The sequence below is a fragment of the Nuphar pumila genome, chromosome 4 (genome assembly GCF_984573655.1).
Source record: "Nuphar pumila chromosome 4, dmNupPumi1.hap1.1, whole genome shotgun sequence".
NCBI lineage: Eukaryota > Viridiplantae > Streptophyta > Magnoliopsida > Nymphaeales > Nymphaeaceae > Nuphar > Nuphar pumila.
Window position 1 is genome coordinate 37,509,230 of NC_143252.1, and position 60,948 is coordinate 37,570,177.

The 60,948-nt window shown below is 40.4% G+C and overlaps 4 protein-coding genes across 10 annotated transcripts; 2 read left to right on the forward strand and 2 right to left on the reverse strand.

Moving 5' to 3' along the window:
* Nucleotides 1-22,209: 22,209 nt before the first annotated feature.
* LOC149840027 (uncharacterized) lies at nucleotides 22,210-23,308 on the reverse strand. The gene is made up of 2 exons (XM_090004976.1): nucleotides 23,217-23,308; nucleotides 22,210-22,687 (listed from the first exon to the last, which is right to left on the reverse strand). The coding sequence occupies exons 1-2, from the start codon at nucleotides 23,306-23,308 to the stop codon at nucleotides 22,210-22,212; spliced, it is 570 nt and encodes a 189-aa protein (XP_089861102.1).
* A 4,323-nt stretch (nucleotides 23,309-27,631) lies between these two features.
* Nucleotides 27,632-32,499, forward strand: LOC149840028 (uncharacterized). 4 transcript variants are annotated; one of them, XM_090002996.1, is made up of 7 exons: nucleotides 27,632-27,942; nucleotides 29,528-29,685; nucleotides 29,757-30,033; nucleotides 30,714-30,871; nucleotides 30,943-31,219; nucleotides 31,900-32,057; nucleotides 32,129-32,499. In XM_090002996.1, the coding sequence occupies exons 2-7, from the start codon at nucleotides 29,647-29,649 to the stop codon at nucleotides 32,483-32,485; spliced, it is 1,266 nt and encodes a 421-aa protein (XP_089859122.1). In that variant the 5' UTR covers nucleotides 27,632-27,942; nucleotides 29,528-29,646; the 3' UTR covers nucleotides 32,486-32,499. The 4 variants fall into 4 exon arrangements, with proteins under 4 accessions (XP_089859122.1, XP_089859124.1, XP_089859123.1 ...); XM_090002998.1 differs by lacking the exon at nucleotides 29,757-30,033; XM_090002997.1 differs by lacking the exon at nucleotides 27,632-27,942 and having other exon boundaries at nucleotides 28,944-29,685.
* A 634-nt stretch (nucleotides 32,500-33,133) lies between these two features.
* Nucleotides 33,134-46,922, forward strand: LOC149840029 (uncharacterized). Of its 4 annotated transcripts, XM_090003003.1 has the most exons (6): nucleotides 33,134-33,243; nucleotides 33,315-33,609; nucleotides 34,272-34,429; nucleotides 34,501-34,941; nucleotides 35,333-35,447; nucleotides 40,400-41,254. In XM_090003003.1, exons 1-6 carry the CDS (start codon nucleotides 33,205-33,207, stop codon nucleotides 40,405-40,407), a joined length of 1,056 nt encoding a protein of 351 aa, XP_089859129.1. In that variant the 5' UTR covers nucleotides 33,134-33,204; the 3' UTR covers nucleotides 40,408-41,254. The 4 variants fall into 4 exon arrangements, with proteins under 4 accessions (XP_089859129.1, XP_089859130.1, XP_089859126.1 ...); XM_090003004.1 differs by lacking the exons at nucleotides 35,333-35,447; nucleotides 40,400-41,254 and adding an exon at nucleotides 46,550-46,922; XM_090003000.1 differs by lacking the exon at nucleotides 40,400-41,254 and having other exon boundaries at nucleotides 35,333-36,164.
* On the reverse strand, nucleotides 41,299-48,095 carry LOC149840030 (putative serine/threonine-protein kinase). The gene is made up of 6 exons (XM_090003006.1): nucleotides 47,657-48,095; nucleotides 46,939-47,054; nucleotides 45,977-46,187; nucleotides 45,495-45,729; nucleotides 43,496-43,646; nucleotides 41,299-41,674 (listed from the first exon to the last, which is right to left on the reverse strand). Exons 1-6 carry the CDS (start codon nucleotides 47,805-47,807, stop codon nucleotides 41,318-41,320), a joined length of 1,221 nt encoding a protein of 406 aa, XP_089859132.1. The 5' UTR covers nucleotides 47,808-48,095; the 3' UTR covers nucleotides 41,299-41,317.
* Between the last annotated feature and the right edge of the window lie 12,853 nt (nucleotides 48,096-60,948).

Consider the following 60,948-nt stretch of genomic DNA (forward strand, 5'->3'; position numbering starts at 1 on the left):
TTTCTGCGTAAGACACTGCACTGTGTGGGACAGGTCCGATCCCATGATCGTCAACGTGTTAAACTTTGGCAGCATCATCACATTCTGGCTTCGCAGAAACTCCATACCCAGAATCACCTTGAAATCGTCCAGGGGCACCACAGAGAAATTGGCTTTGCCGACCCAACTCCCCACTTGAGTAGCCACATCTCTTGCTTCACCAAGAATGGGCTTGGCCTCAGAGTTTACTGTTTTGATAGTCCTCTGCTTTGGCCCAGTTTTCAAGCCCAACCGCTCTGCCTCTTCCCACGAGACAAAGTTGTGTGTGGCCCCGGAGTCTACCATTGCCGAAGTAGACTTTCCATTCATGATGACTTCTACGTACATAAGTTCCTTACTGACCTGCATGTTCTTAGCTGCGCAACTTCTAGCTGCGTTAATCGATCGCATGGCACCCATCCTCGGTTGCATGGTCTCAGCGTCACTGCCTTCAGTATCGCTGCATTCTTCCTGTGCAGCATTGGCTTGCCCGTCGTCCTTTACAAGGCGCTTTGGGCATTGCCGGGCGATATGTCTATCACCACAGAACCAACATGTCACAACCGCACCCTTGTTGCTGTTGTTATGCTTCGTGTAGTTCTGTTTCTTTTCGGGTTGATGGCGCGTCGATGCCTCACCTTTATCGTTGCGCTGCTCATCCTTTTTGCCTCCGTGGTCAGGCTTCTTCCCAACTTTGGTTGATGGGGTGAAGGGTTTGCGCTGAGTATCAACTAAGCGCTCCGCCGCCACATATGCATCCTCCAAAATACGGGGGTTGCTCCTTTCCACTTCGGACTGTGCCCATGGTTGAAGTCCCACAATGAACCAGTTGAGCATGTCGTCTTCTGGCATGTTAGGTATCTCCAGCATAAGCTTCTGGAACGTTCGGACATAGTCTTGCAACGAACCAGTATGTTTGAGTTCACGAACCATCCGGTAAGCCTGTCTCTGCGCATTTCTTGGCATGAAGTAGTTGCGCAACTCTACTTTGAAGTCGTCAAAGGTGTCTATCACACATTGACCCCTCTCCATGTCATTGCGCTTCCGCCTCCACCAAGCGATAGCATCACCATCAAGTAAGGCCGCTGCAGCCTTGATCCTCAGATCTTCAAGGGTCACATTTTGGATATCCAAGTAGTCTTCTACTTGGAACAAGAAGTTCTCAATGGCCTTGCTGTCGCGAGAACCATTGAATTTTGCGGGTCTAGGTACATCAATCCTTGACGATCTCTCACCATTTCCGCCATTCAGGGTCACCGTCCGCTGTAACGTACGGTTTCTCAACTCAAGATCGGCCACTGTAGTCGTCAACGAAGTGACCTGCCCCATTAGTAAGTTCACCTGCTCTTGCAGGCTCGCCACCACATCATTCAATCCATTGAATGAATCACATGCACGTGAAATCGCTTCATCATGCGAAGTCACATCTTCCACCAGCTTATTAACAGTTGCAGCCAACTCTTCTTGGCCCTGAGGTGAACCCATCTCCTCAGCTTCGGCAACTGCCTTGCCTCTGGTGTTGCGCAAGTGTTGATAAGGCGCCACGATGTCTTGCTCACAAATCGCAGCCTGTCGGCGTGTCTGTCGACACCGACTCCGGAGTCCCTTCCCCAGCACGAGAACGGGCTCTGGTACCACTTGTCACGGGCCTATTTCCTTCAATGGGCCAGCGCGGCGCGACGGTCCTTCCTTACCGCCGCAAGCCTACTCGTCAGCTCGCTTGCCGGTCGCGGAAGCTTATGATCAGAGTGCAAGAGAGCAAGAGAGAATAGAGGGAGAGAAGTTGCAATCACAAGAAGCAATCACAACGAGGGTGAACAAAAGAAAGCTCAACGCATCACAATTTTGCCCGCAGGCTATTACAGTTCAAGTATACGGGCTGCCCCTTCGGGGTATTAATTCACCTGAACCAGGCAGCTTACATCAGACTCAACAAAAGCAAAACAGACTCTAAGCGCAACTGTACACTGTAAGTCGCAAGGGAACAGTCTCGGTGCTTGTTTTAATCCATACACGTTATTCTTCAGTTTGCAAATCAATTGATCCTTACCCTTGTCAATGAAACCCTCAAGTTGCTTCATATAAATTTCTTCTTCTAAGTCCCTATACAAAAATGCAGTCTTCACATCAAGTTGTTCAACTTCTAAATTCATACTTGCAGCTATACCAAGTACAGTTCGGATGAAGGACATCTTCAGAACTGGTGAGAAGATTTCATCAAAATCAATTCTCTTCTTCTGACCAAAACCTTTCACAACAACTCGTGCCTTGAATCTAAGTTGAGAGTTGTTCACATCATTCTTTTGCCTGAAGACCCATTTGTTTTTCAAAATCTTCTTCCCTTTAGGTGGTTTCACCAAATCATAAGTGTGATTCTCATGCAATGACTTCATTTCCTCTTTCATCGCCTTAAATCACTCGGTTTTGTTTTCATGCTCCAAAACTTCTTGATAAGTCTGTGTCTCATTGATATATTATCATCACATACTCATATGAAGAGAATTTTCTTGACGGTTGTTTCTCTCTAGTAGATCTCCTTAACGGTGACTGTAGAGATGGCTCTTGGGGTAACTGCTCCCCCTCAATTTCTGGCTCAACATTTTCTTCCTCTACATTATCATGAGATGCTTGCATCTCCTCAATGATATCCTGAACAACAGGTGAATCAAGAGAATCTAAGTCAACAAGATCTCCAGTGCTAGACTTAGTTGTCTCAAGCTTGTCAATGTCTTCAATGGTCTGATCTTCCAAGAAAACAACATCTCGACTTCTTACAACCCTTTTATCAATTGGATCATATAACCTGTAGCCAAATTCTTCATGCTCATAGCCAAGAAATATACACTACTTTGCTTTAGGATCAAACTTGGACCTCTCATCCTTTAGAATATGAACAAAAGCTCTGCAGCCGAATACTCTCAAGTGATCATAGAAGACTTCCTTTCTTGTCCAAACTTTCTTTGGAACATCGCCATTCAATGGAATAGAAGGAAATAAATTGATAAGATCAACTGTTGTCCTCATTGCCTCACCCCAAAATGATCTTGGCAATTTGGAATGTGACAACAAACATCTGACTCTCTCAAGAATAGTGTGATTCATTCTCTATGCAACCCCATTCTGTTTAGGTGTCTTTTTTACTATCTTTTCATGACTGATGTCATGATTGGTGCAATACTGATCAAGTAACCTAATGTATTCACCAGCATTATCTGAGCGAACATATTTCAACTGTCTTCCAGTTTCTCTTTCAACCATAACTTAAAAATGCTTAAATATACCTAAAACTTGATCTTTAGTTTTTAGTATATAAGACCAAACTTTTCTAGAATGATCATCAATAAAAGTAACAAAATATAGTACACCACCAAGTGTCTTAACCTTTAAAGAGCCACATACATCAGAATGTACCAAATCTAGAATATGAGATTTTCTAAATGTAATATTTCTACGAAATGATACTCTATTTTGTTTACCATGAAAGCAATAAACACATGTTTTCAAAGATGTACCTTTTATCCCTGCTAGAAGCTCTTTCTTGAACAAAACTTGCAATCCTTTCTCACTCATATGCCCAAGCCTTCTATGTCACTGAACATTGTAAATCTTTGCTTGCATAGTATAAAGAGAACAAGTCTTCTTTCCTTTTGCTAATACCAGAGAACCTTTAGATAGTTTCCACCTTCCATCACTAAAATTGTTGTTGTAGCCTTCATCATCCAACTTTTCAGTAGAGATTAAATTTAGTCGAATATCTGGTACATGTCTCACATCTTTAAGCAATAATTTGCAGCCAATATTTTTTTCCAAACAAATGTACCTATATCGATATTTTTTGACACATCTTCATTTCTCATTCGAATATTTCTGAAATCACCTTGCGAATATGAAGTAAAGAAATCAGCCCACGAGGTAACATGAAATGAAGCTCCAGAATTAATTACCCAATTTATCTCTTGTCCAATCAAATTAATGCTAGTATCATCACAGATAATCATGAGTTCACCATCTGTTACTGCAGCTGTATCATTTTGCTTTTTCTTTAACTTTTTCTCTTTATTCTGCTCATTGAACTTGAATTTTCTGCACTCTCATTTCATGTGCCCTTTCTTGTGACAATAATAGCACTCAACATTTTTTTTCGAGCTCGAGCTTGAACGGCCTCTCAATTTGTCACGATTGTGCGAAGCCCTACTCTTACTCCTACTTCTCCCCCGATTTTTCATCACAAGAGCTTTGGAGTGACAAGGACTTGATGATTTTCTTCTTGTCTCTTCATTCAATAGACTGTTGGTAACTTGGCTCATTGTTACCATTTCATCAGGTGCGGAGTTACTAACAGTAACCACCAAAGTTTTCCAACTTTCAAAAAGTGAACTAAGAAGTAACAAAGCTTGCAACTCATCATCAAAGGTAATTTTCATGGTGGCCAACTGATTCACAATACTCTTAATCTCATTCAAATGTTCTGCAATAGAAGTACCCTATTTATATTTGAAATTCACAAGCTTTCAAAATAGAAAAGTTTTGTTTACTGTCGTCTTTCTATCATAAAGACTCTCCAATTTGGTCCAAAGACCATGTGTTGAATTTTCAGTAGAAACATGATGAAAAGCACTATCATCAATCCATTGTCGAATGAAATTGATAGCTTTTCGGTCTATCTTTTTCCACTCGTCATCTTTCATTTCTTCTGGTTTAATGCTATCACCCTTTATGGGTCTATTCAAATCTTTACAAACCAAAAGATCTTTCATTTTTGTTTTCCAAGTCATCCAATTTGTGTCATTCAAACTAATCATACACCCAATGTTGCTTTTCATAATTTTCACACACAAAATATAACGAATCGAAATTGGATTAACTTTGCTTTGATACCAAATGTTGGGAAAAACATGCTTTCTCCCAAGTGAAAATCAATAAAAGCAATATATATATCAACAGAAATTAAAGAAACACACAAGATTTATGTGGTTCCCTCAAACTGAGGTACGTCCATGGTGATCGATAGGTCAGTTTCTTCCACTATCTTCAAACAAAGTTTATAAAGTAGCCAAAAGGCATAAGCCTTACAAACACACAAAGGTGTAAAGAAATAATAAGAGGAAAGACCTCATCGAAAAAGGAACAAATGTTGTGAAGAACCAGTCGCACGAAGCAGTCCCAAAAGAAGTGAAAACCCCCCACACATTGCTAGCCGAACCGCCCCTCCCTAAATAGAGAGAGAGAGAGAGATTCACATTTAATGTGAAAGATGAAACGTCATCCACAAATCGCTATGAAGCTGAAGCGCCAACCACAAATCGCTATGCAGCTGAAACGCCATCTCATAAATCGCTATGCAGCTGAAGCGTCATCTACAAATCATTATTCACCTGAAGCGCCATAAATTGACCTTGAGACAATCAAAGGTCGTGCTTGGGAATTCCTCCACAATAATGAATATGTGTGATTCCAATGAGCATGTCGATAAATGTCAGTTAACAAAAGGTTCTTATTCAGTAAATAGATGGGTCCCACAAAAGAGGAAAACCCAACAAGACACGACACACCTTCCAAGCTTCTCTGTTCGAGAAGACAAGACCATTCTGAAGAGAAATCATATCTTGATCAACTGCTTGAGAAGATGGAGGATGGGTATGAATACCAGCATGATTGAGAACACTGGATATTCGCAGGAACGTCCATTTCCACCTCGGGGTCACTTGAGGGCACATCTGCCACACTCAAAGGAAGAAGAAACCTCGCCAATGATTTGGAGATCAGCATATTAAGGAGTTCAATTAATGTTTCCGAAGTAAGCCAAGGATCTAACAAAAAAGAAGTGGAGCAACCATTTCCCAAACACCAGTTAAGAGCTTCTCTAATATTCTTGAGACCACGAATGAGACTCTTCCAACCAGTGTCGTCAGGTTGTCAGTATCGGTTCTGAATCGGCTATTTTTTAATAAATGTAAAAAATAATTTAAAATTAAATTTTTTTAATATTATTTTAATGACTTTAACATATGTCACATTCTGATTGACACTTAATATTTTTTAAATATTTTTTGGCCGATTCAGAAATGATTCACTTGAGAATCGGTATCGACTGATTCACTTTGGCCAAACGATACAGGTCTAATTCCTATGCTGACAACATTGCTTTCAACCATAATTGAAATAAACTTAGGAAACCAAATAGAGTTCTTGTGAAGGTACTTGGACTGGATGGTCCGAACCCATGGTAAGGATACAACTCCCCTCTAAGTCGTTTGCAAAATTTGGCTACCAATGAGTCACAAAGATTCTTTCTTAATTAACCTTTGAAAAGGAGGCCCAAGTAAGTGATAGGAAGCGAACCTGACCGCCAGCCACACAGGTTGGTAATATGCTGATCAACACACCCCATAGACATCTTAAATGGAATGTACATCGACTTCCCTGAATTAACTGATAGTCCAAAACAGGATTCAAACTCACTATTGATGGATAAGAAATTCTGAATCGAGCACCCTTTGTCTATCATCAGCGATGATCGCTCGTTCACCTTCAGCTCTACTTAATCTCTCCATCACCAACAAAAACAAAAAGGGGGAGATATAGGGTCCCCCTAGCGCACTCCTTTGCTGCTAGTGAAAGCTGACCCAAGTTGTCCATTGATCACCACTGCAAATTTGGGGGTGGATACACACTGCATGATACAATGTGTCCACTACTACTCTGCAAACACAAATCTATGCAAAGTGTCTTCCAAAAAAGACCAGTGAACTCGATCGTAGGTCCCTGCAAGTGTTTTACCATACGTGAACTAGATACTTGGACTGCATACGATCAAATGCAAATGAAAACGAGCAATTTGGCAAGATCCAACTAGGGCTGCAAACAGATCGGATATGTTTGGATATCCGATTTGAGTCCAGCATGTTTTTCTGGATATGGATGCTTTAAGTAAGATCCCAATGTACATTCAGATTGGATTTGGCTCTGCTTAATCGAATTACTTTTGGATTTGGGTCAAATTTGGATGTGCATTTTAAGTCAGATCTTGATTTGATCCTATTCAAAATCTGACCCGATTGCATTTTTTTCATGTAAATAGCTTGTTTTTGTTATGTTTTTTTCCAGATCCAGTATTGCCACATGTATTTTGGATTCTGATTCAACCTTACTTCTTCGGGTCTGATTCAGATCCAATCTGGATTCGGTTCTATTGTTTATATTCCAGATTCAAATTCGAATCTAGCAAAATCCGGCCCAATTCTGACCCGTTTGCACCCAAAGTCCAACATCATGATCAAGATTTCATTGTAATGGTATGCTGGGGTGCAGCTGTGGTGGTTTTGTTGCATTATTGGCAAAGAAAAGACAAAGTTAAGAATTCAGGAAGACTCGCTCTCTCTCTTGACCTGTACGTCCTGATGGTTCTCTCTCTCTCTTGACCCGTACGTCCTGATGGTTCTCTCTCTCTCTCTTGACCCGTACGTCCTGATGGGTCTCTCTCTCTCTCTCTCTCTTTGTGAATTTGGATGGCTCGCTATCGTCGGCATCGACCAAACTTGGGGGCTTTCTGGGGAGAGGGTTGTGTATGTTCGCCCCCAATGATTCACTGAATCCCACGTCTATGTTCGGGGCTTTGAATGAGCACCACGTATACAAGCACATGGGGCTCGTATTCCCGTGTATGTTGACATAACTTTGCATCGGACTCTGGTGTTGTTGCAAAGACTTAAGTACCCTTTCTTGCTATTCTTCTCATAAAGTGATGGTTTGAGAAAATGACAAAAATGCCCTTCATTCAAAAAAGAAAAAACAAACAGTTCAAAAAAAGGACAAACATGTCCTCCATCCAGAAAGTCGAGGATGATGTTGACTCTTCAAAGTCTTCTTCTTTTTTTGTTCAAAAAAAGGACAAACATGTCTTCTTCTTCTTTCTCCGTAAAACATTGTAAAACCCTCTCTCTCTCTCTAGAGAAGAAATCAAGGGAAACAAAGAGTTCTTCCTGGAGAAGGCCATGAACAACAACCCTCTCACTCTCTCTCTCTCTTCTCTCTCTACTTCTGTGCACATCCAACAGACGATCCTACATTGCTCCATCGTCATCTTCTTCTTCTTCCTTCTTCGTAAAACACTGTAAAACCCTCTCTCTCTCTAGAGAAGAAATCAAGGGAGGTAAAGGGTTCCTCCTCGAGAAGGCCATGAACACCAACCCTCTCACTCTCTCTCCCTTCTCTCTCTACTTATGTGCCTGATTTAGAGTTTTTGCCCTTATAGGAGGGGGGTCCGGGGGTTCATCCCAGCGTGGGTAGCATCATTCAACTAAATGAGTTGTAGATCCTAATTCAGAGTTTTTACCCTTATAGGAGAGGGGTCTGGGGGCTCCTCCCAACGTGGGTAGCATCATTCAACTTGAAGAGTTGTGGAGTCTGATTCAAAGTTTTTACCCATTTATATTTTAAGGCATTAGATCTCATGTTTGAACATCCACGCATGTGCAGTTTGCTTTCATCATGTTCAGTTGCTTTCTAGATTATACTTTGAATTCTTGTGCATTTTAGATCTATCGATTTGTATGTAACCAGAGCTCATTTTAACTTTAAATTTTTACTGAAACTTCATGCATATGTCTTCATCCTCTCCACCAAAAATCAGATCATTCTGAGTTTGTTTGACCCACTTTAAAAATCGAGATTCAAAACCTGTTATTTTGCACCGTCAGGATTTTAGCAGAATCAGGACCAACTTGCGGAAGTGATTTCTCCCTAACCAGAGATGATTTTTCCAATCCGTAAAAAGGGTTGTTTTCTAAATTGAATCTAGTATGTTCATACCAAATTTCAGCGATTTCTATGGTGTTTTCGTACCATTTTTGGGTCAAAACCATAACCCTGTCACCCTGTGTCATTTTAACGGCTCAGATTTTGATCCATTTGTTTGAATTTTATTTTCCTAATGGAAGATCATTTTTCAATTCTGTAAAACGGGTTCTCTTCGTTTATGTGTCTAGTTCATCCCTGTACATTTTCAGAATTTTTCATGGTCAATTACTATTTTATTTTGATTAAATACCAGAACCTTGTATCCAGATTTTATAAATGTTCTGATTTTGGCCCCCATATCATGACTGTTGTAGCACTTCTTCAACAAATCGTTATTTGATTGGCAATATCCTTCAGCAAATTATTGTTATGATTTTTTGAGTCTCTAATGAGTCTCTACTATGATTTGTAGTATTTTTGGGTCTCCAACGAACCTCACAATGATTTATAGTGTTGTTCGATCTTTTAACTATGATTTATAGTGCTTTGGGGTCTCCAACGAACCCCACAACGATTTGTAGTATTTTTCGGTCTTTTAACTATGATTTATAGTGTTTTCGGGTCTCTAACGAGACCCACAGCGATTTATAGTGTTGTTCGACCTCGCTATAGCGATTTGTAGTGTTTCTCGCTAAACACTACAGCGATTTGTGATACAAATCGCTATCCGAATCAGGACCAACTTGTTAGGGTCATATCTCCCTAACCAGAGATCGGATTTCAAATCCGTAAAAAGTGGTGTCTTTGTTATGAAGTCTAGTTTATTCCTAAACATTTTCAGCGATTTCTATGGTGATTTGATACCCCATTTGGATCTAAAACCAGACCCCTATCAGTCTGCCTTATTTGAGTGACATAGGTTTTTATTTCATTTTGTAAGAGTCATATCTCCCCAACGGAAGATCATTTTTCAAATCCGTAAAAAGGGTTTTCTTCCTCTATGTGTCTAGTTTATATCTGGAAAGTTTTATAATTTTTTATGCTCATTTGATATTTCGAACCTGTTAAAACTCAGACATGTTATAAAATGTTATAAAACTTAAAAAGTTTAAAACTTCCTCTATGTGTCTCGATTTTTAACAGGTTTGAAATATCAAATGAGTATAAAAAGTTATAACACTTTTCAAATATAAACTAGACACATAGAGGAAGAAAACCCTTTTTACGGATTTGAAAAATGATTTGTCGTTGGGGAGATATGACTCTTACAAAATGAAATAAAAACCTATGTCACTCAAATAAGACAGACTGATAGGGGTCTGGTTTTAGATCCAAATGGGGTATCAAATGACCATAGAAATGGCTGAAAATTTACAGGAATAAACTAGACTTCATAACAAAGACACTACTTTTTACGGATTTGAAATCCGATCTCTAGTTAGGGAGATATGACCCTAACAAGTTGGTCCTGATTCGGATAGCGATTTGTATCACAAATCGCTGTAGTGTTTAGCGAGAAACACTACAAATCGCTAAACACTTCAGCGATTTGTGATACAAATCGCTATCCGAATCAGGACCAACTTGTCAGGGTCATATCTCCCTAACCAGAGATCGGATTTCAAATCTGTAAAAAGTGGTGTCTTCGTTATAAAGTCTAGTTTATTCTTGTAAATTTTCAGCCATTTCTATGGTCATTTGATACCTCATTTGGATCTAAAATCAGACCCCTATCAGTCTGCCTTATTTGAGTGACATAGGTTTTTATTTTATTTTGTAAGAGTCATATCTCCCCAACGAAGATCATTTTTCAAATCCGTAAAAAGGGTTTTTTTCCTCTATATGTCTAATTTATATCTAGAAAGTTTTATAACTTTTTATGCTCATTTGATATTTCGAACCTGTTAAAAACTGAGACATGTTATAAAATGTTATAAAACTTAAAAAGTTTGAAACTTCCTCTATGTGTCTCGATTTTTAACAGGTTTGAAATATCAAATGAGCATAAAAAGTTATAAAACTTTCCAGATATAAACTAGACACATAGAGAAAGAAAACTCTTTTTACGGATTTGGAAAATGATCTTCCGTTGGGGAGATATGACTCTTACAAAATGAAATAAAAACCTATGTCACTCAAATAAAACATACTGATAGGGGTATCAGTCTGGTTTTAGATCCAAATGGGGTATCAAATGACCATAGAAATGGCTGAAAATTTACAGGAATAAACTAGACTTCATAACGAAGACACCACTTTTTACGGATTTGAAATTCGATCTCTGGTTAGGGAGATATGACCCTGACAAGTTGGTCCTGATTCGGATAGCGATTTGTATCACAAATCGCTGTAGTGTTTAGCGATTTGTAGTGTTTCTCGTTAAACACTACAGCGATTTGTGATACAAATCGCTATCCAAATCAGGACCAACTTGTCAGGGTCATATCTCCCTAACCAGAGATCGGATTTCAAATCCGTAAAAAGTAGTGTCTTCGTTATGAAGTCTAGTTTATTCCTGTAAATTTTCAGCAATTTATATGGTCATTTGATACCCCATTTGGATCTAAAACCAGACACCTATCAGTCTGTCTTATTTGAGTGACATAGGTTTTTATTTCATTTTGTAAGAGTCATATCTCCCCAACGAAAGATCATTTTCCAAATCCGTAAAAAGGGTTTTCTTCCTCTATGTGTCTAGTTTATATCTGGAAAGTTTTATAACTTTTTATGCTCATTTGATATTTCAAACTTGTTAAAAATCGAGACACATAGAGGAAGTTTCAAACTTTTTAAGTTTTATAACATTTTATAACATGTCTCAGTTTTTAACAGGTTTGAAATATCAAATGAGTATAAAAAGTTATAAAACTTTTCAAATATAAACTAGACACATAGAGGAAGAAAACCCTTTTTACGGATTTGAAAAATGATCTTCCGTTGGGGAGATATGACTCTTACAAAATGAAATAAAAACCTATGTCACTCAAATAAGGCAGACTGATAGGGGTCTGGTTTTAGATCCAAATGGGGTATCAAATCACCATAGAAATCACTGAAAATTTATAGGAATAAACTAGACTTCATAACAAAGACACCATTTTTTACGGATTTGAAATCCGATCTTTGGTTAGGGAGATATGACCCTGACAAGTTGGTAATGATTCAGATAGCGATTTGTATCACAAATCGCTGTAGTGTTTAGCGAGAAACACTACAAATCGCTATAGCGAGGTCCAACAACACTATAAATCGCTGTGGGTCTCGTTAGAGACCCGAAAACACTATAAATCATAGTTAAAAGACCAAAAAACACTACAAATCGTTGTGGGGCTCCTTGGAGACCCCAAAGCACTATAAATCATAGTTAAAAGATCAAACAACACTATAAATCATTGTGAGGTTCGTTGGAGACCCAAAAATACTACAAATCATAATAGAGACTCAAAAAAATCATAACAATAATTTGCTGAAGAATATTGCTAATCAAATAACGATTTGTTGAAGAAGTGCTACAACAGTCATGATATGGGAGCCAAAATCAGAACATTTATAAAATCTGGATACAAGGTTCTGGTATTTAATCAAAATAAAATAGTAATTGACCATGAAAAAATCTGCAAATTTACAGGGATGAATTAGACACATAAAAAAAGAGAACCCATTTTACAGAATTGAAAAATGATCTTTCATTAGGAAAATAAAATTCAAACAAAATGGATCAAAATCTGAGCTGTTAAAATGACACAGGGTGATAGGGTTATGGTTTTTGACCCAAAACTGGTACAAAAATTCCATAGAAATCGCTGAAATTTGGTATGAACAAACTAGATTCAATTTAGAAAACAACCCTTTTTACGGATCGGAAAAATCATCTCTGGTTAGGGAGAAATCACTTCCGCAAGTGGGTCCTGATTCTGCTAAAATCCTGACGGTGCAAAATAACAGGTTTTGAATCTCGATTTTTAAAGTGAGTCAAACAAACTCAGAATGATCTGATTTTTGGTCAAGAGCAGCATGAAGACATAATCATGAAGTTGCAGTAAAAAATTCAAGTTAAAATGAGCTCTGGTTACATACAAATCGATAGATCTAAAATGCACAAGAATTCAAAGTATAATCTAGAAAGCAACTGAATATGATGAAAGCAAACTGCACATGCGTGGATGTTCAAAAATGAGATCTAATGCCTTAAAATATGAATGGATAAAAACTTTGAATCAGACTCCACAACTCTTCAAGTTGAATGATGCTACCCATGCTGGGAGGAGCCCCCAAACCCCCCTCCTGTAAGGGCAAAAACTCTAAATCAGGTTCCTCAACTCATCAAGTTGAACGATGCTACAGTTAGTGTGCAGGTCAGTCGGTGTTTGATGAAGAAATGTTGGATCGTTTGTTGGATGTGCACAGAAGTAGAGAGAGAAGGGAGAGAGAGTGAGATGAGGTTTTACCCCTCTCTTGTAAGGGTAAAAACTCTGAATCAGGATCTACAACTCATTTAGTTGAATGATGATACCCACGCTGGGAGGAGCCCCCAAACCCTCCTCCTGTAAGGGTAAAAACTCTGAATCAGGCTTCACAAGAGTCAATGTATAGGTCAGTCGGTGCTTGATGGAGCAATGTATGATCTTCTAATGGATGTGCACAGAAGCAAAAATAGAAGGGAGAGAGAGAGTGAGAGGGTTGATGTTCATGGCCTCCTCCAGGGGAGATTTCTTTCTCGGATAATCCTGCAGTGCAGAGACTGGGTCTTAAATAATCATCTTCGGGGCACTTAAGTCTTTACAACCACTCCTTTTCAAGAACCATCATTTTTTTTTGCACCAATGGAGGAGAGGGTACTTAAGTCTTTGCAATCTTATCAAACTCCAACGCTAATTAATGCTGACAAACATGGGGATACGAGATGCACATGCTTACATACGTGGTGCTATTTGGGACCCCCGATCATGAGATGTAGCTAACTTCCCTGTTCGGGGGGGGAACATATAACCTGCTTTGCTTTCTGGGGAATCAGTTCCCGTCAACCTCGCGCCACCAACCAGGATGCCTTGCGAGTTTTGGAGCATTCTCTTAAAGATTGGGGAGCATCATTTTGCCTCAGAAGGCATGGTGCTCCTGTTCACCTACCGTTCGTGTTATCTACTTCCTTCTTTCATCATCTAGCAAAGGTTTTCGGAGCTTGCTTGGAGTCCCGGTCCTTAACACTCCCTAACATTAGACAGTTCCTATGAAATGTGCCAAAGGAGGCAGCATGAGCATGCTCCGTCGGGACCATTCTTCACTCACCCTTCTTCTTCAGGGTTACCATCGACGAGTTGATCAAAGGCTGGCAACTTGTCCCTTCTCCATGGCAATCATCTTTCGCCAACATCATCAGGAGGGCAGAGATTCACATGGCTCGGCGATTGGATTGGTGGTGTTTTGAATGTCTATCTTTAAACTTTCGTATTTGGGAAGGTTGCTTTCGTTGTGGATTCCAGCGTCAGGGACGCAGGCCTCCCGTCAACTATGCTTTATGTCACTCTCGCCTTCCTGCTCTTTTACCATCTGCTCATCATAAGCCACCCACCAAGTCCCGCAGGAAAGTCTTCTTCAGCAACTTGCAGGAGCTTTGTTTCTTCAAGACAATGGCAGCTCCAGTTTCAACCTTCCGAGTGGGCTCCATTTGGGTGCCCATATGGCGGAATATCCAGCTTCCGACCGGAAGGACACCATCTTTACCGGGTTCATCTTCTCTGATCATTGGCTGACACGATGATTTGACAGCACGACGGTCACAATCACCCATAATTTCAGACTCGTCCTCCTCTCACGTGGCACAACAATTTTCTAGAACCAATTGTGCCATCATTAAACGCACAACACCCGAGCCACAACAAATCAGCAAGTTAGCTGCTACATTCATATCATTTGACGCTTCGCACTCTGGCCGCTTTGTATGGGCATGTGAGCCTTGCGTTGACACGCGTGATCAGAAATGTATTGTCATAGGTCCACATACCACAACAATGGCCCACGCCGTATCTTCTGGGTGTTTAACTAACAGTAAACTTGGCCATACTAAGGGGTTATGCATCATTATTTCTATGCCGAGTTTCGAGGAGGAGCAAATGGACTTCCTTTGCACGCATGCAAATGCCTTCCATGCTTTGAGGGAGTGGGGCTTTTTTGAACACTCAAGGGCCTCCTTCAGCGGCATCGTCCTTGAGGACGATGCGACACTGATCGAAAGGGGGGTATTTGAAATCTTCTTGATGGATATTGGGTTGAAAGTACATTTGGAGGGGAGGGCCACCACATTGTCCTTTTTGCCCTCTAGATTGCTCTCACTGCGGACATCTATTGGCCCTATAAGGACAATAATAAACTTTTGCTTTCTGCCAAATTTTTTTAGCACACTGCATACTTCAGGGGCTGATCAATATCCTATGCCTCATAATCGAGTTCCTACTCTGGAGTTTGATACAAACTCGAAGTCGAGTTGCAGTCGTTTGAGGGGGAGGGACGACTCCGCTCAACGCCAATCTGGAAGGGCAGCATAAAGAATTTTGGGGATGCCCATTGGAGAGGTGCTCTTGAAACTGCATGTCTGTCTGTCGTAGGAGCAGATTGTTGCTTTAGAAGAGACGATGAACAAATGTGTCGAACCAGCAATGAGACACATGAATAACTTCAGGAGAACCAAGCAGATGGTGCAGAACGCAGATGTTTACAATTGTATCACACCTCTGAGACAATCCTCTAGGCCCAAGGCCAAGGGCCTTTCAAGATTGATAGCCATGAAACTCATATATTGGAATTTACGGGGCCTCAATTGCCCGCAGAAAAGGCTCTTCTTATCCCAGTGGCTGAAGGAGACTAGGCCAGACGTTGCAGTCATTATCAAGACTAAGCTGGAGTATGTCTCCTTTGCAGATGTGGCTTCCATTTGGAGAGGTACGGGACATGCATACAAGCCAGCAAAAGGTCACAAAGGCGACATTTTGGCATTATGGAAGCCAGGCCTTCCAGCACAGCTTGTCGATTTGGGGTGTTTCTCTATATCCATACACTTTCCCTTGCCACATCCAGTCTCAGAGGTGGTTCTCACTTGTGTGTATGGCCCTGTCACTTCGACCTTCTGGCCTGCTTTCTGGAATGATCTTCAGCACATCATTACGATTTTTCCCCAACCACAGTTATTCGCAAGAGATTTCAACAGCTTGCTCAGTTGAAATGACTCTAGTGCTCCGGTTACTCTGAATCCATCTATACGGGGTTTTCAAACTTTCATAGATGATGATAACTTGTTTGTACTTGATCATATTGGAGAATGCTTCACTTGGTCCAGCAAGCGCTTACAACCCTGTATGAGGATTTTAGACCTGGTTTTGGCAAATGCCAGCTTAATGGAGCAAATTCATGACATTGTGGTCAGTGCAATGCCACGTACGATTTTGGATCATGCAACATTGATCATCACCTAGGGCATGGGTTTCACAAGGGTGAGACCCTTCTCGTTTGAACAATGGTGGGTCAGAGATGCTGAATTCAATTCTACTGTTCAAAGAAGCTGGACGGAGTCAGGCATCCAGGGTCGCGATCATATTATGTGTCAAATTGATGGGAACAAGAGCTATCGAATCTAGAGGATTACCTGGCCTCTAACCCCAATGCACCTGAAACACAATAGTGGGTCATCAAAGAAAGCATGGGGGGTCTTACAAATCAGATCGTTGAGTAGAGAATTAGGGAGGAGATCAAATGGAGACAGAGATCAAAGATCCGATGGTTGGCATTAGGTGATGTCAATACCTCTTTCTTTCATCAAACAACATTTGAGCGCTATCGTGAGAGCAGAATCCAATCTATATCAATTGAAAGGAGAACTTTCACCGGGGATCAACTGTTGCCAGCCATCAGCAATTATTATGCTCAAATTTTCTCACTTCCTGCCAATGAGGGTGGGGATATGGGAACTCTCCACTTTCGCTTTTTGTCATCTCACCAAGCTCAAAAATTACAGGTACCATTTTTCTTTAGAGGAGATCAAGCAGGCTGTTAAGAAACTATCCGATTTCAAATCTCCGGGATTGGACGATTTCTCGATTGACTTTTACAAATTATACTGGGAGACAATCAGTCACGACCTTCACGCTCTTTTTGCAAAGTTTCACTGGAACACAAGATTGCCCTTTGATTACCATCGATTCATGATGGTGCTGGTCCCAAAGAAGGATGCATCGACGAATATAGCACATTTCAGACTGATCTCAATAATGGGTGCTTTAAGAAGGATCATTGCTAAGGTATTGTCAGCGAGACTGAAAGGCATTATCTCATCTCTTATTTCCCACACCCAGCTCGCCTTCATCCCAGCTAGAAGCATCATGCATGGCTACATCATTGCATCTGAGGTGGCGCATTCTATGCAGTGTAGTCGAAGGCCTTTTTATATGTTAAAGCTTGATATTTGCAGGGCCTTCGATTCAGTGTCATGGGCCTATTTCTTTTGGACTCTAGAAGTTATGCGATTTGAGCAAAGATGGCAACGATGGATCAAAGATATTATCTCTAAGGATGAAGCAGTGATAGTGGTAAATGGCAAAAGGAGAGGGTCATTTCCGGTGGAGCACGGACTACGACAAGGGTGCCCCTTATCACCATTGCTTTTTAATATTGCAGCCGAGGGGCTTGTCATTTTTATGCACAGAGTCGTCGAAGTAGGACTTCTGAACCCCCTTCCCTTCGATGGTTTTTCTGAGCATGTGTTCAGTTTGCAGATGATATTATCATTTTTAGAGAAGCTTCTTTATCACATATGACCATGATGCTTCTCATTCTAAAGATTTTTGCTACTATCTTAGGGTTGCACATCAATGAAAGGGAAAGTTTCATCTATCTTTTCAACGTCGATAGAGTCTCTCGAGTGAGAGCATCTATGATTTTTGGTTGTCCGATGGAGGAGTTTCCGACCATCTACCTGGGGTTGTCGTTACAAGTAGCTCAGTTGCGTGCCCCAACGTAGACAAAAGTTATTGAAACAATTCATCGTCAATTAAGCTCTTGGAGGGCCAGATATCTGTCCATAGTAGGCCGGGTTACAATGATAAAGTATGTGTTTTCCTCGTTGCCTTCTTATTTTTTAACGATGTTGTAGATGCCTTCTTCGATTGTCAAAGAGATTAATAAGGTTTTAAAAAACTTTCTATGGAACGGATGTATTGACGGCAAGAAGAAGCACATAATTGCATGGCCATTGATAACACAATATGTGCAGTGAGGAGGCTTGGGCGTTCCGAACCTTAAGCTCAGAAATATGGCCAATATTCTCAAATGGTGGGCTGATTTGGAGTCATCCTCGGATCCCTGGGCTATTTTTCTTAGATGCAAATATCACCTTCATCAAGGTGATTTAATCGATTGTCTGAATATGATGTGCATGCCGAGTTCTCATTTATAAAAAGCATGGAAGTGGGTCCTCACTCAATGCAGGCATTTCAGGGGGACTTCACCAGATTTCTTTGAATGGGCAAGGGACACATCTGACGCAGTTACCATTGCTAAGGTTTATGGATTGCTGCATCCTCCTGGAGTCGATTGGTTTCCCAAGGATCAACTATGGGAAAATGGCCCCACTCCATGATCTAGGATCTTGGCATGACTTATATTGCATGATCGTGTACAGACCCAAGTCAACCTGAAACAATGAGGCTTTCAATTGGCCAGTAAATGCATGTTGTGTGGGTCGCAAGAAGAATCCATGGAGCACCTTAATTGGTACTGCCCCATTACGCAAGAAATGCTTTAGGCTACGTGGACAGTACCTGAGGTGCAAGTTAGAAATGACTCCATTTTCAAAGATCTCATTCAGGGTCCCGTACAAATAAGGCGTATAAAAAATGGAGATTCATCTGGAGAACATGGCTGTTTACCCTGTGGTGGGTGATTTGGACTAGGGATGGCAGTGGACCAGGGGAAAACAGGCCCATGCCCCATTTGGACCGGGATGAAGGGCATAAAACGGGGATAGAGGCGGGGATGAAGGTTATAATTCATCCTCGTGCGGGGATGGAGGCAGGGATGGACTTACACTTTCTCCCGCCCTACCCCATCCCCGTTAATAATATTACTAAAATACCCTAACCTAAGTAATAAAATTACAAATAAACCATATTTATATATACTAACTAACCCTAAATCGTATTAGTCAAAAAACGGAGTCAGTCATCGACTCGCTGCCCAGAGGAGAGAGAGAGAGAGAGAGAGAGAGACTCCCTTTGTCGCATTTGCCTCCTCTTTGTGAAAAAGAAGAAAGAGAGGTGTTCGCTTCTCGTGATGGCATTTCCACTCCCCTCATTCAATTCTTTTTCCTTAATTCCATCGGTTCGACCCTTCATAATGCTTCCACCTCCCACCAATTTCTCGCTCTTAGTGAAGGAATCACCCCCTCTTCCTGTCGAGGAAAAGGAGTTTCCTCCCTTTTTCTTTGTGGAGTTTTCATCATCGACGGTAACCGATCGAGCTAGGTTTTGGACTTCTTTTACAAGTATGATTTTTCTTTTTCTTTTTTTTTATTGTTATTATATATATTATGTATTTTTGGTTATTTGTTTTGTGAATGCCTGATTTGGTGTATGGAATGAGATTTTGAGAGAAATCAGGTTATTTTGAGGGGGTTTTAGGGTTTTGATTTCTGTATGCGTGGTGTTTTGGCTAATTTGACGGCATTTTTGGCGTTTTTGATAGTTTTGTTTTTTTTTTCAAAATTTTGTGCATTTTTGGGCTTGATTTAATGCCTTGGAAATGACAGTTGCGATCGGGTTTGATTTGTTGTTTGGATGATGTGGCGTTCGAGTAAGGGTTGTATGTTTGTGTCATTTTTGAAAATTTATTTATTTATTTATGTATTCTTGTTAGGGGTCGAGGGCGGGAATGGGGATAATTATTTTGAGACAGGGCGGGGTGGAGATCCAAAGTCTCCCCCCCCCCCGCCATGGGGATGGATCGGGGATGGAGGTTAAATTTTTTAGACGGGACGGGGGTGGAAACCTTGTCTTCCACCCCCGCCCCGGTCCACTGCCATCCCTAATTTGGACTACACGAAATGACATGATTTATAGGGGTGAGCGTGTAGTCTTGACGATGCTGGTGCACCAGATCAACTATGATGTCCTTTCTGCCATTCGCATTTGGTGGGGGAGTGGGGGGCTGCATGGTTTGCTGGTTGCGATTGTTTAAGCTTAACTCTTTTTGTTTTTGTTTTTTTTATGCTTTGTTTCTTCATCTAGTCCTGAGTCCAACTCTCGTTGGTTCAGGGGTCTTCTATTTTGACAATGTTATTGGAATTCTCTCTCTTTCTCTTGACCCGTACTTGGTTTCCACCACATTCATTAAAGCCTCTCCCTTCCACCAATAATAAGTGGTTCTCCTTTTTCGGCATGAGCTTTTAATAATTGCAACATTAATAAACCATTTTGAATGTGTTTTACTTCTTTGCTATAATCACATAGAGAGAAAGTAATTAATAAGAAATAAGAGAGAATGAAAGTGTTCCCTTACAACTTACATTGTACAGTTGCGCTTAGAGTCTGTTTTGCTTTTGTTGAGTCTGATGTAAGTTGCCCGGTTCAGGTGAATCAATACCCTGAAGGGGCAGCCCGTATACTTGAACTGTAATAGCCTGCGGGCAAAATTGTGAATGAAGTAAATGCGTTGAGCTTTCTTTTGTTCACCCTCGTTGTGATTGCTTCTTGTGATTGCAATTTCTCTCCCTCTATTCTCTCTTGCTCTCTTGCACTCTGATTACAAGCTTCCGCGATCGGCAAGCGAGCTGACAAGTAGGCTTGTGGCGGTGGGGAAGGATCGTCGCGCCGCGCTGGCCCATTGAAGGAAATAGGCCCGTGACAAGTGGTACTAGATCCCGTTCTCGTGCTAAGGAAGGGACTTCGGAGTCAGTGTCGACAGACACGCCGACAGACTGCGATTTGTGAGCAAGACATCGTGGTGCCTTATCAAAATTTGCGCAACACCAAAGGCAAGGCAGTTGTTGAAGCTGATGAGATGGGTTCACTTCGGGGCCAAGAAGAGTTGGCTGCAACTGTTAACAAGCTGATGGAAGATGTGACTTCGCATGAGGAAGTGATTTCACGCGCATGCGAATCATTCAGTGGACTGAATGATGTGGTGGCAAGCCTGCCAGAGCAGGTAAACTTACTAATGGGGCAGGTCACTTCGTTGACGACTACAGTGACCGACTTGTAGACTGAAGTAGGGGAGCTTCAGTTGAAGAACTGTACGTTGCAGCGGACGGTGACCCTAAATGGCGGAAATGGTGAGAGGTCATCAAGGATTGATGTGCCAAGACCCGCGAAATTCAATGGTTCTCGTGACAGCAAGGCCATTGAGAACTTCTTGTTCCAAGTAGAAGACTACTTGGATATCCAGAATGTGACCCTTGAAGATCTGAGGATTAAGGCTGCAGCGGCCTTACTTGATAGAGATGCTATCGCTTGGTGGAGGCGAAAGCGCAGCGACATGGAGAGGGGTTAATGTGTGATAGACACCTTTGACGAATTCAAAATGGAGTTGTGCAACTATTTTATGCCAAGAAATGCGCAGAGGCAGGCGTACCGGATGGTTCATGAGCTCAAACACTCTGGTTCATTGCAAGACTATGTTAGAACGTTCCAGAAGCTTATGTTAGAGATACCTAACATGTCAGAAGACGATATGCTCAACTGGTTCATTGTGAGACTTCAGCCATGGGCACAGTCTGAAGTGGAAAGGAGCAACCCCCGTATTTTGGAAGATGCATATGTGGCAGTCGAGCACTTAGTTGACACTCAGCGCAAGCCTTTCACCCCATCAACCAAAGTTGGGAAGAAGCCTAACCACAGAGGCAAGAAGGATGAGCAGCGCAATGATAAAGGTGAGGCGTCGACACGCCATCAATCTGAGAAGAAACAGAACTTCACAAAGCATAACAACATCAACAAGGGTGCGGTTGTGACATGCTGGTTCTGTAGCGATAGACATATCGCCAGGCAGTGCCCAAAGTGCCTCGTAAAGGACGACGAGCAAGTCAATGCTGCATAGAAAGAATGCAGTGATACTGAATGCAGTGACACTGAAGCGATGCAACCAAGGATGGGGGTCATGCCACCACAAGAAAAATGCTACTTAGCGACGGAAATTTGTGACAGATTTTTTCTGTCGCCAATTTGCGACGAATTAGCGAGCGAAAACTATTTGTCGCTAACGTTTGCAATATTTGCAAAATTAGCGATGGAAATATCTCTGTCGCTAAAGTTGTCGCTAATTAGCGAGGGATTAGCAATAACAATTTTTCGTCGCCAAAACACTACAAAAAAATGCTAATTCCGTCGCTAATTTTCGTCCCACCTGAGGCGCGAAATTTTCCCTCCCTCCGTTCAAAATTTTTTCTCCCTTTGTTTTTTCCTCCCGTTCGATTTAAACCTGGAGCTTGCCGGAGTCGAAGAGAGTGGCGACGAAGAGGAGGCTGCTGTTGGGGAGCCACTGGAGCCTGTCAGAGTCGCCGACGCCGGAACGCGCCGGTTCAACAACATAGGCGTTGTAGCGCATTATGAATGCCAAGCACAGCACCACCCACTCCAAGCAAAATATGAGCACGCAGAGACCCCCCGCGAGGTTGAGTATCACCTCTGTGTCGTCTTCTCTGACGTACGACTTGAGGGACTGCAGGAAGTCTCCCGTCCGCGTGAAGATGAGCACCGACACCGACCCCTCAAATATGGCCATCAGCACGGTTGACACCATGTGGGAGGTGTACCAGCGCGTGTGCGAGGCAGCGCTGGTGGCCGACGCGCAGCCAAATATGGCAGCAACGATGGTGGTCACATGGAGGAGGAGGATGAAGAAGTCGTAGAGTGAAGGGAAGAGGCGGAGGGAGAGGGTGAGGAAGATGCAACTGGAGGCAGCGCCGGTTCATCACGATTGTTAGGGGAAGAGCGTCCCGACGCCGGAACGCGCCGGTTGTGAAAAAAAAATTGCTTCTTGCCGGAGAACGCGCCGGCAACGAGCAATTTTTTTTAATTTTTTTTTAAAAATTTAACGACGGATATGATCCATCGCTAATTTAAAATAGCAAATGACTCGCGATGGATCATATTCGTTGCTAATCCGTCGCAAATTAGCGACGAAAGTAGCGACGGATAAGTTCTGGCACTACTTAGCGTCGAAAAAATCATGATGAAAGTTTTCTGTCGCTAATCTGATGCTAATCCGTCGCTAAACTGTTTAGCGACGGATTAGCGTTGGATTAGCGACGAATTTAGGTCGTCGCTAATCCATAGGTTTCTTGTAGTGTGCGATCGATTAATGCGGCTAGAAGTTGCGCAGCTAAGAACATGTAGGTCAGTAAGAAACTTATATACTTGGAAGTCATTATGAATGGAAAGTCTACTTCAGCAATGATAGATTCTTGGGCCACACATAACTTTGTCTCACGGAAAGAGGCAGAACGGTTGGGCTTGAAGCCTGGGCCAAAACAGAGGACCATAAAGACGGTAAACTCTGAGGCCAAGCCCATCCTTGGTGAAGCAAGAGATGTGGCTACTCAAGTGGGGAGTTGGGTCGGCAAAGCCAACTTCTCTGTGGTGCCCCTGGACGATTTCAAGGTGATTTTGGGTATGAAGTTTCTACGAAGCCAAAATGTTATGATGTTGCCAAAGTTTAATATGTTGACGATCATGGGGTCAGACCTGTCCCACACAGTGCAGTGCCTTACGCAGAAAGGCAAGTCTTCGGTGTTATCAGCAGTGCAGCTGAAGAAGGGCGTCAAGCATGGGGAACAAACATTCTTAGTTACAGTGCGCGCAGAAGAAGGGAAGGTAGAAGCAGCAGTGTCGCCGACCCTAGCCCCACTATTGGAGGAGTTTCGGAGGGTGATGCCTCCGGAATTATCGAAGCGTCTTCCACCAAGACGTGAGGTCGACCACAAGATTGAGTTGACCCCGGGAGCGAAGCCTCCCGCAATAGTTCCATACCGTATAGGGTCAGCTAAGCTGAAGGAGCTGCGCAGGCAACTAGATGAAATGTTGGACGCAGGCATTGTTCGTCCATCAAAAGCCTCATTTGGTGCCTCAGTCCTTTTTTAGATGAAACATGATGGCTCCAAACGGTTATATGTGGATTATCGTGCTTTGAACAAGGTCACGGTGAAGAACAAGTACTCATTGCCACTGATAGCGGACTTGTTCGATCAGCTAGGCAGTGCCTGTATCTTTTTCAAGCTAGATCTGCGATCGGGTTATTGGCAGATGAGGATTACTGAAGGTGATGAGCCGAAGACAACTTGTGTCACCCGTTATGGTGCTTACGAATTTCTAGTAATGTCATTCAGGTTGACAAATGTTCCAGCCACGTTCACGACTTTAATGAACCAGATCTTCTACCCTTACTTAGACAAGTTTGTGGTAGTCTACCTGGATGATATCGTAATCTACAACAGCAACATGGAGGAACATGTCAGGCACTTGTAAACAATGTTTCAGGTGCTGAAGGAGAATGACCTCTGTGTCAAATGAGAGAAGTGTCTCTTCGAGCAGGAGGAGATCAGCTTCCTTGGCCACGTTGTGGGGCATGGTGTGCTGCGTATGGATGGGCAGAAGATAAGGGTCATCCAGGAATGGGTTTCGTCAAGCAAAGTGCCAGAATTGCGGTCATTTCTCGGTTTGGCAAACTATTATCGACCTTTCATCGAAGGCTATTACCTCATTGTTGCGCCCCTCACAGATTTGTTAAAGAAGAATCAGGTATGGCTCTGGACAGGAGCGTGCCAAGATGCCTTTGATGGCTTGAAGAAAGCCTTAGTGAGGGAGTCAGTGTTGCGACTGCCTGATCATTCGAGACCCTTTGAAGTCCACACGGATGCCTCAGACTTTGCCATTGGCGGAGTTATTATGCAAGATGGCCATCCGATCACATATGAGAGTCGCAAGCTAAAAGATGCAGAGAGGCGTTACACAGTGTATGAACGTGAGATGATCGCCATTGTGTTTCCTCAGGACCTGGCGGCACTACCTTTTGGGTGTTGAGTTCATAGTCAAGACGGACAATGTGGCCACAAGCTATTTTCAGACGTAGAAGAAGTTAACGCCTAAACAAGCTCGATGGTAGATGTTTTTGGCTGAGTTCAAATTTGCCTTGGAGTACAAGGTTGGAAAGACCAATATTGTGGCGGATGCCCTGAGCCGTATGGATGAACTGGCAGTTGTGCGCGTGGAGCCTTCTGAAGTGCACTTGGAGGGTGCATTGCTGAGCCGCATCTGCAAAGGTACGCAGTAGGATCCGACCACACAACACCTTGTTTCTCTGGTGCAGGCAGGAAAGACTCGGCGATTTTGGCTACAGGATGGCCTCCTTGTAACAAAAGGGGGACACATCTTTGTGCCGCGGTGGAGAAGCCTTCGCCGAAAACTACTTAAGAAGTGCCATGATAGACTATGAGCCGGTCATCCTGGTCAGGAGCGGACCTTAGCACTCCTTGAGCGCGGCTACTATTGGCCGCAGATGAGAGACGACGTTGAGGGGTATATGTAGACATGCATTATCTACCAACAAGATAAGGGTACAAACCAGATGGTTGTCGGTCTCCTTGAACCTCTACCAATTCCAGAACGTCCTTGGGATAGTATCTCCATGGACTTTATTGTTAGTCTGCCAAAGGTAGAGGGCCTCAGTTCTATTTTGCTTGTGGTGGATCGTTTCTCAAAGTATGTCACCTTCATCCCAGCTTCCAAGAAGTGCCCTGTAGAGAAGACTGCAGAGTTGTTCGTAAAGCATGTGGTGAAGCAATGGGGCATACCAAAGAGTATTGTGAGTGATCGTGATGCTCGTTTCACGGAAAAGTTCTGGCGTGAAGTATTTTGACTACTTGGCTCTGATTTGCTATTTTCAACAAGCTTTCATCCGCAGACAAATGGGCAAACAGAGCGTATCAACGGGATACTTGAGCAGTACCTTAGGCACTTTGTTAGTGCCAATCAGAAAAATTGGGTAAAGCTCCTTGATGTGGCACAGTTTTTTTATAATCTGCAGAAGAGCGAGTCTTCAGGCCACAACCCGTTTGAGATAGCAACAGGGCAGCAGCCACTGACCCCGCACACTCTTGCCGCACAAGAAAATGGAAGGTCATCCTTCGCCTATCAGTTTGTTCACGACTGACACGAGCAGAATGAGTTGGCAAAGGCATTCTTACACAAGGCACCAAAGAGAATGAAGAAGTGGGCGGACAAACATTGTCGGCCCGCGGGGTTCCAAGTTGGAGACCAAGTGTTGGTGAAGTTATATCCTGGTCGTATAGGAATCTTCCGCAGGCGACACCGCGGACTGCTCAGAAAGTATGAAGGACCCTTCACCATCACAAAGAAGGTGGGAAAGCTGACATACAAGTTGGAGTTGCCCCCAGACTTCAAGGTGCACCCGATGTTTCACGTGTGCAACCTCAAGCAGTTCCATCCGGATGATGGAGACCCGGAACGCAGTGTGCCACAACGCGCTCCCATTATGCAGAGGGCCCCGGCAGCACAATAGGCCAAAAAGCACCTCAGTCAGATCCTTCGCCACAAAGTCAACTACTTGGGGGAGGCGAAGAAATACTTGGTGCAGTCGGAGGAAACAGCGGAACCAACATGGGAGCCTGCATTTTGAATGAACAGTCGCTACCCGGCTGAAGTCAGAGCTTACCACGAAACAGATGGCGCCGAGGACGGCGCATGATTTGAAGGGGGGAGCATGTTCTCTTGCGACTTACATTGTACAGTTGCGCTTATAGTCTGTTTTGCTTTTGTTGAGTCTGATGTAAGCTGCCCGGTTCAGGTGAATCAATACCCCGAATGAGCAGCCTGTATACTTGAACTGTAATAGCCTGCGGGCAAAATTGTGAATGAAGTAAATGCGTTGAGCTTTCTTTTGTTCACCCTCGTTGTGATTGCTTCTTGTGTTTGCAATTTCTCTCCCTATATTCTCTCGCTCTCTTGCACTCTGATTACAAGCTTCTGCGATTGGCAAGCGAGCTGACAAGTAGGCTTGCAGCGGTGGGGAAGGACCGTCGCTCCGCGCTGGCCCATTGAAGGAAATAGGCCCATGACAGAAAGCCTCAAAAGAATAAAATCTCTCATTGGTTGCAGACAAACTAATCTTATGTGGAGATGAATGTCTTCTGTTCATAACGTAAAACGTCTCCCGAAAAACTTGAGAATCCCCCTCATTCGACGTCTGTGTAGTGTGTAAGATCAGTTGCGCCTAATCTGAATGGTACTTATTACCAACAAACCTGGTGCATCCCGAATTGCTGGAGAACATCGCTCACCATGTGTCACTGAGTTGGGAGGCGCTCCTGTGTCCCCCCATTTCATGACCAACGAAAGATTCTATAAGATAAGAATTAGAATTAATAGAGAATTCACTGGTTCCCGAGAGGCCTGATCCGCTCTATATGGGGATCAGTCCTTTTCAGCCTTACGTCTACTCTGAAGTGGTGTTTTATTAATTATTACCAATAAACCTTGCTGCATTTCAAATCAAATGTTGCAAAACTACTCTGCATAAGTATTTATGCGCAGGCCAAGTTAGCTTGCATGCAACCAGCCACCTTAGAGAGAGAGAGAGAGAGAGCAACGCCAAAGCCATCACTCGGTGGGTTGGGAGGCTACTGGGCTCCCCATTTCATGACCCCGATAAGATTCTAGAGGATAACAAGATATAGAACCAAAAAAGAGAAAGCGAGAGCTCCAAACTTCCACCTCACTCTGACCGTAGGACCCAGCCAGCCAAGATGTGAAGCCAAACTAACTACTGATGTGTCAATATGTTGATCCCCCAAACCAATGCTTTATTTCCGCCACTGAAGTTCTCTCTCTCTCTCTCTCTCTGTTGCTGCATTTCTTCTAGTTGGAGAGTAAGAACGCGAACTGCTGCTCATTGAAGACCTTTCCCGAAGGAAGTATCGGAAGAGATCATCCCTCGCCCTCTCCCTCACTTACACTTGTTCGAAGCATCAGCTGTCGTGCTTTTCGTAGCTTCGTTCCTCCAAAGATTCGTACTGATGGTGGGGGCTTTCATCTTAAGCCGAGGCATATAATCATCGGGCCTCTCCGATTATCTCCACCATCATCGTCGTCGTCTTCGCCTCCTTCTCTCTAGCCGTCCGACGGAAAAGAGGTACTCGTTGTTGTGTTTCTTGGGGTCTCTTTGGGTTGGGTTTCGATTTCGGTTTGCCCATTTGGTTATCGCTCCGAAATTTGATGGGTTCTTTTTTCTTGGCCTTGTTTGTCTAATAAAAGATTATGTTCATTCCACTCGTGTTATGCTGGTCTCTGGTGTGAAGCCATATTGCGAGCACTAGCTTTTCGCTTTTTCACTTTCTTGGTCTCTTGTGGTCTTTTAGAAAGTCAGTTTTTGTTAGTCATTTTGGGGAAATTTTCGCAAACTTCTTTTGTTGGTTCTTGGAATTGAGCATGGGGTTGGTCATAAATGTGAAAAAAGAATGCTATATTTTGTTTCAAGATTGAGATGTGCTCATTTGAATCCCTTCTTCTTCCGCTTCATCTTCTCCTCTGCCTCTCTCTCTTTGCATTTTTCTTTGACATACTTGTCTTTGAATTGAGTATTTATATCTGTGCTGGATGCTTTAGGATGGTTTTAACACTTATATATGAATAATGTACCTAGCATACGTAAGGTCATTTCGAATCGAATGTGGGTTGCGTTGGTCGAATAATGAAGTTTGGTTAGTGGGTGATTGAAATCTTGGTTTTCTTGGACATTTTAATATTCATGGGACAATCCAACCATGATTTTAACATGCAATTGTTGTAAAAATAGCTGAAAATATCCCAGAAAATCTAGTCCAATTGGTTTTATTTCGGACATGATAAGTGAGGACCAAGAATGTTATTAAAGTTTTACATCTGACCTTAGTGGGTGATGGTTCTCATTTCCACGAAACGAAGAGGGCAACAAGTGGTCAAGTAGCTGGAATCACAGGCTGGAAGCGTTTGGATCACCTACTTGTCTTGATAAATGGGAATAAGCTGGGTGTGTGTATTATGGAGTTGAGGAGCAGAACATAGTATCACAGCTTATCTCGTAAATCCAGGTAAGGTGGGAGCATCCTGGCACAGCAGGAATGGAACTGAACCTTTAGAAGTTATTGTGGTTTGAGTTAGCCTGTCACAATCAAGAAACAACATTATAACAATCAAAGATTAATGAGGAACCTGGTGGTGATTGGTGTTGAATTTAATACCAAGTATGGGATGGCTCTGCAGTGAGGAATTTATACGCAAATATTGACAAATCATATCTGTAGCTAACGAAAAATAAGATCCAGGCTATAAAGAAAAACAGTTTATGAGGTTTTTTTGCCAGACTCTTGGTTCGTAATTTCGATCAGTGAGGAAGCAACCCATGTTGAGTAATAGCTCTCCACATAGACAGCTATTTGTGAATGGCAGGGGTTTTGCACTTGGTGCTGTAACTTGTCCTTTGCTATAGATTTAGTTGATAATTTATGTCATCGTTTGCTTTATGATCTATAGTTTCCATTCACTAAGAGTCATTGACTTTTTGCAGTCCTACTATTGTTCCTTTTTCTTCATTTTGGTTTTTGTGTTTTTTCCCTCACGTTGGCTCTGGAACTCCTGAAACAAGTAGGATGTGTTTGCATCTTCTAAATTGGATTTGATTGTATAGTTTATTCATTGATCATTGCATAAACATCCACTCTCTGTTCATGGGATAACAGGTGAAGCGACTGTCCATGTCAGATTTGTTTTGCAAAGAGAATGCTTATTCGGACAACATTTTTTTCTGGTTGGTGAAGATCCAATATTTGGTGCATGGGACCCATATGCAGCCATTCCTATGGACTGGTCAGAAGGCCACGTCTGGACAGTAGAACAGGTGAGAGAAAAAAATAAACCTCATGGTGAGGTTTCTCCTGTTCTTAGACTAATGGTTACATACCGAAACAGGACATCCCTACGGGGACTCAAACTCAGTTCAAGTTCACATTGAAGGGAGAATCTGGAGAAATTGAGTGGCAACCTGGGCCAGATCGGATTCTAAAGCTGTGGAAAACCCAGAGGACTATTATAATAGAAGAAGATTGGGATATCCCTGAACTTCAAAAAGCAATGGAGGAGTTGCCTGAGAATCCACTCGTCCAAATTCTTGCAGCAGAAGCAGGGAAGAGCAGTGGCATGGCTGAGTTCCGTGAGGCCATGATGGACGACATAGAGAATGCTGAAGGTCCTGTTCTAGTTCCAGGTCTATTTTCCACGTCCATATTTGGTGTGGGAGAGGACACTTCTGAGTTAGCCTGTCCATAGAAGTTATTGTGGTTTGAGTTAGCCTGTCACAATCAAGAAACAACATTATAACAATCAAAGATTAATGAGGAACCTGGTGGTGATTGGTGTTGAATTTAATACCAAGTATGGGATGGCTCTGCAGTGAGGAATTTATACGCAAATATTGACAAATCATATCTGTAGCTAACGAAAAATAAGATCCAGGCTATAAAGAAAAACAGTTTATGAGGTTTTTTTGCCAGACTCTTGGTTCGTAATTTCGATCAGTGAGGAAGCAACCCATGTTGAGTAATAGCTCTCCACATAGACAGCTATTTGTGAATGGCAGGGGTTTTGCACTTGGTGCTGTAACTTGTCCTTTGCTATAGATTTAGTTGATAATTTATGTCATCGTTTGCTTTATGATCTATAGTTTCCATTCACTAAGAGTCATTGACTTTTTGCAGTCCTACTATTGTTCCTTTTTCTTCATTTTGGTTTTTGTGTTTTTTCCCTCACGTTGGCTCTGGAACTCCTGAAACAAGTAGGATGTGTTTGCATCTTCTAAATTGGATTTGATTGTATAGTTTATTCATTGATCATTGCATAAACATCCACTCTCTGTTCATGGGATAACAGGTGAAGCGACTGTCCATGTCAGATTTGTTTTGCAAAGAGAATGCTTATTCGGACAACATTTTTTTCTGGTTGGTGAAGATCCAATATTTGGTGCATGGGACCCATATGCAGCCATTCCTATGGACTGGTCAGAAGGCCACGTCTGGACAGTAGAACAGGTGAGAGAAAAAAATAAACCTCATGGTGAGGTTTCTCCTGTTCTTAGACTAATGGTTACATACCGAAACAGGACATCCCTACGGGGACTCAAACTCAGTTCAAGTTCACATTGAAGGGAGAATCTGGAGAAATTGAGTGGCAACCTGGGCCAGATCGGATTCTAAAGCTGTGGAAAACCCAGAGGACTATTATAATAGAAGAAGATTGGGATATCCCTGAACTTCAAAAAGCAATGGAGGAGTTGCCTGAGAATCCACTCGTCCAAATTCTTGCAGCAGAAGCAGGGAAGAGCAGTGGCATGGCTGAGTTCCGTGAGGCCATGATGGACGACATAGAGAATGCTGAAGGTCCTGTTCTAGTTCCAGGTCTATTTTCCACGTCCATATTTGGTGTGGGAGAGGACACTTCTGAGTTAGCCTGTCCATAGAAGTTATTGTGGTTTGAGTTAGCCTGTCACAATCAAGAAACAACATTATAACAATCAAAGATTAATGAGGAACCTGGTGGTGATTGGTGTTGAATTTAATACCAAGTATGGGATGGCTCTGCAGTGAGGAATTTATACGCAAATATTGACAAATCATATCTGTAGCTAACGAAAAATAAGATCCAGGCTATAAAGAAAAACAGTTTATGAGGTTTTTTTGCCAGACTCTTGGTTCGTAATTTCGATCAGTGAGGAAGCAACCCATGTTGAGTAATAGCTCTCCACATAGACAGCTATTTGTGAATGGCAGGGGTTTTGCACTTGGTGCTGTAACTTGTCCTTTGCTATAGATTTAGTTGATAATTTATGTCATCGTTTGCTTTATGATCTATAGTTTCCATTCACTAAGAGTCATTGACTTTTTGCAGTCCTACTATTGTTCCTTTTTCTTCATTTTGGTTTTTGTGTTTTTTCCCTCACGTTGGCTCTGGAACTCCTGAAACAAGTAGGATGTGTTTGCATCTTCTAAATTGGATTTGATTGTATAGTTTATTCATTGATCATTGCATAAACATCCACTCTCTGTTCATGGGATAACAGGTGAAGCGACTGTCCATGTCAGATTTGTTTTGCAAAGAGAATGCTTATTCGGACAACATTTTTTTCTGGTTGGTGAAGATCCAATATTTGGTGCATGGGACCCATATGCAGCCATTCCTATGGACTGGTCAGAAGGCCACGTCTGGACAGTAGAACAGGTGAGAGAAAAAAATAAACCTCATGGTGAGGTTTCTCCTGTTCTTAGACTAATGGTTACATACCGAAACAGGACATCCCTACGGGGACTCAAACTCAGTTCAAGTTCACATTGAAGGGAGAATCTGGAGAAATTGAGTGGCAACCTGGGCCAGATCGGATTCTAAAGCTGTGGAAAACCCAGAGGACTATTATAATAGAAGAAGATTGGGATATCCCTGAACTTCAAAAAGCAATGGAGGAGTTGCCTGAGAATCCACTCGTCCAAATTCTTGCAGCAGAAGCAGGGAAGAGCAGTGGCATGGCTGAGTTCCGTGAGGCCATGATGGACGACATAGAGAATGCTGAAGGTCCTGTTCTAGTTCCAGGTCTATTTTCCACGTCCATATTTGGTGTGGGAGAGGACACTTCTGAGTTAGCCTGTCCATAGAAGTTATTGTGGTTTGAGTTAGCCTGTCACAATCAAGAAACAACATTATAACAATCAAAGATTAATGAGGAACCTGGTGGTGATTGGTGTTGAATTTAATACCAAGTATGGGATGGCTCTGCAGTGAGGAATTTATACGCAAATATTGACAAATCATATCTGTAGCTAACGAAAAATAAGATCCAGGCTATAAAGAAAAACAGTTTATGAGGTTTTTTTGCCAGACTCTTGGTTCGTAATTTCGATCAGTGAGGAAGCAACCCATGTTGAGTAATAGCTCTCCACATAGACAGCTATTTGTGAATGGCAGGGGTTTTGCACTTGGTGCTGTAACTTGTCCTTTGCTATAGATTTAGTTGATAATTTATGTCATCGTTTGCTTTATGATCTATAGTTTCCATTCACTAAGAGTCATTGACTTTTTGCAGTCCTACTATTGTTCCTTTTTCTTCATTTTGGTTTTTGTGTTTTTTCCCTCACGTTGGCTCTGGAACTCCTGAAACAAGTAGGATGTGTTTGCATCTTCTAAATTGGATTTGATTGTATAGTTTATTCATTGATCATTGCATAAACATCCACTCTCTGTTCAAGGGATAACAGGTGAAGCAACTGTCCATGTCAGATTTGTTTTGCAAAGAGAATGCTTATTCGGACAACATTTTTTTCTGGTTGGTGAAGATCCAATATTTGGTGCATGGGACCCATATGCAGCCATTCCTATGGACTGGTCAGAAGGCCACGTCTGGACAGTAGAACAGGTGAGAGAAAAAAATAGACCTCATGGTGAGGTTTCTCCTGTTCTTAGACTAATGGTTACATACCGAAACAGGACATCCCTACGGGGACTCAAACTCAGTTCAAGTTCACATTGAAGGGAGAATCTGGAGAAATTGAGTGGCAACCTGGGCCAGATCGGATTCTAAAGCTGTGGAAAACCCAGAGGACTATTATAATAGAAGAAGATTGGGATATCCCTGAACTTCAAAAAGCAATGGAGGAGTTGCCTGAGAATCCACTCGTCCAAATTCTTGCAGCAGAAGCAGGGAAGAGCAGTGGCATGGCTGAGTTCCGTGAGGCCATGATGGACGACATAGAGAATGCTGAAGGTCCTGTTCTAGTTCCAGGTCTATTTTCCACGTCCATATTTGGTGTGGGAGAGGACACTTCTGAGTTAGCCTGTCCATAGAAGTTATTGTGGTTTGAGTTAGCCTGTCACAATCAAGAAACAACATTATAACAATCAAAGATTAATGAGGAACCTGGTGGTGATTGGTGTTGAATTTAATACCAAGTATGGGATGGCTCTGCAGTGAGGAATTTATACGCAAATATTGACAAATCATATCTGTAGCTAACGAAAAATAAGATCCAGGCTATAAAGAAAAACAGTTTATGAGGTTTTTTTGCCAGACTCTTTGTTCGTAATTTCGATCAGTGAGGAAGCAACCCATGTTGAGTAATAGCTCTCCACATAGACAGCTATTTGTGAATGGCAGGGGTTTTGCACTTGGTGCTGTAACTTGTCCTTTGCTATAGATTTAGTTGATAATTTATGTCATCGTTTGCTTTATGATCTATAGTTTCCATTCACTAAGAGTCATTGACTTTTTGCAGTCCTACTATTGTTCCTTTTTCTTCATTTTGGTTTTTGTGTTTTTTCCCTCACGTTGGCTCTGGAACTCCTGAAACAAGTAGGATGTGTTTGCATCTTCTAAATTGGATTTGATTGTATAGTTTATTCATTGATCATTGCATAAACATCCACTCTCTGTTCATGGGATAACAGGTAAAGCGACTGTCCATGTCAGATTTGTTTTGCAAAGAGAATGCTTATTCGGACAACATTTTTTTCTGGTTGGTGAAGATCCAATATTTGGTGCATGGGACCCATATGCAGCCATTCCTATGGACTGGTCAGAAGGCCACGTCTGGACAGTAGAACAGGTGAGAGAAAAAAATAGACCTCATGGTGAGTTTTCTCCTGTTCTTAGACTAATGGTTACATACCGAAACAGGACATCCCTACGGGGACTCAAACTCAGTTCAAGTTCACATTGAAGGGAGAATCTGGAGAAATTGAGTGGCAACCTGGGCCAGATCGGATTCTAAAGCTGTGGAAAACCCAGAGGACTATTATAATAGAAGAAGATTGGGATATCCCTGAACTTCAAAAAGCAATGGAGGAGTTGCCTGAGAATCCACTCGTCCAAATTCTCGCAGCAGAAGCAGGGAAGAGCAGTGGCATGGCTGAGTTCCGTGAGGCCATGATGGACGACATAGAGAATGCTGAAGGTCCTGTTCTAGTTCCAGGTCTATTTTCCACGTCCATATTTGGTGTGGGAGAGGACACTTCTGAACAAGATGAAATAAAAATACAAGTTGAAATTTCTGCTATTATTGGGGAGCAGTTGACTGCTATTGACCATGCTGATGAGGTTGATCATAACCAAGCCAAGGTAAATGTTTGATAATGTGAATTTCCTCATTGTTTCATGGTGTGTTCCTCATCCCACTTTTACATGAAAATTGGTGCTTTTATATGTTCTGTGCCTTCTTGATGCATATGAAAGAACTACTGGTGGTATCTCTGAGCTTTTCACTGAGCTTGAGGGTGTTCATGTGAATGTAGACGATCTTAGTTCAGATGCTGAGCTTTTTTCAATTTCTCAAAATCAATTCATTAATACGTAAATCCAGACATGGCCTGTTTTATGATGCATTTACTGGTTATTCTGATTTCTTATTCAATTTATTTTGGCTGGTCCTCTTATGCGATAGAAAACCAAATGTACATGCATTTTGTTGACTAGTGACAGGCCTTGACGTCCTTTCTTTTTCTTCTACAAGTCTCCACAATCTCCAAATCAGTCCTGTGACAAGCACAAAGAGCAGCCATCCATCGGAAAGCAGGGCGAAGAGCTAGTTATCTTTAACTTGTGCCTTACTACTTTAACTTATTGTGGTATGTCTTCCATTAATATAGTTATCTTTTAATATATCTTTATATATATGTATATACTACATATAATATCTCCTCTTACCTATTAACATGAACTTTGTTTTATATTTCTTATTAAATCCTGGATCCACGTTGGATCCAATTCTATTTGGATCAACTCACACCCATATCCACAACTGTTATGGATTTACATCACCAGTACTTTCATTTGGATTTAAGCAAGTGAGAGATAACTTACCTTCATCTTGCTTTTCTTCGACAAAGTTTGTCTTTTGCTTTGCTTTATCCCAACAGTATAGCTCAGTATGACTCATCTTTTTACAAAACATGCATTGTTTTTCCTTGTGACTTTGTTTTTTATCTCCTTTCTCATCACTATCTGATTTCCACTGTGTGGTGTAGGATCTTCCTCGTCCTCGACCACGACCACGATAGCTAGCTCTTCCTCAGCCTCTGCCTACATACTTGTGATCAGAAAAATTTTCACCATTTTTCTCTTTATTAGAAATCTCTACCTTAGACTGAAATGCATGCTCAATATTCTTGTCAACTTATTTATTCAGTCTTACTTCATGAGCCATCAAAGAACCCATTAGTTCATTAAGAGAGTAAGTTGGCAAGTCCTTAGATTCCTCGATAGCAATGACAATATCATCAAATTTTGAAGGTAAACTCCTTAAAACTTTTTCGACAATCTTTTGATCGGTAATATTTTCTACAAAAGATCATATTTGATTAATAATAATAGAAATTCTAGAGAAAAAATCTTGTACAGACTCACTACCTTTCATAAGCAATGTTTCAAATTCCCTACGTAGAGTTTGGAGTTTCACCGTAGTTACCTTCTTGTCACCGTGGAATTCTTGCCTTAATATGTCTCATGCTTCTTTTGCTTTTGTGGCATTGGCAATCCGAGGAAAAATAGAATCTGTAACTGCTTGTTGCAATACAAGCAAAGCCTTTGAGTCCCTGTTCCAAATTTCCTTTACATCTGTAGGTTTCTCCCTTGCTTTAAAACTCGTTGTTCCCCAGTCTCTACTAGATCCCAAAGATCTTGTGAGATGAAGAATGTTCGAATTTTCACACTCCAAAATTTATAATTTTCACCACTAAAAATAGGAACCAAAGATTGTGAGAGGTTGAGTGTGTTCATACCATTCGACATCATGAACCCCAAAACGATTACCTCTCTATACCACTTGAAGATCTTTCGCTTCAGCTATGACCTTCACCACCATAGTGCTATGCCCAACTTTTACCGTAACTAGGCTATGATACAAAAAATGTTGGAAAACGAAGAAAAACACAGATTCTACTACACTCGTACACAAGAAAAATACTAAACAATACCTCAATTCATTAACAAAAGAGAGAACAAAGAAAAACAAGAAAGCAAAGGACTCAACACACCAACACTCAAAACCAAGACACACATTGACACATACGTCTAATGCCCTTTTATAGGCACTCAACCAAAATGCACACACCACTAACCCACTAACTCACTAATACCACTAAGTTTTTATTTCAACAATTACACACTTACACGCACAGCCCTTTCAACTCCTCACATGACTTGTCCTGTTAAAGAGGACGTTACAACAACATTAAATATCATACGTTATTAACTCTCATCCATGATTCTCATCAATTGCATCAACACACCCCGATGGCATAGTCAAAGGCATCCGTGTACACCTTAAAGGGATTCATGTGGTTGGGCAACTATATCATTGGTTCTTTTGGCATGACCTCCTTTAATGTCACAAATGCCTTCTAGCACTCTTGTCACTCTCACTTATGAACCTTCTTTAACAAGTTTGTTGATGACATTGTGGTAGCCAAGTATCCTGCAATGAACCGACAATAGTAGTTAGCCAAACCCAAGAAAGAACGAAGTTCAGTCACCTTGGTTGGTGCCTCCCAATCCTGAATGCCCTTCACCTTCTGGTGGTCCATCCTCATACGACCATCCCCAACTACGTGAACGGAGAAATTGATTTTGTTCTGACCGAACAAACACTTCTCATGTTTCACATATAAGTCATTGCCTTTCAAGGTCTGGAACACCACATGTAGATATTGCACGTGATTCTCCAAACTATCACTGTAAACGACGATGTCATCTAAATAAACGACCATGAATTGATTCAAATAGGGTAGAAGATCTGATTCATCATTGTTGAGAAGGTTATAGGAGCATTCATCAAGTCGAAAGGCATTACCAAGAACTCAAAAACATCATATTACGTGACATAGGTTGTCTTCGCCTCATCTCTCTCCACAATCCTGATTTGTTAATACCTCGGTTGTAGGTTCAATTTCAAAAAAAATCATGCCTTCCTCAACTGATTGAACAAATTGGCAATTAAGGGCAAGGAGTACTTGTTATTTATAGTCAACTTATTGAGTGCCTTATAATCCATGCATAAATGCTTGGAACCATCATGCTTGATCTGAAATAACACTGAAATGCCAAAGGGTGCTTTCGATGGCCGAATGATCTTAGTTTCTGGCATATCATCAAGCTGTCTCCAAAGCTCCTCTAACTTGAGTGGGGTCATTTTGTATGGTATCATGGCAGGTGGTCTTACTCCCGACATCAATTCTATTTGATGATCAATTTTTCGTTGTGGTGGTAGTCTCCTTGGTAATTTTAGGGGCATCACTTCCTGAAACTCTTCCAACACATACGTGACTATCAATGGAATATTTTCAGGAGGTTTCACCTCTTCTTCCTCTTGTACTGCCACTAAAAATATATGATCACTTCGTTGGAGATCTCTCTTGATTTGCAGAGCATAAACCATGCAGGTGTTCGACTGTGGCAATGTCGATATAGGGATCATGCACGGGGGACTCCTCGCCCATAAAGCTAATGACATTCAAGTGTGACATCATCACTGCTTTGTTTTCTCATAAAAACTCAATGCCTAGGATCACCTTGAAATTGTCCAACAAAGCAATCAAGAAATCGGTTTTGCCAATTCACTTCTCGACCTTGACTACCATGCCTCGAGATACTCCCAGGATGGATTGTGTAGCAGAGTTCACTGTCTTCATGCGACTCTTCTTAGCCAAGTCTTTTTTCCTCTTCTTAGGCGATGAAGTTGTGTGTGGCCCCCCATGTCGATCATCACTAGGGTAGCCCTCTCATTGGTGGTCACTTGTAGATACATTAACTCCTTATTGACTGCGGGCACTACCGAAGTTAACCCATCTAGCGTGTTCACACTTACAGGACTCCCATCTTAATTTCTTCCCATGTGGGTTCATCTTCAACTTCAATGGCATTAGCAGCCATGTTCCATGCATTCCCTGGGTTTCGAATGAGGCACTCCTGAGTGAAGTGGTTTTCATTGCACTACCAACAATGAATGTTTTGATTTCTCTTATATTGATTTTGTGGTACTGGTTTTTTCCCTTGTAGTCCCTCTGGTCTACCATTATTCTAATTCCCTTGATCCTAAGGGGGTGCTCTATGTTGATTTCCACCTTGACCACCCATTCCATTGCCTCAGTCATCCCTGTTGAATGATATTTGCCTAGGATCCACCGTGTGGATTGTGCTCAACCATCTATTTTGTTGTGGTCAAAGCACTGACCAAGTCGATCAACTTCAAGTTAGTTAACTCTTGTTGCACCCAGAACTTCAATCTCTTCTTGAAGAAATATATATGGTCCCTCTCTATCATGTCCTCAATATTGAGCATCAAGGATGAGTAGGCCGCGACATATTCTTGAATAGTCACTGTATGCTTCAAAATCATTAACTTGTCACGAGCTATTTTCTCAGCATTATGCAGGATGAAATATTCTCTCATTTTCCTCTTAAAGTCATCCCACTAGTCAATCATCAATCTTTCCCTTTCCATGCTCTTGCATTGCATTCTACACTATACCAAAAGCATAGTTGATTAGATACATGGCCACAATGTGTATCCATTCAACAGCATCTTCAATCTCAGATTGGTCAAAGAATGGTTCCACATCCCAAATCTGGTTCTTGAAGGCCCTTGCCTCCCTTTTTTCTTTAAACTTCGCTGACTCTATCGGTTTTAACTTGAGTTTTTCGCGATGAACTGTCATAGTATTCTCGCCATTTCCAAAATTTTCAATGCTACCAATACCACCAATTTCATTCCTCAACAATCTTTCTAAGACTTTATATCTCTCTCAAAGTTCACACAACTCAATCTCTTGAGTATCCAACCTATATGTCAGCTCTCTGACCGTGGTCCTCAATACTTTGACTTTTGTCTGTACTTTACCCTCCAGCTTAGCAAAATCATATTGTGCCCTTTCGACGGCACCAACGCTAGCGTCCACTGATACCTTTGCCAACTTCTTTTCGGCTTTTGTCATTTGTTCCTCTATCGGACTAGCCGTTTTCTCTATGGGATCCCTCCACTGTCTTCGCATTGGCTTCTCAAGGAAGTCACTCATTTTCGATTCTATGTCGATTTGAAACATCTGAGGGTTTTGATACCGACCCTTCTTTCCCTTTTCCAGCTCTCGAATAGTCTCTGATACCAGTTGTTATGGGCTTAATGTAAGCACTATGCGACAACTGGTGATCCCCGACCAAGTTAGCGTGATGAGCCTAAGGAAACTGCTGCAAACACACAAAGATAAACACAAGGTCACACAGGAAGTGTGTGGGCGCAGTCTCACGAGCACGCGCGCAAGATATCACAAAAGCATAAAGCAAGAAGAACACAAATCACTTGAAGAAAACATCTTATACATTAAGAAAACATATGTACATTAGTAGAAGACCTGTACCCATTGAAGTCGCAGTGAGTACAATTGAGCTTCCACAAACACATACACGTAGGCTTTTAGGTTGGCCCAAGACTCTGGAAGCAATGAAACAACCACTACAGGCGAATCATTCTAAGAAGGGACAAAACGTGGATTTACATAATATTTACAAGGCCCAATTGGCCATGCAGGGCACTGATGAAGCAGTACAGGGATGGTGGTAGTGCAAAGGAGGGGGCCGGGTGGAACACCCAGAAAGGACGAGCAAGAAAAGAGACCTTCAATTACTGTAATTCACGGATCAAAACAGGGAAGCTAACAGATCTATCTAGAAACCCACAGATTCTTGTAAAATTGAAGCACAATGTGCCAGTTCACATGATACCTCCACCTGCAGTTACGGCAGCCTCAACTCATGGGACTGTCAAAGATGCTTCAGCTGCTTCCTTAGAGGCAGCAGCATCCGGCCTGCCAAAACCTGTAGCAGCAGCTTGAATTTTTCTTTTTTCTCTTTTTTAATGTATGTGCAGTACTCTACTGGACCGGTATTGTAGATTTAAGTCCACCTTTCCATCCTTTGTGCAAAAAGTGTTTTAGTTGGTGAAATATGCTTCATCTATGCCTATGTGGACTCTGTGTGCATTTATCATGATCAACTCTATCTATGTTTAAAGTTAAAACTAGTATTCAAGTGTATAAAGTTAAAAGTAGTAACCAGTCGCAGACCAGTATCACTTGCAGCTCCACTGTCTGGTTAGACACAGTGTTTTGCCAAGCAAATATGGAGGGGATGGGGACCAACATATGGTTTATAAAAGGAGGATCATGTAAGTCATCTCCAGGCTCCAATTGCATCTGTTTTCAGTAACCAAATTTGTGTTCAGTACAACGGGATACCAAAAAAAAAGTGTCCAATGGGATTCATCAATATATATGCACAATAAATTAAAATATCCAAAAAATTCTTCACTAAGCTTTTATCCATCATGATACAGCAGATGCTACTAAAGTAATTCCAAGATCAAAACAATTGCATTTGCAGCTTTATGTCATTGCCTGTAGAAAAAAAAAAACAAAAACTGACCTAGATAAACATCTCTGCTTGAATATCATTGAGGACTCAGCTGCGATATTGAACTGCTTGAAGTGGCACTAACAATTGCAGATATATGCCTGGACTGCTTGCCTCTAGAAACCATTGTGCTCAGGGACGAATCCCCTGAATTGGATCTGAACAGGAGGTCAGGATTCCTTAGTATGCCTGGCTGGGTTAGCAAATCCTCATTAAGATGCATCCTTTTTGAGAGCATTGCTACCACCTGTATCATAGACGGCCTGCGGCTTGCTGTTGCTTGGGAGCAAAAAAGTGCCACCTTGATAAAACGTGACACTTCTTCTACAGGGTATTCCACCAGATCTTGATCTACAATCTCCAGCAGCCTGCCTTCTTGTCGCAATTTCCGTGTCTGTTGCAGCATTTGCATTCATTCAGTGATTCAGAAAAACATTGCATGAATCTTTTTGCTACTAAAAGTCTCGGTTATTCAGGCCATGATATAGGCCACTGGTTTGAGGTTTCCATGATCAATATCATAAAATAAATAAGCAAGTCATTCATCAAAAAATGACTTTGGTTAATGCGAGAACATGATAATATTCAATTTAAGTAGATGTTTCATGAATATTTTCAATCTTCCTCGGTGCACTAGCAAATTACATGTTTACAACAACAACAACAACAACTACGCCTTCATCCCAAAACAATTGGGGCCAGCGATATGAACCAACAAAGAAAATCATTCTGGGTCTTCCACATGAATCCTTATCCTCCAATCATTTCTATCCAATGCCATGTCCTCGGTGAGGTTCAAAGCATTCATATCCTTTCCTATCACCTCCATCCATGTCTTCCTAGGCCTACCCCAACCTCTTTTAACTAATATATTTTCCCATTTCTCCATCCTTCTAACTGGAGCATCATTAGGCCTTCGCCGAATATGTCCAAACCACCGCAAACGATTATCTCTTATCTTATTTTCAATGGGTGCAATGGGTGCAACGCCTACCTTCTTACGTATCTCCTCGTTCCGCATCTTATCTTTTATTGTATTTCCACACATCCATCTCGGCATACGCATCTCAGCTACACTCATTTTTTGAATATGATGTCTCTTGGCAGCCCAACATTCTGTACCATATAGTAAAGCGGGCCTAATAGTCGTCCTATAAAACTTTTCCTTCAACCGCAATGGCATTCTATGATCGCACAACACTCCAGTTGCACTCTTCCATTTCATTCACCCAACCTTTATCCTATGATTTACATCTCCATTAATTTCTCCATACTTTTGAATGATAGATCCCAAATATTTGAAAGAATCATCCACCAGTATATCTTGCTCACCAAGCTTCACTACACTCCCATCACTACTTCGTTACTTACTAAACTGGCATTCCATGTATTCTGTCTTACTCTTACTCAACTTAAAACCTCTTGCTTCCAATGTTTGTCTCCATAATTCTAACTTAGCATTAACCCCAGCTCTAGACTCATCAATCAAAACAATATCATCAGCAAACAACATACACCACGGCACATTTTCTTGAATTGATCTCGTAAGCTCATCCATCACTATAGCAAATAGGAAAGGGCTTAAAGCAGATCCTTGATGTAACCCAACTGTAATAGGAAAATTGGTTGTCACCCCTTCACAACTGCGGACATTGGTTACTACTCCTTCATACATATCTTTAATTATACTAATGTACTTGAGAGAAACACCTTTCTTTATCATTTGTGTTTCTCTCAAGTACATTAATATAATTAAAGATATGTATGAAGGAGTAGTAACCAATGTCCGCAATTTAGATGTTGCAAATTACATGTTTGCAACATCTAAATTAAAAAGATATCCGCAGCGGTACATAAACACTTTCTACCCTCGTCAAACTTCTTCTTGTCTTTTTCCTCTCTCTCCTTTATGAATTGCCAAGCTGGGGAGTAGCATCCCATGGGATTCAAACCCAAGACCACTTGCTTAAGATAATGCAACTATAACTGGTTCAGCTATTTCATTTGATCCCACATCAAACTGTTTTTAGCTAAAATAAAAATAACAGAAACCTAGATCCCCGCAGTCTCAAGAGCCATTAGAGCAAATTCTACAAGGTATTACTTGTAAAAGGAATTATTTTAAACTTACTAATTTTCATATATCACAAACACATTTTCTGCATGAAAAAAATTCCAAATTGATGATCAGCATGGTTAGACTTTCTAGTTTTACCAGTTCCACGAGAGACAACCCATCATCTATCCGGTCTGACTTTGCAACACTTCTGCCACTGATTATTTCAAGTAGGAGAACCCCAAAGCTGTAAACGTCTGCTTTTTTTGTTAACTGGCCTTGCAACGCATACTCTGGTGCCAAATAGCCACTGCAAATAAGATAATGCAGACTAAATGAAAGAGAATTCATCATTACCTACAACAATATAATGTTTTTCAAAAACAATATCAATTCATTAATCATTTTCTATTTTCCTTTGTTGCTATGATCTAAGTTTTCCTAGAGAGGAAAATGATGCCAATATCAATAAGAATAAATGAAAACCCATAATTCATGATGTGAAGGTGTTGCATCAATAGTGGTATCAAGCAATAAAGGAAGCCACTGCCATTGATGGATTTGACAGTGTAATCCTGGTAAAAAGAGTGCCACGAGGAATTTAACAAATGCCATGTTCCTATTCTTATAAGCAAATAATGACGAGGCAAACCCCAAGAAATCCATACAAAAAAATCTATCTACAGAATTCAAAAGATGTGACAAATTTAACCACTATCCTTGAAAGAGAAAGTTTCAGATCATCTAATACAAAAACCAGACAGTTAATGTGTGGTTCTGTTTATAAGAAGTGAAAATACAATGATTTGCTTAAATTTCTGAGAGGAGGAATTAGGAACCATGTTCTGATAGTGAACAGACATACATTAGTGATTAATCAGCAAGAGGAACAGTTCTAGCCAATATTTTTAGGGTGTTATGAATGATATCAGATGCCAAAATACCAAGGTTGGCTTGAGGATGAGCTTCCATCTTTCAGTAGATAGCCTCTGCAACTCCAAATCACAGGAAGACTTATGATTAGGAAGATGCATAGCTGGAACATAGATTCTGCATATTCCACCAAAACTTCCACCAATACAATATAACTGTCTTCAAACTGGGGAATTTCTTCCCACTTAGGTACAATTAGAAGCACAAACTTTCTCCATGACTACATGCAATTGAAGAAACTGTTCATCTAGCCCTCACATGAGATAATGCTGAGCTGTCACTTTGGATTGCAGGTTTTTTTTTTCATACTTATGAAGAGCCAAACAGTAAACACCCGTTTAACACATTCACAGTGCATGTATAGTTAACCAATGTATAATTTATCTTTGCCTTTATTCAACTTGCAACCTCCAAATCTGTTATGAATGATATCAGATGCCAAAACACCAAGGTTGGCTTGAGGACGAGCTTCCATCTTTCAGTAGATAGATAGCCTCTGCTACTCCAAATCACAGGAAGGCTTATGATTAGGAAGATGCATAGATGGAACAAAGATTCTGCATATTCCACCAAAACATCCACCATTACGACATAACTGTCTTCAAACTGGGGAATTTCTTCTCACTTAGGTACAATTAGAAACACAAACTTTCTCCATGACTACATGCAGTTGAAGAAACTGTTCATCTAGCTCTCACACAAGATAATGCTGAGCTGTCACTTTGGATTGCAGCCTTTTTTTCATACTTATGAAGAACCAAACAGTAAACACTTGTTATATTCACAGTGCATATGTATTTAACCAATGTACAACTTCCCTTTGCCTTTATTCAACTTGCAACCTCAAGATCTGTTGGCAGTGTGAGTACAGAATACAAAACATTACTCATTTTGTACAGCCTCAACCACTTGTCCTAATCGTTCAAGTTTCTTTGGATTTTTTGGATGTTGAACAAAAGCATCATTAGATCATCCTGACTTACCAAGAATCATGTTTATCATGAATTTTGAGTGATGCAGGCAGAGAACCCAATGTGTTCAATGGAATACCAGAATATATCCAACTAATGTTTATACTTTATACAATTGTGTTAAGCAGATCATATTTAAATTGGCAAAATCTAGCTACAAAATGAGGATTCATGTTCCAAACTTGTTCATGCATGTCTTACTAGGAGGATAATAAACTGGAATTTACAAGAACACATAACGAGTATATGCTTACATTGTTCCTGCAACACGTGTGCTGATGTGAGAAACATTGTCTGGAAAAAGTTTTGCAAGTCCAAAATCTCCAATTTTTGGAAGGTCTTTATCAAGAAGAATGTTGCTTGCTTTGATGTCACGGTGTACAATATGTGGCTCAAGTTCCTCATGGAGAAAAGCAAGTCCATGAGCAGTGCCAATGCAAATTGCGGCTCTCTTAGACCAGTCAAGTTCAATCTTTTTGTTGTTTGGACCTGCAACATGCAATATTGTCAATCTAGTATTTTACATTGAAATTACAATTGTGCATCTTTGTCACCACAAAATTTGATAGTCTTCTGTGATCATGGTACATTATTCTCTAGACTCCATGCAGTAGAGACAAGCTACTTTCCTATTTCCTGTGCCAATAATACTTTGCATAGTTTGAGCAAACTTTCATCTAATGTCTGCTCAAAATTTAAATGTCTAAAATAATGTACTTTGGTTCTCAAACCTTACCTAGTAAGGCATTTGAGAGGCTGTTGTTATCCAGATATTCATAAACCAACATCCGGCTACCTCCCTGGATACAGCATCCAATTAATTGAACAAGGTTTGGGTGTCTAATGTTTGATATCATGTGAATCTCTGTCAAAAACTCATGGTCTCCTTGCTTTGATTCTGTCGAAAGTGTCTTGATTGCGACTTGTGTGTTGTCCTTTAGGATTCCCTGCATGTAGTCACAGTGATGATAACCAACCATAAAGCAAATGATTAGGTGCCCACTGCCCAGTGATGCAACTGATACAAGGCAAGAAGAGGGAAATATTGGATTTCTTCAGAAAAAAAAACCACGAAAATAAAGCCACTTGGTTATGAAGTATGATATGGCGAACAGATGTACATACTTGAACTGATGCTGCAAGAGTTCAAATTTTTCAGCTTGTAGTGGTTCTGTCTCCTGTTAGCCTAACTTTTGTAAAGGATTACTGGACAAGAACCTACACTTAAAGTGCTTGATTTCATTCTGTTCTACTTTTGGCTACGTTTCAGTTTTCCTAGCAGTAATATTCTTTTACCAATGCATAACAGGTCACATTTGAACAAGGGAAATGTTCATGGAAAGACAAAGTCTAGCTTGCGGTTGTTCCTAATACTCAACATTGATGATTCCAAAGTAAAAGTGCACCCATCTTGAGTCAATTTTTAGACTAGTCAATAGCAGAGCAGAAAGGGCCCTGTCATTATGCAGGTTTGTTCTTATTATGGTACCTTTCAGTGATGAGTTTGCAACTGTTTCGAAGGTAAAACAATGTTTTACATTATTAAACAAGATTTGGATGGAAATAAAGGCTAAAAATGATTTCGAATTCAGGCACAAAGATAGAATAATGATTTAAGAAATTAATAAACATGTATCACACACATGAATACACATCACAAACGTACACAAAGCACATCAGATAGTATAGCAATTATACCTTGTAGACCACACCGAATCCGCCTCCACCTATTCTGTTAGATGGATGGAAGTTATTTGTAGCATGCTCCATTTCACTTTCAGGGTACAGCTGGATAAACTTGTCATCAGAGAACTCTGACAAACAAAATGAATGCAACAACACAATGTGTGAGGCTGATGCTAAAACTTTCACAAAAGTGGGAAAAAAGACACAAATGACACAACTATTTTCCAATGTGCAGGCCACACAACCGTGCAACAAAGGCGCTATAATTAAATTTCTACCATTGTTATTCGTCATGGCAATTAATTGTACTGGTAAGATGCCAATGATGTACAGCAGCTTAGATGGTTATATCAATCTGTAAAAGTTCCATCTTTCCTCTCACTAACTCTACAGGGAGTGTTTGGGTATCCCGCAAATGAAGCATCCCGTAAGACTACAGGAGCCCAATTTATAAAAAAAGTAAGTATGCCTAGTGGTTATAGATATAAGAAATAAATCTGTAGGAATTGTGTATGAAATGTCTAATTTAATAGACATGAAACTGAACGTCCCTGGTTAGATGAGTGAAAGTGGAACCACTCGAGTCAAAATGTTGGTTTTTTATTTTGAAATGGAAACTTTGTACAAGTACAGAAAATATGTAATAGAAGTTCAAGACTGTGAACCAATTTTGAAAGTACCGACGATGACAATCCATAGAAGAGTATGAGATGCAAAGCAAAGTTTCTACCATCCGTCTGTTTATCCGCAGCAGCTTTTTTCTTTTTTCTTTCCTGTAGGAACGTGAAGCAGCAAACTCTCATAGCTGTTGTTGAGTCACCTGGAAACCCTCTTATAGCTCTATACCGCAAGCCAAACAAAAGGATTGTTACAATAAACATGGGCTTTATTGGATCTCCCAATACAAGGATTCACATGGTCAAACAAATGGGCATCGCTGGTAATGAGAAAACTTGATCGATTCTTGATTGCCACAAATATGATTGAATGGCTACATGACATGTTGGCCACTTTGGATCCGATCTCGGTGTCAGGCCACTCTGCAATATGGTTGTCTTGGGGCGAGAGCAGCGGAATCGAGGATTCTGTTTTGAGCTTTGGTGGCTTTGGGAGCCAGGTTTTTTGGACCTCTTACACGAATGGTGGAATTCAGCCCCACTTAAAGGGGGGTGGGCAGCCCAAAGAATCAATGCTAAACTTCAACATGTGAGAGGTAAACTCATTGAATGGAGCCGATCAAAATGCATTGCGAGATTCAAAGATCTAAATGAATGGGAAGTCCAATTAAAGGCCTTACAACTTTGTGAGGAAGAGATATAAGATGTGGCGGAGGCATCAAATCTGAAATTGGAGCAACAAAATTTGATTAGCCTTATTGCCGAATAGAGGATGTGAGAATGCATACGGTGGAGACAAAGGGCCAAAGCACATTGGCTCAAATCGGAGGAATCAAACTCTCACTTCTTTCATGTTCAGGCTTCTACAAGGCATAGAGTGAATGGCATCCCATCCATGATGATTGACGGGACCCGGCACGATGGCCCGCTTATCTTGCCTTATGCCACCAACTTTTTCAAGGTATGTTTCTCCTTTGAGGTGGTTGCGGAGTATGATATTTCTCTTTTGGCTTTTGAATCGGTTAGTGAGGGCGGTTTAAAGGGGATCACTATTGCTTTCACTATGGATGAGATCAAGCTAGCCATTTCGTCTCTTCCCAACAGCAAGTCTCCGGGCATTGATGGGTTTCCAATCAAGTTCTTTAAACACTTGTGGGAATTTGTCAATGCGGACCTCTTACAAACGATGACGGACTTTTACCATCACGCCAAAATTTTGGGAGCCTTAGGCAAATCTATGCTTATTCTTATTTCTAAGGATGCACAAGCCGAAGTTATTGGTCGATTCTGACCAATCTCTTTGGTGGGTGCCCTCTTAAAAATCATTTTCAAAATTTTGGCATCAAGAATCAAAGGTATTGGTTGATTCTGACCAATCTCTTTGGTGGGTGCCCTCTTAAAAATCATTTTCAAAATTTTGGCATCAAGAATCAAAGGAGTAATCGGGTACCTTATCTCAGATTCTCAATGTGCTTTCATCCCTGGGCATCGCCTTCATGACACTTGCGTAATTGCTCATGAGACCATCCATTCCATCAAGTTAGCGGGTACAAAATCTTTTGTACTCAAAAGTGTTCGATTCCATAGATTGAAGATTCTTGTTGGGATGTATGCAAAGGATGGGGTTTGGTGAGAAATGGGGCATTGGATCGAGGGGCTACTACTGGTTGTTGCCTCAATAGCGGTGTCACTTAATGGAAAAAATAGGAACTTTTTTAAGCCTAAAAGAGGGTTGCGACAAGGAGACCTTCTTTCACCTCTTCTCTTCATCTTGGCTATGGAAGCACTCTCAATGATGATTTCTAGTGTGGAAAGTGAAGGGGTTTTCGTGAATATAAGGTGTCAGATTCGGTCACAATATCCCACCTACTTTCTGCGAACAACATTGATTTTTGGGGAAGCATTAGAAAGAAACATGTGGACTATTTGGATGGTTCTTAAATGTTTCCCTCTAATTTCAGGCCTACATATGAATGAGAATAAGTTCCAAGTTATGGTGTTCAATGACCCCTATGGAGAGTCACAACGGATGGCCTCTACACCTTTAATTGTGAAGCGGGGTCTCTACCAATGAAATATCTCCAAAAAGGTTGGGGATATTTAGGGATTCACATTGGAGTACGGTGGAGGATAGGATATGTAACGACCCCAACTCGTACCCAAGAAAAAATGGCAATTTTTTTTTAAACAAGTGCATAAACATTACCAGAAACTTGGGGCCCTTACAGTTAAACACAACCACCACTACAAGAGATTTTATACTCATCTTTCAAACCAAACTAAACTTTATTTATTAAAATGTAAATAGTCTGAGACATAAGCAAATAAAATATAAATAAGCATAAAAATAGTCATGTTGTCCAAAAGAATCTGCCAAGCAGTCGTGTAGTCTCCTCATAGTTTCTCTCAAAGCAAGTCATTTCACTGGGCATATGAAGCTGCGAAAAACACAAAAGTAAGGTTGTTAGAATCTAAAGAATTATGTGTATGAATCATTCTAATGAAATAAATAAGTAAAAAAAATATAAATAAGATTCATGTAATATTTTAGAGGAATGTAATTATGATAAATTTATAACTTAATTAACTATTTATTTAATAGAGAATAATTATTAAGCATGAGGGGCAATTTAATAAACAATAGGGATCACAATTTAAGCAATAAAGATATTTAATATGCATTAGAGAACAAACATCATTTATTCACCAATATATCACAATTAAGAGAATAAGTAAATATGCATGATCTAATGCATAGCCGGAATATGCATGATTTCAGTACAATGTATGAATAAATTATTATCTTTTATCAGAGTTTTCTTTTCATATGCATGTCCCTATTAAATGTACATAATTTAAGTTTCTTTTTTTTATTACCGTTGTCCATAGATACTCCAAACGGATAATAATTCCCGAGGTCAAGTAAGGTTCCCAGGGTAACTTAACACACAAGTTGTATTTTATACTGGGTTTCAAACTTAGCCCTCAACAGATATAAGGAATCAACATCATCTATCGAAACATTGAAAATCAACAACCAATGTCGGGACACTATAAAAATCAACAACCATAATGCCACTTTTTTGGTATACCAAAACAATAGTTGTGTCTACACACCATCCCAGGCAAAGTGGTAGATTCTTTCTAAAATCGTGGTCAGGAGAAGAACTGCAATATCAAATTCAGGGGCAACAATAACTGCAATGTTCAAGATTCTCATACTATAGAAGGGACATCAAGAAAACATAGATTGCACTGTTCTTTTAATTTTTTTTATCTTGTTATTAATTCATCTCCTTTAAATTGCAATTCAACATGCAGAATTAATAACACAAGCTCGCAAATCAACATGTGAAGTTCTTCACGGGACCATAACCCGTGGCAACATAAAACAGTGCAATAATAATATCATATTTGATTTTTGCAATGCATAGAACAACTAAAATAAAGAGCAACACATGCTTAAGTCTCACATGGCTTACGATGATTCATTTTGATCATCTATGCATTCATATGCAAAAATCATTAGGAACATGCCAATGCATTTATTTCGCAGGCTTTTCAATGCACAATCATGTATGTCAATTCAGGGATGTGCATGAAACAATAATATCATATGCATGTATTCAATATTCCAATTCATGCGCTCACATAATCATGCTAAATGCATACTTTCATTCATGAACCAGTTCAATTAAACATGTAAACACTCATGCTACTGTTACATGAAAAAACGTATCAATTTCATGTATGCACATGCATAGGGAACAACTATACATTAACACCACAAACACACATGACATAACAAGCATAAGCATGTACGGAATATCATTCTTTTGCATGCATAAGCCACATCTAATACCAATAGAAAAAATCTGAAAATTTGCAAGCATGACTGAAAGTTTCACATGCTAAGTTAATCTTTACATACGCATAAACTGATCAAGCAATGCACATGGACAAATCTGGGCCTTTAAAATTGCACAAAGTATTTTTTTTTTTTTTGTAAAACAAAACCTGCCAGCCGAACCCACTTGGATAAGTCCGGCAGACCTGGCAAGCCCAGGCCAGCTGAACTCGGTTCAGCTGGGCCTGTCATGGCTGCCAGCACGTGGCCAGGTCTGGGCCAGACTACGGACTCTAAAAAATTATATGAATACATTATTATTATTATTATTATTATTATTATTATTATTATTATTATTATTATTATTATTATTATTATTATTATTATTATTGTTGTTGTTGTTGTTGTTGTTGTCATTTATCCACTAGTTTATGCTTCCAAAGTCTGTGGCTCTAAACTAAGCTGGTTTGTTGTATGCCTCTAACGCGAAGATAAACAATCCATAGAGTTTTGAAGTAAATAACGGGGTTAGAGAAAAGATGAATAGAAATGAACTGAAGAAAGAAAAGATGTTTGCCTATCCAACAGTAAATGGACACACCTACACCATGGACTGATTTGCAGAAACATCTTTGGCAACGACCACTAAGCTGAAATAAGATGCATATCTGAATTTGATTCTTCAAAAATCAAGATGTCTAATAGTGATAAACAAAGGAGAAATTTCCAGCAGCAAGTTTAATTAGTTTCAATAGGATTCAAAGTTAGACCTAGTTAAGTTGTGAATCATTTACATGGGTGTAGCCTTGGTCGATTTCAGTTCAAGGAAAATCTGATTTCTTAAATTAGAAATTTGATTGAATCTACTATGGCCAAAAAATGAACCTTAGAAAGTTTCTGAATTGAGACAACACCATGTTGACTAAGCTCCTAACTGACTGAGCCTAGACTACCTTGTTTGATAGGTTTGGAGTCAAATACGACTGATCTACATGTCCACATTATCTAATCATGCTTTGTACAGCTTAACCAAGTGGATTCTAAAGGCATATAACAAATTTCACAAGTCAAGATCTAACATGTGTGCAACCAAGTCAAACAGATTCAGAATTGATTTTAAAATCTACTTCTACAAAAAAAAAAACATTACATAAATCCCTTTATCATGAAATATGCCATTAAACATACCATCCCATCATGGTAAAAATTCTGTTTTAATATAAAAACAATCATAAATAGCAAATATGCATAAACAAAAAAAATACATCTACATGCAAATTGCAACACTTTGCTTTTCAAAAACCTCGGAACCCTAGATCTGCGCCACATTATATATATATATATATATATATATATATATATATATATATATATATATATATATATGTTCCAAAATAAATTTTGAAAAGAAGGAAATACATTGACTTCCACCATGAATCTGAGAGTAAATTTTCAGATTTACTCTTTTCTCATGTGTTTCAACTAAAATATTGCATGAAAATCGAATTCATGCTCTTTTTCTAATCCAAAACAAGAGAAAGACTCATACCTTGATCATGAATTGAAAAGAAAACAAGAACGATGGTGGAAAATGCTGGACAATCGAAGAAGGAGCCTTCTTCTTCTTCCTCTTCCTCTTCCTCTATTTTCTCTCTTTTTCCTTCTCTTTCTCTTTTCTTATTTATTTATTTTTGATCTATTTATAAGCCAAGAGGAGGGGACGCCCCCCTTCTCCAGCCCCTTCTAGATGGGCTGGAGAAGAGAGTGCAGCCCATTATGGCTCTCTTCTCTCACCCACTTTCTCGAATTTTTTGAAACTCTCAAGTGTTGACTTTTCCAATTTAAGTGTTTTTAAAGTCTTTCTTAAAGCTTTTAAGGAATGAACAAGGGCTTTATAAAGATTCCTAAACACTCTAAAAAATAAATCTCAAAATTAATTACAATTATTTATTATTATTATTATTATTATTATTTATTAATAAATAAATACCTAGAAGCTTCCAAAAATTATATTATTGAACTAGAACACTTCTAAAGTGATTTTATATGAGTTTAAAGGCTCTACTTATAGTCCTAAATAATTTTTAAATTTAATTTTTGAATTACATTAAATAAATAAATAAACTAATTATTTAATAATAAATAATAAATAAATTTTTAGAAGCTTCCAAAAATTACCAAATTAACTTGGAAGGCTTATTAACATTAATTGACTTCATTTTAAAGGTTTCTAATGAATTTAAAGTTGAAAAAATCATTGGGCATGGATTTGAATCTGGATCCGGATCCAAGATCCAAAACCATCTTAAAAATCCAAATGGGTCTTGAGTTGGAACCAATCCAGATTAATATGGGTCTTGGATAGAGTCCAAATCCATATTAATTTGGATCAAATCCATCAGATCCAATCCAATACAAATCTGGATCTGAACCGACAAACTACTCAATTTTTAAAAAAATACGATTTTCAAGCCAACCGTAGCCCAAATCAAGGAAAATAAAATATCGTTATGCTCAGAATTTTGAGACGCATCCAACGATATATAACTCAAATTTTGCTTCTGAAATTTGTCTGAAAATAATTCAAATTTTGCTCGAATTTTGCTTGAATTTAAAGGTCGAAAATAAAACTTTTTCCTACATTTTAAATAGCTCATTTAGACCTAGTTAATGAGATTTGGGGGCAAGCCTAGACTCAAAAGCATCGATCTAATATCGAGGTTCAAACAATTTTTCTTCTATACTTAGCCAAATTTTTGAAAATCTCAAATTTAACTAAGTGTGAAAATATGTGATATTACAGGATAACTCAAAAAAGTCAGTCTTGTGTTTCTCGCTTGCTTTCTAGAGAGGGTAGAATCAACCTTGTTCGCTTTAATATCTCTTATTTGACACTCCACTTGCAAATTTTTAAAATCCCCAAAAAGGTTGTGAAGCGCCTCAATTCTCTCTTTCAAAAAATTATTTGGCATAACTCCTTGGAGGGTAAGTCGAAGGCACCCATAAATTGGATGACTATCTCACAACCATTGGAAGTTTGTGGTTTGAGCATCCATAACTTGGGACGATTTAACATTGCCTTCTTGATCAAATGGTTATGGAGAATTTCTCGGGGGGAGGGCACCATTAGCTTAATCTTTCTCTAAAAAATATGACTTGGAAGGTTGGTCTTGGAGGGGTTTGGAAAGGATAGTGCAAAGCAATAGATCAATTTAACAAGGTTGTGCGGGGAAAGGTTGGTTGTGGAATAGGAACTTTTTTTTGGCATGCATGGCATTTGGTGTGGGGAATCTAGCCTACAGAACCAATTCCCAACCCTTTATGTTGTGACAAGAATCAAATATTGTAGGGTGTGTGATTTTTGGACAAGTAGTGAAGGGATTTGGGATATCATCTTGTGTAGACACCCCTCCAACTTAATCTTTCAATAATGGACTACACTTAGAGAGTTATTGTCAGGTCACTCTTTATCACAACGAGAAGACATGATTTGCTGGCCAATTACTAAGGAAAGGGATTTCTCAGCTTCCTCTATGTATCGTTTCCTTGGTTACCAAACACCATCTTGGCTTCCTAAGCATGCTTTGTGGAGTGTTGACCTCCCTCTTAGGGGTCCCTTATGGGTTGAATGATTCTCTTCGATGTGGTGAACATTGATATTAGACTCAAACGTCAAAGCTTTCACCTAGCGAGCCGCTGCACACTTTGCTTCTATGAAGAGGAGTCAACACCCCACCTTTTTTGGTATTGTGTATTCATTCATACTTTAATGCGTAGAGCTGGACTTGATAACTTAGCAAATTGGGAAGGTCTTTCCTTCCCAAGAGACGTCTTGATTGCTTTTAACTTGAACTCCAAAGGCCCTCAGTGGAATTTCGTATGGAGCGTTTTGATATTGTCTGCATGGAAGCTTAGATGGATGGAGCAAAATCAGCGTATATTCAAGGGCAAACAATGTGACCTTCAAGGAATTCTACATCAGCTGCGTTGGGAGGTTAAGGACCGGGTACGTAGCAAGTAGGGGTGGCAATTTCTGACACGACCCGCCAACCCGCCTCTTAGGCGGGTTCGGGTTGGGCTTAAGCCAACCCGTTTAATAAACGGGTCGACCCGCGTAACCCGTTTATTAAACAGGTCGGGTTCGGGTTGGGGGTATGCCAACCCGCCAACCCGGCTGACCCATTTAATAAACGGGTTAGGCGGGTGGGTCAACCCGCCAACCCGTCTGCCAACCCGCTGACCCACCAACCCGACCCGTCAACCCGACCCGCCAACCTGACTACCTGCCAACCCGATCCGTCAACCCGCCAACCCGACCCGCCAACCTGACCCGCGAACCTGAAAACCCGTTTACCCGACCCAACCCATTTATTAAATGGGTTGGCGGGTCGTGTCGGGTTACCCATTTATTAAACGGGTCGGGTTCGTGTTTGCCACAGCTGACCCATTTAATAAACGGGTCGGGTTCGGGTTGAGGTATGCTGACACGCCAACCCGCCAACCCGACCCGATTGCCACCCCTAGTAGCAAGTGGCCTGATCTTCCGTTGGATTTGCTAGGGAATGACAGGTGAGCCACTTAAGTAGCTGACCTTGCAACAATAGTGGAGGCGCGAGGTGCTTTTGTTGGACTTCTCGTATGGTTCGCTTTATGTTGAATGATGGATCGGTCATTGATGGGTGCCTACTTGTTGGTGGACAACATGGTTAAGCATGTGACTCTCTTGGCCGCTGGTTTTCCACCATCTTTCTCGCACATGATTCTAACTTTGCTTTGTTTGGTTCCTTTGTAACAAGTGATATCTCATCGCTTGCTACTGTAGTGCTACTCCTACTATACATATTTGAATGAATTATTACTTCTTTCAAAAAAAAAAGCATGGGCTCTATCAATACTTGATGGGCAGAAGCTGGATTCCGAAGCTTCTGATTTCATGTTTGAAGGATGAATTGGATGGGCTGCAAGGAGGTTTACTATGACTACGAATTACTAGACATGGTTTCATTGCTTCTTTGATCTGAAAGTGGGTATCAAAGAAGCAATTGCAAACCCGCAGTCAACTGACTTTCTCTATGCATCTTTTACTGTGTAAGAATGTTTAATGAAACTTTCCATTGGTTTTCGTGTCATTCAGGTGGTCACATCTTTGAATGTAAGGGCATTAACATCATCTACAGAAGATACTTCAAAAACTCAAAATTGGCATGTCATACAATGTCTTACCCTCTTCTATTTTTCTTTTGAAATGCTTGAAATTTGTCAGACCAAATTTTCTTTTTAAATTCTTGAAATTTGTCAAACCAAATGTTTCTTTCTACGTCTTCACATTTTCCCAATTTTTGCATAAAAATCTTTCATTTTTTGCAAGGAAGAATCCTACCCCTAAGAAAAAACATTCTTACAATCTATCACGAGAAAGTCCTGCATCAACCAACTTGTGGAATAGTTTGTTGGTAGTTGGATGAGATACGAGTCCTTGAATCAAGGAACGAGTCCTTGAATCAAGGAATGAGTCCTTGAATCAAGGAGATCTCCTCTATTGTATCCTTATCCTTATCTACCAAGTTACCTTAGGTAACTTACTTCTTTCGGTTGATTTGTTTCTATATTCATAATCTGGAAAGTCTATATATTAGCCTATATTCTTAGTCGTGAGATATAACAGAAATAAAAGAGAGAGCAGAAGTTTTTTTCTTCCATGGATATAGGCAAATATGTCGAACCATGTTAACTTCAGATATTCGATATTTTAAGTGTTTTTGCTATCATTTGAATCGAGTATTACTCCTTTTGATTCTGTCTAACCGAGTGATTGATAGTTGAGGCGGGACATCAATTCTCTCTTCATGATTTTTGTCTGCCATCCCAAAGTATTTTTTTCTTTCTATGTGGTTATGGATGTCACACAAGGCTCATAGAATTTTAAGATGGTGGTTCAAGAGCAGAATCCTACTTTGAAAATCACCACTGTTCCATTAAATGGAACTAATTATCTTAGTTAGTTTAAGGCTGCTAGCCTATTCCTTAGCGAAAAAGGCAAGCTGGGATATGTTACTGGAAAAGTTGCACATCCAAAGCATGATGACGCCAATTATGATGAATGGGAATCAACAAATCATTTGGTAAAGTCGTGGCTTCTCAACTCTATGGATCCAAGCATTGCTGAAGGGTTTTTATTCTTAGAAACAACCCAAGAAATGTGGGAAAGCGTTCGCGATGTGTACGGAGAGCAAAACAATCTTGCTCGAATCTATCAAATTCAACAAGAAATTTCCCAATACAATCAGCAAGATAAATCTTTTCATTTTTATTTGGGGGCTCTCAGAGGTTTATGGGACGAGTTGGCTTAGTATCGTTCGGTTAATACAGACCCTGAAATCATTAAACATCGCATCGAGGAAGACAAAATCTTTTAAATATTGGTTGACCTTAAGCTCGAATATGAATCCCTCAGAAGTCAGATCCTTCTGTCGACACAGTTGTCTACTTTTAATAATGTTTGTTCTATCATACAACAAGAGGAAACCAGACGAAAAGTCATGAATCCTTCCTCGCAAGCAACTGAATTCGTTACTGAGAAAATGGCTTTTAAAGCTAACACATCTCCCACCATTACTGTTGGTCCTGACCAGAGGGATGTTTCAAAAAGGCCAAAATTTAGGTGCACCTATTGTAAGAAAACTGGCCATACCAGAGATCGGTGTTGGGAGTTGCATGGCAGACCATCAAAAAATAGGCCTAAAGACTCCTACGCGGTGAACCTCATCTCCATCGCTAATCTCACCAGCATCCTGCAACAACTAAATAAAATGTGTTTTGAATCTCATGAATCTGCCATCTCGCCTCAAGACGTTGCAGCAGGTAATACTTTCTGTCTTAAATCTATGACCTTACCTGAGAAATGGATTGTGGACACCGGAGCTTCTGACCATATGACCGGCTGAGCATCCCAACTTCATGATATTCAGTTGTCCAAGGAAAAATCAGTTTGCATTGCTAATGGTAGTAGGTTCCGGTAAAGGGAATCAGTAATACTAGTTTTCTTGATAAATGCATCGACTCAAGAGTCCTCTATATTCCCAGTTTTCCCTCTAGTTTATTATCTGTTAGCTGCATTACAAAAAGCCATGACTGCTTAGCTATTTTCTCAGCTGACAATGTAATTTTTCAGGATCAAAAGACTTAGAAAGTGATTGGTAGAGGACACTAGCACAATTACCTATATTTTTTAGATGAAACTGCTAAAGCTCTTGTTGCCTACAACTCCAAAGAGTTAAGCATGTTGTGGCATACAAGATTAGGTCATCCCTCACAAAAGATTCAAAACAAGTTATTGCCACACTTATCTTATGTTTTGGATGCGTATGATGCTTGTGAATATGTCAAAGCAACCCATCTACCTTTTTCTAATTCTCATAGTAGAATGTTAGTTTTCAATTGATTCACTCCGATGTCTGGGGACCCGACCTAGTAACATCTCTTTTTGGATTTAACTACTTTGTTACCTTTATTGATGATTGTTCAAGAGCGACTTGGATTTATTTTCTTAAAAATAAATGTGAAGTTTCAAGAATGTTTCAAGAATTTTATCAAAATTTTCTCAATCAATTTGATAAGAAAATCAAAATTTTATGGTCTGACAATGGGGGTGAATTTGTTAACGACAACTTGAGAGATTTTCTTGCTATTCACGGGATCTTACCTCAAAACTCCTGTGTTGGGACCCCGCAACAAAATGGAGTTGCAGAGAGAAAAAATCAACAATTACTTAATGTTGCTAGGGCTATTATGTTTGAAAAAAAATGTTCCAAAAGAATACTGGCCTGAGGCCATTGGAACCGCATGCTACCTTTCTAATCAGTTTCCTAGTTCTTCTATTGAAGGGTGTGTGCCTCTTGAAATTATATATGACAAACCCATGTCTATTTCTTACTTACGTATTTTTGGATGCAAGGTTTTTGTCGACCTCCAAGCAAAAAATAGAGATAAACTAGAGCCCAGGTCAATAAAATGTATTTTTTTGGGTTACTCTACTGCAAAAAAGGGGATATTGATGCTTTGATCCTCAACACGACAAAGTCTATATTTCAAGAGATGTACATTTCTTTGAACAAGAGTGTTTCTTTCATGAACCTATCACCTCCTTTGATGAGGTTCATCGGCAGGGAGAGATCGAGATGGGACAAAAAGTGGTTCTACCTAATATCCAAAACTCTAATGAAACCAATGTGACTTCTCTTACCCCACCTCCTATCACTCAAATGGAGTCAAATCAAGATCTTGTTGATGAACAAAATTACAATGAAGTCATTGCTGCTCCTATGAGAAAATCAACCCGCATTACAAGACAACCTGAATGCCTAAATGATTTCTACATGTATCTGGCTTCATCCTCGTCTGCATCTTCCACTTCTCATCCTATCCAAAACTATGTGTCCTTTAACGACCTCTCATCATCCTACACTTCCTATGCTCTTAGTGTTTATTCTCACCATGAACTCAACCTTGACCCACAGTGGAGGAAAGCAATGGCAGAAGAGATTCAGGCTCTAAAAAAAATGGTACTTGGCAAATTGTCTCACAACCTGAAGGAAAAGAACTGGTAGGATGTCAATGGATTTACAAAATCAAGTATAATAGCAATGGATTCATCGAAAGATATAAAGCAAGATTGGTTGCAAAAGACTACACTCAAATAGAAGGAATATACTATAATGAAACCTTCGCTCCTGTAGCAAAGATGAATTCCATAAGAATCTTAATATCTGTAGCCACGAATAAAAACTGGAAAATATACCAATCTGATGTCAAAAATGTATTTCTTCATGGAGATCTTGAGGAAGAAATATACATGAAACTACCTTTGGGTTATCATGCCCAAAATCATGAGAATGTAGCTTGCAAATTAAAAAAGGCTATATACGGTCTTAAGCAGTCTCCTCGAGCCTGGTTTTCTAAGTTAAGTATGGCTTTGGTTGAAATGGGTTTTAAAAGAAGTTTTGTTGATCATTCCATGTTTGTTTCCATTCAAGGATCAAAGACTGCTATCATTCTTGTATATGTTGGTGACATAGTCATGACAAGAAACAATGAAGTTCTGATAGAACAAGTTAAAAAGAAACTTCATCAAAAATTCAAGATCAAAGATCTGGGAACTCTCATATATTTCCTAGGCTTAGAAGTTGCTCACTCAAGCAAAGGGGTCTTCATCTGCCAAAGGAAGTACATCCTTGACCTTCTTAAAGACACTGGAATGCTTGGCGCCAAACATATAGATACTCCTATCGACTTGAGCAAAAAATTAAGAAAGGAATATGGAAAACCAGTGGATGACGTTGGTGAGTTCCAAAGACTTGTTCGTCGTCTTATTTATCTAACAGTCACCCGGCCGAATATAATATATGATGTTAATCTGATAAGTCAGTTCATGCGTGAACCTAAAGAACCACATCTTGAAGCTGCCTACAGAATTCTCAGGTACCTAAAAGGGTCTACTAGAAAGGGAATATTGATGAAAATAAGTGACATCTTGAATATCGTTGGGTACACTAATGTTGA

Bases quoted from the DNA above. Each gene is read 5' to 3' on its own strand.
- LOC149840030 (XM_090003006.1), bottom strand. From the start codon at position 47,807: ATGTTTATTGTAACAATCCTTTTGTTTGGCTTGCGGTATAGAGCTATA. The intron at 45,730-45,976 runs GTAAGGTTTGAG...TGCATGTTGCAG, and splicing joins CCTCTCAAATGCCTTACTAG to GTCCAAACAACAAAAAGATT. The intron at 41,675-43,495 runs GTAAAACTAGAA...ATGCTGCAACAG, and splicing joins GGTTGTCTCTCGTGGAACTG to ACACGGAAATTGCGACAAGA.
- LOC149840029 (XM_090003000.1), top strand. From the start codon at position 33,205: ATGGACTGGTCAGAAGGCCACGTCTGGACAGTAGAACAG. The intron at 33,610-34,271 runs GTCTATTTTCCA...ATGGGATAACAG, and splicing joins AGGTCCTGTTCTAGTTCCAG to GTAAAGCGACTGTCCATGTC. The intron at 34,430-34,500 runs GTGAGAGAAAAA...ATACCGAAACAG, and splicing joins ACGTCTGGACAGTAGAACAG to GACATCCCTACGGGGACTCA.
- LOC149840027 (XM_090004976.1), bottom strand. From the start codon at position 23,308: ATGGGCTTGGCCTCAGAGTTTACCGTCTTTATGGTCCTCTGTTTTGGC. The intron at 22,688-23,216 runs GTTATGTGTGGC...CGCTGCCTCCAG, and splicing joins GCCTCTTTCCGTGAGACAAA to TTGCATCTTCCTCACCCTCT.
- LOC149840028 (XM_090002996.1), top strand. From the start codon at position 29,647: ATGGACTGGTCAGAAGGCCACGTCTGGACAGTAGAACAG. The intron at 29,686-29,756 runs GTGAGAGAAAAA...ATACCGAAACAG, and splicing joins ACGTCTGGACAGTAGAACAG to GACATCCCTACGGGGACTCA. The intron at 30,872-30,942 runs GTGAGAGAAAAA...ATACCGAAACAG, and splicing joins ACGTCTGGACAGTAGAACAG to GACATCCCTACGGGGACTCA.